This window comes from Myodes glareolus, chromosome 9, assembly GCF_982192425.1.
Source record: "Myodes glareolus chromosome 9, mMyoGla1.1, whole genome shotgun sequence".
NCBI lineage: Eukaryota > Metazoa > Chordata > Mammalia > Rodentia > Cricetidae > Myodes > Myodes glareolus.
Genome location: NC_142034.1, coordinates 27,794,220 through 27,863,276, shown reverse-complemented (window position 1 = coordinate 27,863,276; position 69,057 = coordinate 27,794,220). Strand labels below are relative to the sequence as shown.

General features: G+C 50.7%; 3 protein-coding genes across 4 annotated transcripts; 2 read left to right on the top strand and 1 right to left on the bottom strand.

Moving 5' to 3' along the window:
• The first annotated feature begins 32,539 nt into the window (after positions 1-32,539).
• Col1a1 (collagen type I alpha 1 chain) lies at positions 32,540-49,273 on the top strand. Its single transcript, XM_048446955.3, has 51 exons — positions 32,540-32,729; positions 34,161-34,355; positions 34,478-34,509; positions 34,626-34,661; positions 34,751-34,852; positions 35,542-35,610; positions 35,836-35,880; positions 36,040-36,093; positions 36,240-36,293; positions 36,979-37,032; positions 37,147-37,200; positions 37,527-37,580; positions 37,705-37,749; positions 37,870-37,923; positions 38,047-38,091; positions 38,232-38,285; positions 38,537-38,635; positions 38,724-38,768; positions 38,861-38,959; positions 39,092-39,145; positions 39,325-39,432; positions 39,528-39,581; positions 39,838-39,936; positions 40,054-40,107; positions 40,198-40,296; positions 40,808-40,861; positions 41,048-41,101; positions 41,203-41,256; positions 41,356-41,409; positions 41,799-41,843; positions 41,934-42,032; positions 42,267-42,374; positions 42,694-42,801; positions 42,991-43,044; positions 43,213-43,266; positions 43,487-43,594; positions 43,683-43,736; positions 43,848-43,901; positions 44,028-44,189; positions 44,291-44,398; positions 44,561-44,668; positions 44,773-44,826; positions 44,936-45,043; positions 45,388-45,441; positions 45,555-45,662; positions 45,954-46,007; positions 46,331-46,438; positions 46,528-46,810; positions 46,939-47,129; positions 47,404-47,646; positions 47,777-49,273. Exons 1-51 carry the CDS (start codon positions 32,654-32,656, stop codon positions 47,921-47,923), a joined length of 4,362 nt encoding a protein of 1,453 aa, XP_048302912.1. The 5' UTR covers positions 32,540-32,653; the 3' UTR covers positions 47,924-49,273.
• A 5,179-nt stretch (positions 49,274-54,452) lies between these two features.
• Sgca (sarcoglycan alpha) lies at positions 54,453-66,703 on the bottom strand. 2 transcript variants are annotated; one of them, XM_048446957.3, is made up of 10 exons: positions 66,611-66,703; positions 65,699-65,818; positions 65,454-65,608; positions 65,215-65,287; positions 64,643-64,841; positions 64,034-64,196; positions 62,872-63,080; positions 62,576-62,602; positions 56,759-56,951; positions 54,453-54,784 (listed from the first exon to the last, which is right to left on the bottom strand). In XM_048446957.3, exons 1-9 carry the CDS (start codon positions 66,645-66,647, stop codon positions 56,771-56,773), a joined length of 1,164 nt encoding a protein of 387 aa, XP_048302914.3. In that variant the 5' UTR covers positions 66,648-66,703; the 3' UTR covers positions 54,453-54,784; positions 56,759-56,770. The 2 variants fall into 2 exon arrangements, with proteins under 2 accessions (XP_048302914.3, XP_048302913.3); XM_048446956.3 differs by lacking the exon at positions 54,453-54,784 and adding an exon at positions 56,348-56,517.
• LOC125408559 (histone H1.9-like) lies at positions 61,085-61,936 on the top strand. The gene has a single exon (XM_048446958.3). It carries the CDS (start codon positions 61,336-61,338, stop codon positions 61,858-61,860), a length of 525 nt encoding a protein of 174 aa, XP_048302915.3. The 5' UTR covers positions 61,085-61,335; the 3' UTR covers positions 61,861-61,936.
• Positions 66,704-69,057: the final 2,354 nt, after the last annotated feature.

Genomic DNA, 69,057 nt, shown 5'->3' with positions numbered 1-69,057 from the left:
GTTTGTCTCAATTCTGATTGGTCTCCCACAGAGTACGGTTTGTGATTTTTCTAGTTATTGTAAGGGTGAGGCCTAGTCCCAGTATTGTCTGTAGCCTGACATGGCTGCACTGATGTTAGGCCTCTTTACCAGGACTACACAGATGGGAGATCACCTTGTATAATATATATTATGTATATATTCATAATAAACATGTATACGCCACATAAATAAATTATAACATATATAAATTATAAATGAAAATGACTTGTTACATAGAATTCTATATAGACTCAGTAAAATGACTGGTCAAGTGTAAGGGAAGGTCAAAGACATTCACATATTTAATTTTTTTTCCAGAAATTATATCAATTTCACAGTTTCTTGGGTCTAGAAAGAGAATGAGGAAGACATAGGCTTCAGGCAAGGAGGGAACCAAGCCTAGAAAGAACGGACACGGGGACTCCAGGAGCGTGAGTAGGGGAGGGAGGGAATGGCGGAGGGCATTCCAGGTTTAGAGCATGGGCAGCAGCAGATCAGTACCAGTAGAAGAAGCTGACAGAGGCCCTGGTGTGTCTGGCTATCTAGAAAGAGTCTTCCACCAGCAGGGCTGACAGGTGAGCACACAAGAAGCCAAGTGAGCAGCAGTAAAGCCAGGTACCTCTTACTCCAGAAGAAAGAGCGAAGGTGACCATAAAACACTACACAGCTCAGACAATGGACCAGTTACATACTTAGAGCAAGGAGGGCACTAGACATTGGCCTAGCCCAAATTATCATGTAGCCATCCTGGGCATTGCGTGGGACTGAAGGCAGCCTGAGTGTAGTGGAGGAAAGTTCATTATATAGAGGGCTTGCGTACAGCCATGGAACCTGGCAATCAAAAGATGTCGTCTCCAACATGGCTGTGCACGCCTTAATCCCAGCATTCCCGAGGCAGAGGCAGGTGGATCTTTTTTAGTTCCAGGATTATTGTTGGTTGTTTTTCACTTTTCTGACTCTTTTGAGGGACCCGTCACCCAGCTCCCAAATAAATCACATATGGAGGCTTATTGTTATTTATAAGCCTTAACTTGGCTTATTTCTAGCCAGCTTTCCTTAATTTAAATTATTCCATCTCCCTTTTGCCTCTGGACTTTTTCCTTGCTTACTTTAGTATATCTTATTTTCACTCTTACTCTGTGACTGATTGTGTGACTGTGTGGCTGGCCCCTAGCAGCCCCCTCTCCTTGTTCTTTCTCTTCCTTCTCTCCTCCCAGAATTTTTCTCCTCTCTATCCTCTCTACCTGCCAGCCCAGCATATCTTTTCTCCTGCCATTGGCCATTCAGTTCTTTATTAGATCCTTCCTCCTGCCTTGCTATTGGGCTGTTCAGTTCTTTATTAGACCACCAGGGTTTTTAGACAGGCAGAGTAACACAGCTTCACAGAGTTAAACAAATGCAACATAAAAGAATGCAACACATCTTTGTTTCATTAAACAAATGTTCCATGACATAAAAATGTAACATACCTTAAAATAATATTTCACAACACAGGCCAACTTGTTCTACATAGCAAGTTCCATGAAAGAGAAGGGGGGTGGTATCCAGTAAGATGCTCTAGAGGGTAAAAGCCCTTGTTGCTGAGTCTGACAACTTGGCTTCCTTATCTGGGATCTGAAAGGTGGAAAGAGTTTATGGAGACCTTTCAGGGACTTTTGGTCCATCAAACCACATTAGTCTGGAAGGAATCCATAAGTTCTCATTCTCTGTGGAAACAAAAGCTGAACCTCTTTTTCAAAACAATATATCTTTAGACCCAAATTTTGAAGTCAAGATATCTTTAAAGTATATATATATATTGGTTTAGCTTAACAATTCATACAGATGTCTCTCTGTACTTAGCTCATTCACAGTGAAAAAAATTCAAAGAAAGCACAATAATATACATAATCCAGACTCTCTGTATATTTTCCATCTTTATGTGGTACATATATATATATTGGTTTAGCTTAACAATTCATACAGATGTCTCTCTGTACTTAGCTCATTCACAGTGAAAAAAATTCAAAGAAAGCACAATAATATACATAATCCAGACTCTCTGTGTATTTTCCATCTTTATGTGGTTTATTTTTCTTTATTCCTTTAATCTATGACCGTCTGTACTCTGTCTCTTTAAAGACTTTACTTTTGGGCAGGGGTGGCACATGCCTTTAATCCCAGCTCTTAGGAGGCGGAGACAGGAAGATCTTTGAGTTCAAGGCCAGCCTGGTCTACAGATAGAGTTCCAGCACTGGCTCCATAGCTACTGAGAAACCCTGTCTTGAAAAATAAAAAACAAAAACAAAACAAAACAAAACACAAAACAAAGATGCTTCCTTTTTTTTTTAAGACAGGTTTTCTCTGTAGCTTTGGGGCCTATCCTGGAACTAACTCTTGTAGACCAGACTGGCCTCAGACTCACAGAGATCTGCCTGCCTCTGTCTCCAGAGTGCTGGGATTACTCCTTTTTGTAACTTTTTCTTCTCTCTCCCAAGCCTACATATATTTATCTAATACCATGACACATTTAAAGGTTTATTTTTGTCCACATCTGTCTTTATTGTTTATCTGTAATATTTTTTTTTAACCAGGAGCACTTTTTTTTTTAAATGCTAAGCGGGCATGGCTAGGACCAACTCTGCCTGTTGACTCTGCCTAGTCCAACATGTTGGAGGCATGTTCATGGCCTCTAAGAGCCATGCACAGCACCCCAGCTGCAGGGTTGCAGTGGATCTTTGTCACCATTAAGCAAGCTGTAACACACTGTTCACTGACCCCATTTAAGTGCTTGGGCTCCTGGAAGAGCCAGAGCTGTTCATGCAACTAGCATGAACCAGAAAACCCTCCCCTAAAGAAGCTGCACAGTCTTTGCTGCCAATGCTGAATCAGGAAGACTTCTCTTAAAGGAGCTGTGGTGTCCCTGTTTACTTCCAGTAATCAAAGCCCTTCTGAAAAAAATGCGGCTACCAAGAAGCTGTGCTAAACTCTGTGTATGTGTGTGTGTGTTTAAAATTTCTTGTCAAGCTCTCTCAAGTTTTATGTGGATGTGGTCAGCCCATGTTGGACACCAATTTGTAGGTGGAGGCTGCTCATTCATTCCTGGCCGCCCAGACCCAAATAATTACACAGAAACTGTGTTAATTGCAACACTGCTTGACTCAGGCTTCTTATTAACTAACTCTTACATCTTAAATTAACCCATTTCAATTATTTTATATTTTACCACAAGGCTCATGGTTTACCAATAAGGGTCCAGCTGGTGGCTTGTATCTTTCTCCTTTGGCGGCTATATGGAGTCTCCTTGACTCCATCTTCTTTCCTCCTCTATCTCTGCTTGGAATTCCCTCCTTGCTCTACTCTGCCCTGCAATAGGCCCAAAGCAGCTTTTTCATTAACCAATAGTAATAAAACATATTCACAGCATACAGAGGGGAACCTACATTGGTAGGGTCTGTGTGAAGCTGCGGCTTTCAATATAGACAAAGAAGAACCTATGAAGGTGTGTATAGGTTTGGGCATCCCCTAGATCTGCCCATCAAGAATGTTCAGAGGAGTACCATTCTGTTTTTGTTTTGTCTTATCTTATGGACCTGGGAGTAGAACCTGAGCTAGAACCCAGGACCTGGTACATTCTAGACAAGCACTCTACCACTGAGATACCCAACTAGCATGGGTGCTTCAATAGCCATGAGCCCTTATTCTCATGTCTTAGCTTCTAGGCATTGTTTTCCACTAAAAAGAACCAGAACTCTGGAGAACTGACTGGCTTTGAGACAGGAGGCAAAGAATGTACCAAATGAACTGGTAGGATTTTGTTCCAGAGAGCAGAGAACCTGTAGTAGAGTATTTCTTTGGGCCACCAGCTCACAAATAATGACAAGGAAACTTATTAATTATGAAAGCCTATAGTTTAGGCTTATTTTTTTAACTAACTCTAATAACGTAAATTAACCAATTTCTGTTCATCTACTTCTGTCATGTGGTGTTACCTCTCATCTTGCACCTTCTGTTTCTTATTCGTTTGGCTGGCATCTTCACCCTTCTTCTTGCCAGAGTCCTCTGTGTCCCCGGGAATCCTGCCTAACCTCTTCCTGCCTAGTTATTGGCTATTCAGCTCTTTATTAAACCAATCACAGTGACACATCCTCACACAGTGTACTAATAACCCACAACAGGAACTACTCAAAGAATAACGAAGGCCACCTCCGTCAGCCTGGACCACTGGAAGGAAGCACCAAAGTCCAGGCAGATGAAATGACGGATATTTGCTTTTTCATACAGTTCTAGAGGCCAGAAATCCAGGGTCAAGGTGCTGACAGAGTTGATCTCTCCATGGGCAGGTGGCAGCCTTCTTCTGTGTCTGCCCATCACCCACCCTCTGAATGTGCCCTCTCCTGGGATCGCGTCCTCTTACAAAGTCATCAATTTTATTGGATTAGGGCTCGAACTTATGACTTCATTTAACCACAAACCCTCCTTGTTTTTTTTTGTTTTTGTTTTTGTTTTTTTTTTTTGAAGAACAGTTTATTTAATACGGTTAGGGCTTCCACATGTCCATTTCAATGTGGAGAAAGATGTTAAGATGTTACAGAAGCCAACTTGAAAAGGTTCTCACCAGCTACATTTTGGCATCTTGGGCACCTAAATAAATAATGGCCTTAGTGGGGCTGAAGGGATGGCTCAGCGGTTAAAAGCACTTCCCAGGACCCACATGGCTCACCACTGTATCTCCAGTTCCAGGGGGTCCAGCATCCTCTTCTAGCCTCCACAGACAGCAGGTGGTGCACATGGCATGCACACACACTCAACCATTCACACATGTGCATGTGGCTACTGCCAGAGCAGCAAGGGCTCTGAACCACTGAACCCTGTTGTATGTTTGGAGGGCAGAATCTTCATCCCTGGCCTTTTTCTGCTTCACTGACTGCTTCCTGGTCTCCCTGAAGTAAGTAGCATTACCATGCCCTTCTGTCATAATGCTTCTCTCTAGCTCTCTTCTACCACGTGAGAAGCTGGCCCTTAGAGAGGGAAGAAGGCCTGCCTGGGTCTGACTGATACCCTGAATTCGGACTTTCAGCCTCTTCTCTATGAGAAAGATTTCTGTGGCTGACCAGTCCTTTCCTCTCCCCAGTCTATGGTGCATAGTTACGGCAGCCTGATCATCATAATAAAGAGCCTGTCAGTCAAAGGGGTCAGTGGATGCCAAAGCCGATGAGCGCAGGTGGATAAAGAATGAGACTTCATGGCTCACAATTCCTGGCCACGAAATGCATGGAATTACAGGATAAACCTGGTAGACACTCCGTCAGTCAAACGCCGTCAGCAGAGAGAGTAATATGTCAGAAGTCCGTGAGAACACAGTGTCACTTCTGTGAGTTTCCTGGCCCACAGAACTGAAGTCTAACCATGGACCATATCAGACAAACTCCTGTTAAAAGATACTATGCAGAATTATGGTCTGCCATCTTGCAAATTGACACACCTGGGAAGAAGGAAGCTCAAATGGGGAGCTGCCTCCATCAGACTGGCCTGTGGGCGTGTCCGTGAGGGCATTTTCTTGATGACTGGTTGATGTGGGAGGGCCCAGGCCATGGTGGGTGGTACCATTCCTAGGCAGGTTGGCCTAGGCTGTGTAGACAGAGCCTGGAAGCATCTTTGCTTCAGAGTTCCTGCATCTATGCCCGCTTGAACTCCTGCCTTGACACCTCTCAACCGTAGATTGTCACACTGAAGCACAGGATGAAATAAACCCATTCCTGCTAACGTTGTTTTGGTCATGGTGTTTTGCTCAGCAATGCAAACTTAATGAGAACGTTCACGCGTGCCAAGGAAAAACCAAGAACAAGGGCAAAACCACCAACCAGGTCTCTCTGCTAAAACGACAGTATTGTGGCAAATGGCAAAATGTGCATAAATTATAACACTGTAGCTAAATTTTCTCTGCTGCTTAGTGGTGACGTGGAGAACGTCATCTAAGCCCTGCACACTAAGGGTGCAAGGGTGCTGAGCCACCATGGTGGCAGTTCCCTCTCAAGTGCTGCTGAAAAGAAAAGTGCTTTGTACCATTTGAGGAACCTTTCTATAAATGTGAAAGTATTTCCAAATAAAAAGAAAGATAAGATGGTGACAGACGCTCTTGTAAAAGGCTGTGTGTAGAAAAAGTTCATGTGTGTATATATTCTGGCCGCCAAGGGGTGGGGTGTTTTAGACACCCATTGTTTTTGCCTGCATTAGCTTTCATTCTTCTCTACTCCAGAAAAGCCATCCAGATTTTATTTTGGGGAACCAGCCCTCCCCCACTCTCAGTCCACATGCTGCAAGTGTGGGCATCTGCCCAAGTCAGCCAGTATTCTTCATCTGCTTGGCTGTAGTCACTGGTGGAGAGAAGGACATATGACTTAAGCCAGCTCAATGTGGGTCAATCTTCGGGATTTTTTTTTTCATTTTTGAAATGATTGTGAAAGAGGTTTTGTTTTTCTCCTGGGATTGTTAAGCTCTTAGAAAATAGGCTAAGGAGGCTGTCTGAGGACCTCCCTTGTGAAGTCAAACTGTGCAGGAAAGAAAGCCATTGCTGAGAAGAAAAGCAAAGCCGAGAAGAGGGAGAGACCACTTCACGATAACCTCCCAGCCCTCAGAGCCTGGCACACTGGCCAAATACCTTTAATTTTCTGCTTAAGCCACTTTGAGCTAGGCTGTTGGCACTTGTGGCTGAAGGAATCATGACTAATATTAGGAAATGCCTAATTCTACTGGGCTGGAGTTCAGAGGATGGAAGGGAGGGGAATTATAGCCACAGCCAGACTTGGCAGGGCCTCTGGGCATCAGGATCCAATGTGGGTTCCTGCACCTCCCCCGCCCTGGGTAGACATTTGAAGGTGCTGTAGGAGGGGGAGAGCAGGTGGCAGGTTCACGGCAAGCAGAAGCCCCAGTGCCTGCACAAAGCTTGGCTCTAAGCTGCCACCCAGTCAACCCCTCCTCGCAACAGCTCCTTGTCCAGTCCATGGCCCGCGGACTACACCCTTGGCACAGCCTTAGTAGAGATGCCTGCCGGCTTGGTCCACTATCCCTTCCCATTCTTATGATAACCAGGCCTGGAATTTCTTCACCTTGTCTAGGTTTACCAAGCACTGGGCTGCTAGTTTGTGCAGCAGAACCCCCGGATAGCCGAGGAGGGAGGCTGGATGGGATCATCCCCACTGCACAGCGCTGGAAAGAAAGGCTCGGGGAGGTTTGCAGTCTCAAGCCTATGTGGTGACAGAGCCAGGTGACCAGAGGACCCCTGCAAACCCCATATCCATTATGGGACTTTTTGATCTGAGATGGGTCGTAGATAAAGTGTCTTGAGTCGTGGATAGTGTGTCCTGGCTAGTGTGGGAAGATGTAATAGAAAAGACAGTCCTTCCCTTGGATTGTGCGTTCATGTTTTGTGTGTGTGCATGTGTGAGTGCAGGTGCATGTGTACATGTGGGAACACGGATAGGTGGACATTGTGTGTGTGTGTGTGTGTTGTGTGCACATGGAGGCCGGTGGTTGCCAGTGAGTGTCCTCTATCACTCTATCTTATTTTGTGGGACAGAAACAGTCTCTCATGAACCTCGGCCTCATTGACTGACTAGACAAGTGACCAGCAGACATCCTACCTCTCTCTGCTCTCTCCTCTGCCCAGGACCTTATGCCACCTCCCAATCTCCCTGTTTGTCTTTTGAGACTAGGTCTCATGTGACCCAGCCTGACATCCAGTTAACTATATAGCCAGAGACGACGTCGAACTCCTGATCCTACTGCCTCTACCTCTCAAGTCTCTCTTTAGATCTGAGGGTACCTTTACCAGAATTGAGAGAAACAAGGGGGCACTTGAGTCTCTGGGAGAGGGGAGGGGAATGAGAGCAGGATCCAGGGGTAGGATGCTGACTGGGACCAGGTACAGGAAAAGGGTTCTCCCAGAGGAGGACACAGGGACAGCTACACACCTGGCCCAAGACTGGACCTAAGGGCCTTACATTTACATATAATGAAAGGCTCATTTTCCCCATCTTAGAGACCGGACAAAAGAGGGTGGCTCAGAGAAGGAAAGCAGCCTGCCTAAGATCACATGGCAGGGAAAGGGGGAGCCTGGGATTGGAAATGGAGGTCTGAGCCCAGAGCCTAAGCAGTTCTCTGATGGGGGAAACTCTGTTAACCAATCACAGCTAATTGGGGAGGGGCGACCTGGACCCCAGGAAGGAAAACTGGGAGATTCAGGTGCCAGCTCTCTCTGCGCAGTGCCCCGCTCCCCGCCTCCCTGCCCCCCCCCCCCCCGGACCGATTGTAAGTCGTACCTCCCACTCTTACAGTGTGAGTTTCCCCTCTTTAACCGTTAAAGTATAACTGTTATTCTTGAGCTAGCCTGGTTATTTACCGTACAGACCTAACTCTCTTACAATTCTCCAGGATTCTCTGAGCACTTAATACCTATTAGGCATGGTGCGAGGAGAGACTGGATTAGAATGGAACCTCTCTGGGTCTCCCAGTGTCCGCTGTCTACCTCCCCTTATGGTTATTATTTTTCTTTATTTAACTAAAATTTGTTTGCGCCATTCCCCCCTCCTCCTTTATTTCTTCCCAAATCCCCCATTCCCGCCTCCCTGGCCCCTATTATCAGCCAGGCAGCAATGCAGTGAGACGGGCCTGTGAGAAACCAGGTGCCCAGTGGGCAGCGGTGGCATCTCAGGAGAGTCTCTCCTGAGAGTGGGGCCTTGGGGAGCTTTGGGTGGCATAGGAGACAGCAGGAGGAGACAAGGGAGGGGACTGTCTCCTAAATGCTGCTCCAGAGCAGCCCATGCTGGGCAGGACACACCCAAGCCTTGCACCACCGGGAAGGGAGGGCCGGCGGCACTGGCAGGCCACCAGTGTTCTGCAGGACGTGGCACCCACACCGCCTCCAGCCGCAGGACCTGAGGGATGGCTAGGGGGTCGGGTCCCTTTCGGGGAGGGGACCATTAGACAAGGGGCCAAATGCTCAGAGTAGAGATCAGGCACCCCAGGAAGACCACGTGGGCTGCTGCCTTTTCCAGAAAGAGCAAGGGTGGGAGGGGCGGGGTGGGGACGACAGACTGGAGGTGGGGGATGCTGAGAGGAGCAGAGCAGGAAATAGTGTCTGGCATTTGCAGAGACTGAGAGGCAGAGCAAGGAGGTCACAGCCTGGGTGACAGTCCATGATGGAGAAGTTTTGATTTTGGAACTAGAAAACCCTTCTCACGACCAGCTGTGGCAGGAGTCAAAGCCCTCAGGATGGAGCCTGTGTTGCCCTTTAACAGCGGAAGGGTGAAGGGCAGGTTGCTTAACCTCCCTGGACCCCACCTCTAGAATGGAGCTGAGGATCCCCTTAGCTGGAAGGGTTTGGTTGTGAAGATTGTGCGGGTGCCGCCACAGTAGCTAACTTGTTGAGGTTGTCGTGTGAAAGACAGCCTGGGGGCGGGGCCCATGAAACATCCTAAACAAGGTGGGTGGCTTTGGGGAGAAGCGCTGGGCTGGGGTCCACAGTCAAATAGGAATGCCTTATACCTCCACTATGTGAGGGCAGATACTGGGATGTGGAGTGAGCATCTCTCTCTAGCAGAAGCCATGGAGAGCGTGGGCCCAGTTACCACAGTGTGACTGTACGTTGTGAGCCAGGCTGGAGGATCTTAAAGGCCATCAGGATTCCTCGCTGGAATTTCCTTATCACTGGGAGCAAGCTGGGAAGCGATTTTCTCACACTTTCTCTTTTCTTTTGTGTAACAGCCCTGGTTGTCCTGGAACTAGCTCTTCTAGACCAGGCTGGCCTCAAACTCACAGAGATCCGCCTGCCTCTGCCTCTCAAGTGCTGGTTGCGCCACCCCCGCCGGACTGTTTTCCACACTCTTAACATCAGCACTTCCTTAACCAGCATTGAACTCACACACCAACCACCAAGTTGAAGCCAATTTTAGAAACGTTTATTTCCAAAATAATAATTAAAAAAAGCCGCAGCACTGTGAAAGCAACCTGAGGGATAATTACCTCATATTAATGAGGGAGAGGCCACAGCAGTTAGAGGAAGACATCGTAAGGGCTTTGAGTCCTGTCACTTTCTTTTCTTATTCCTATTTGTACTGAATTAGAAAGCCCCAAGCCACAATTATAGGTCATTAGCGATGGCAGCAAATATTTAGTGACTCTGTCCGATGGTTTGGGATTCAGACCAATCAAGAGTCCAGGGAGCTTTTAGGATGAACCACCCTCACCTTCCAAGTACAAGGTCTGTAGATGCAGATTTCTGAGACTTAAGGCCCCCGCTGCCTACCTTAGCTTAGAGAGAGCAGCACGTAAATGCAGCGATCTGTGCTTTGGTTGAATTTGACCCTGGAAAGAATTCTTTAAGTTCTGATGTAATGTTTGGATGTGGTTTTCAAATAGTCTCTATACTATGTCATTGATTCCAGTCTCCTGCTCAGAAACAAAACTCTGCACGTGGCGGGGAAGGCTGAAGCCCCGGTGATGGTGTGGAGACATTCTGCTGTGCTCAGGGTTGGAGCTCAATTAGAGCTGTGCTTAGCGGTGCATGAGCGAGGCCCCGGGCTTCCGTCCCTGGTGCAAACCATAAAGAAAGGTGGCCTAACATAAACTCAACAGCACATCTGGGGTAGATTGGTGATGTCTGGGCAGTGCGGTTGTTGACTATATTGCCATCTGCTTAGGCCACTCAGGACTGTGGATGTGATCTTGAGCAGCCGTACGAACACATGGATTCATGGGTTCATTCACTCATTCTTTTCAAGATTCTCAGTGCAAGACATTTTCCTCCACAGTTGGATAAGTTCATGACGAAGCACAGACTCTGAACCTTGGTTCTCGTATCTTTGCACGATGTAGCTGAAAAAAAAGGGGTCAGGGACGGAGCTGGCTTACAATTACAATTTCCACTATTTTCTTCAGCTCCTATTGGGGAGTGTTTAGATTTCACCCCTCATCATTGAGGTCAAAAATATGTCAGGGCATCAGGATGGTTCAGCAGGTAAAGGTATTTGCTGCTAACCCTGACCTACCTCCCCAGTTCACTAACAGGAACCCACAGGGTGGAAGGAGAGAACCAATGCCCACAAGTTGTCGTCTGACCTCCACACTTGTGCCCCCACACGGACAGACAGACAGACAGACACAGACACACACACACACACACACACTAAAGATAAAATTAAAATAAAGACAACAACAGTAAAGGTTGGGTATGATACGCGTAATCTCAACATTTGGAAGGCTAAAGCAGGAGGATCAGATTCCAGGCTAGCCTAAGCTACACAGTGAGTTTCAAGCCAGCCTGAGCTACATTCCACGACAGCAATTAAATAAACAGCAATTAAAAGATAGCACTTAGCTTCTCTCTTATCTGGTAATCTGGAAGACAGTATCTTAAGACTGAGAATTTTTTTTTCCCTTTTCCAGTTTGTTCAGAGTCCCAGACTCCTTTCATCTTGCGTTTCGGCTACCCACAGACTCCACCTGCAGGCTCCACCATGGTTGACCACTAAATGGTGCTAAGCAATAGTGGGGGGAATGCCAAGCGCCCCTTCCTGTAAGACCCTGAAAGCCACACTTTATAGATTACATCCCTTTGGCCACATAGTCTGATGGTCACATCCAGTTGAAAGTGAAGATGGGAAATGTAGTTTTTATAATTCTAGGTCATCATCTGTTCTGCTAAAACTGGGACTACCAATTATGACAAGAAGAGGAAAGGAGGTCTTGGGGAACACTGACTTGCACTAACAGACCCCGAAAAGCAATCAGGGAACAGATACAAACTGGCTTTTCTCTTTCATCCTGGGAGGAGTGACCTTCCTAATGACAAATGTCACTGGTCCTCCCTAGGCCATGATCTCCAAAAAGCATTTTATCAACTCATATCATGATTCAAAAAATAATTAGCAAGCAAAGATTCCTTTTGGTCCAGAAGCATGGTGATTGAACTGAAAGCTGCCAAAAACCCTCCTTTTGTGTCTGAACCACACATATACTGAGTGTGTCTGGACTCCGCATTCCACTGATCTTTAGCCGACTCCAAGCACGGTCCCACATGGATTGCCTAAAAGAAAGGTGAGCTACAACTGTTTGTACATTCAGACATGATGACACATGCTTGTAATTCCAGTACTTAGATGAAGGCAGGATTATGAGTGCCAGGCCAATCTGGGCTACATAATGAGACTCTGTCTTTTGTTTTTATTAACTGTGCTTCATTTGGCATCCAACTTTTAGGACACAAATTTATGAAAAAGCTGTTTGCTTAAGACTTTTTAGCCACTGGCTCAGGCCAGAGCTGAACCCAAACCTAGCCACCTGGGATGTGGGATTCCCCTCTGTATGCTGTGAATGTCATTGGTTAATAAAGAAACTACTTGGGCCTATGGCAGGGCAGAATAGAGCTAGGTGAACAAACTAAATTAAATGTTGGGAGAAAGAAGGCATAGTCAGTGAGAAGCTATGTAGCAGCGCACAGGAGACAGATGCCTCCGCTGGAGGCCACTAAACTTTGCCAGTAGGCCACGAGCCTCATGTTAAATATAAAATAATAAAAATAGATTAATTTAAAATGTAAGAGCTTGGTAGGAATATGCTAGAGTCATTGGCCAATCAGTGTTGTAATTAATACAGATTTCTGTGTGGTTATTTGGAGTCAGGGCTGTTAGGAAACAAACTAGCAGTCTCCGCCAGCACACCTGGGTTCAGGAGAAAAACTAGCGCTCCCATCTCCCACCTGCCCGTTTAGCTTCCATGTAAAGATAGAAAATACATAGAGAATCTGACTGTATGTTATTGTGTTGTCTTTGAATTGTTTGACTGCTGAGGAAGAGCAACAGTTGCTAAAAGACATTTGGTTATAAATGCGACTAGATTAATCCAACCTATATAGTTTGAAAATGCCTTGACTTCAAAATTTAAGTCAAAAGATATGTTACTTTGGAGAGGAGGCTTTGTTTTTGTTTTCTCAGGAAGTGAGAATCTGTGGATTCATTCTTGGTTAAGAAATTTAAGGTTTGATCAGCTGTGGATTCATTCTTGGTTAAGAAAAATAAGGTTTGATCAAGGAAGATTCCCTGAAAAATCTTCAATGGGAACGGATGGCCCAGGTTATCCAATGTTTTAGAGCATCTCTGTTGCAGTTTCCTCTGAGTTCTACATCCAGAACAGCTTCAAGACTGCTGACTGAGATGATCCATCCTAGAGAATACTCCAGTCAGGACTTGACCATAATCCTAAATTTTCTCTGCGTCCCCATAAGATTACCAGTGCCCTCAATAGCAGAAATTAGCCTAGAAAACTACACCCACATTTCCCTCCCCCAAAATGGATTATGGATATTTGTCATTGTTTAGGGGGTTAGTTGCAAGTCATTATTGGTAATGGTCAGGAAAAAAACTAAACAAAGGAAATTAGATTCAAGGTTCTTGTTTTGAAAAAAGAGGGGATATAGATATGATAAGATAAAGGGGTAGATTATTGAATCTACTCTGAAAAGAAAAAAGGGAGGAAATAGATATGATAAAAAGGTAGATTGTTGAATCTACTTTTAAAAAGGAACTACTAGTTTTAAATATTTTACATTTGACTGGACTTTTGTATATTGATACAAATTTGAGATTAATTTTGCTAAAATATTCTATATATACATTTTTACTCTTGTTCAAGGTATTGTACTTATACAATTCATTTAACAGTGTAATACAAATTTCTAGTCCTTGAAAATTATTTTTACAAACTATTTAGGATAATAAGGAAATATAGGTTAGTAGCTAATCACCTAGTATAATCAAACTTGTAGTCACATTAGGTATGTTTTCAAGGTCAAACAAAGATATAGTTTAGATAGACAGGTCATCTTCAAACACTTCAGAGATCTACAGAATATGGCATTTAAGGTGTTTTAATAACCTAGGTTCTTCTTTTTTTATGACAACGAGACATATCTGCTCCTGGCAGCACCAATCTATTTCAGAGAAGATAATGAGCATTGAAGAAACTCCACACGGAGTTTACTCTCTCTGTGGCAAAAGTAAGCCACTGGGAAAGAAAATGCCCCTGCCTCGACTGCTAACAGTATACTGTCCTAATTAGACAAGAAGTAATGTAGGAGGTCCTTCCATTTATTTGTTGCTTTTATTGGTTAATGAATAAAGAAACTGGCTTGGCCTGATAGGGCAGAGTAGAGCTAGGTGGGGGAAAACTAAACTGAATGCTGGGAGACAGAAGAGAAGCCATGTAGCCCCGTTGGAGACAGATGCCGGGGACAGATGCTGGAACTTTACCTGGTAAGCCACAGCCTCATGGCAATGTACAGATTAATGGAGATGGATTAATTTAAGATATGAGTTAGCCAGAAATATGCTTAAGCTATTGGTCAAATAGTATTGCAAATAATATGGTTTCTGTGTGATTATTTCAGGGCTGAAACGAACAAGCTGGGAAACGAACAAGCGACCTCTTACTACAAAAATATCCTGCTTAACAGAAAAGTCTGTCGGATATACTAGGCCTGTAGGCCGAAGATGGCCCATTGTTGCAGAGGAACTTTGGGTGACTGTCCAGGAAGCCAACTGTTTCTGTCATTACTCACAGTTTTCTTGAAAGTCACTTGCTCGCACTTCCTGCTTACTCAGTTAATATAATTTCTTTCTTGGATCTCTGAGGGAGCCAAAGATTAGATAGTTATAGTTTACCAGACAGAGAGAGCAAGTTATGATAGAAAGTAAATTAGGTACAAGACTTTAGACTCACCAAGATAGGATAGATAGAGAGTATTTTCTCTGAATTTGTCAAATGCAAATAGACTAGATATTGTTTATGTATTTATTGTCTGTATATATTGTATATAGTCATTGTACTTATTGTATATAGTTTTCTACTATTAGTTATAGCCTTCTTTTTTATTTTAGACCAAAAGGGGAAATGTAGTGCATTTCAGTTGTATTTTAATAAATAAAGCTTGCCTGAAGATTTGAGCATAAAACAGCCTCACTGGTCAACCTTACAAGTAATGGTAACACACACTTTTAATCCCAGTAGCCACACTAGTTTTCCATAGAAACTGGGTGGCGCATGCCTTTAATCCCAGTCCTTGATGGGATTGTAAAATGGGAGGAAACCACTCTCAATCAGTCTCATTCTGAGATTCCTGGAGGCAGGATCACCATTTCAGACTGAGGTCAAGGGAAGAGCCAGTGACTGGCTGTTTTGCTTTTTGGGTCTTTAGATTGAACCCCAATTTCTCTCTCGAGTTTTTATTAATCATGCATTACTTTTGTGGGGGGGGTATGTTTTTTGTTTTGTTTTTTGAGACTGGTTCTTTCTTTGCAGCCCCGGCTGGTCAAGTTTTAAAATTAATTTTAAGACCTTAAACACTAGCCAGGTCCACTATGCAGACCTAGGTAGTCTTAAACTCACAGAGATCTAGCTACTTCTGCCTCTCAAGTGCTAGATTTGTTAGAAATAAATTCAGGCTCACAGAGGAAGAGACAGCCATTCCAACTGAAGAATCTGGACAAGGCAAACTTTACTGTTGATCAAGGATGTGTGTTGGACAGCTGGGCAGCGATGGTGCACACCTTTAACCCCAGCACTTGGGAGGCAGAGGCAGGCATCTCAGTGAGTTTGAGGCCAGCCTGGTCTACCTAGCGAATACCAGGACAAGAGAGTATGTGCTGGGAAACAGACAGGAAGAGCACTTGATTTTTATCCTGACTCAGGTGGTGGCTCTGTCTTTTTCCCCACCGCTGAGGTCCAACCTCTTGGTTTTATTCAGCTGGCTAACCTGGAAAGAACTGAGTCACAAGGTCACTAACTCCAGAGGAGTGGGGGGGGGAGCACTACTCCAGGCCTTCAAATTCCTAGAAAAAAGCAGCAGCGGTACTTTGTGTAAACAATGGTTTTACCGGGTGGGTGAATTAAAACATTTGCATAAAAGTCCTACAAAGTGGGGAAGATAAAATTTTTCTAAACTCAAGTTTTATAGCATTCGATAGAAAACCTTCATATTTGATATTTCTTATAGGATTAATGGCATTGCCGCCACCACCAAGTCTGGCATGGGACCCCGCCTCAACAACAAAAAGCTTCAAGTCTTAATTAGGTTGCTAGAGACCAAGTTGTTTAAGACCTTAGAAAGCTTGGGCAGATTCTTAGTATTCAGGCATCTGTACTGGCCTGCCCTTGGGGTCCTGACAGGATATATCCTCAGTTACAGCCACTAAGAGCGCCTCCTGTACACATTGAATACCTGTGACAGTCCGAACTTGACAGGGAAAAGGATTTACAAGTTTGTGTGTACATGGAGGCCTATCACCTTTATCTTTCAAAACTTTTTTTTTTTTTGGTTTTTTTTTTTTTTTCAAGACAGGAGTTCTCTGTGCAGCCCTGGCTATCCTGGAACTTCCTTTGTAGACCAGGCTGGCCTTGAACTCACAGAGATCGCCCTCTCTCTGCCACCTCCACCATGCTCAGACTTACAAGTTTTAATAAGCATGTGAGATAGCAAGAATTGGCTGGTGGTGGCGGCACAGGCCTAGAGGCAGGAGGATCTCTGAGTTCAATGCTAGCCAGGTGTACTGAGCCTGTTCCCAGACAATCAGAGCTATACAGAGAAACCCTGAATATATATATATTTTGTATATATACAAAATGATAGCAAGCAAGATTATTCAAATTAAACTAACATCTCATCCTTTCCATGGCACCGAAGGTTGATTTCCTGCTCTCTCGTGTGTGTAGCGGTGAGCACAGCTGGGTTCAAGTTTTGTGGGGCGCTTTGCTTTAGTATCTGTTCAACTGAGAGGATGTAATTTTCAATCCAGCCTCTGGAGTTTGTTTTTCTTCCTGCCTCTGGGGGCGGGGGTGGTGAAAAAAATCCATTAATTTTGTCCTGGAGACTTTATTTTGCTTTTGTTCTGGAAGAGAAAGAGGAGAGAGAGAGAGAGGGAGAGAGATCTGTCCAATGGCTCACCAGAAAGGTCACTGTGTGTGTTTGAAAATGATGTGAGAATCTTGGTGGCTCTCTGCCACTACTGGATGAAGTTTCATAACATACAGCACACTGGGGATTCAGATGGCACGGATCACCCATCCAGGGAGCCCTGCTCTCAGATGTTCAGCAATCTACTCCCTGTTTCTCTTCTGGTGCTGCCTGTGTGAAACCATCCAGCATGTCCCAGTTCTTAGTGACCAGCTTTGTGGGGAACTGGGTGGTTTTGTTTGCTTGTTTGTTTTTCTCTTTATTTTATGTACATTGGCGTTTTGCCTACATGTATGTCTGCATGAGGCTATTGGATCCCCTAGAACAGGAGTTACAGACAGTTGTGAGCCACCATGTGGTTGCTGGGAATTGAACTCAGGACCTCTGGAAGAGAAGCCAGTGCTATTGTAGCGGTCCAGCTCGAGGGGTTCATTCTAGGGAACATGCTCTTAACCACTGAGCCGTCTCTCCAGTTTGTCCTTTTGTTTTTTTGAGATAGGGTTTCGTTGTGGAATATTAGTGTAACTGTGTATAAAGACGTGTTGCATTTATTTATGTTGTGAAATGTTACCTTAACTATGTAAAGATGTGTCGCATTTGTTTGTGTTGCAGAATAATTGTTTAAGTATGTAAAGATACCTTGCATTTGTGTATGCTGCATTTGTTTAACTATGTAAAGATGTGTGGTTGCTTCACCTTGTGTGCTTAAGGCACCTAATGGGTCTAATAAAAAGCTGAACAGTCAATAGCTAGGGAGAGGAGGGATAGGTGGGGCTGGTGGGCAAAGGGAAAAGGGGAGCCCCTCTGGAAAGCACATAGATGACTAGAAATGGGTTAATTTGTTGTGTTTTTTTTTTTAAAAAAGAGCAATCTAGAAACAAACCTAAACTAAGGCTGAGCATTCATAATTAATAGTAAGTCTCTGTGTCATGATTTGTGAGCTGGCAGTCCAAGAAAATCTCTGTAGGCCTGACTGTCCTGGAATTTATTCTGTAGACCAGTCTGGCCTTGAACTCACAGAGAACCCTGTACCTCTGCCTCCAGAGTGTAGGAATTAAAGGCACAGGCCACCACAGTGGGGCTGGGAACTGGATTCTTGTTCAGGGTTTACTAGTCCTCCTCTCAGTCCTGGATCTTGAGTGACTCCCCAGCCCCATGCCTTAATGAACCACTGCTGGATCGCTGACCCATTATTTAGATTGAGGAGATTCTGCTTCATGAAAGTGATCACTGAAACCCTGTGAGTTACATGAAAATATATTGCCTGAAACAAACTGCCAAGACAGAACAATTGACTCCAAATTCGTGCCTGTGCAGTTAAAGGACATGAAGATTACTTGGGATTGCTACAAAATCTTCAGGCTTACAAGTGCTATGCTCTTCATTTCTTCCTTTGAGACATCCAGTACCTGTGGGCCTCTTGTAGACTTTGAGGGATGCTCCACCCCAATGGTGGAGACATTATAAAACATCTATATACATTAAGCTTGCTGTCTATATCAAAAAGTGGGGTTATCAAGAGGGAGTTTTTCTCTTACCCTGCTCTCTGGCCATTTATAGCTAAAAGCATGTATTCTTGGCTAAGTGACACACTAGCAGAAGGAACATTAATAGACACATAGCAGGGCATCCAGGAGAGATCTAGGAAAACAACCATGACCAGTTGTGGGCAGGGCGTGTCAGAACAAAGTTCATGGTAGACAGCTCTGGTAACAGGGCCCCATGTTTCCCATGATGTTCTAACTCTACCAGGACCTTGTAGCAAGCAAGAAACTGTTTTGTATAATCTCCTAATGAAGATGACCTTCCCCCTTGGGGACAGCATTGTGACTCTCCCATTGATATATTAAAGTCATTTTATCTTTTTTCCTCACTATGTAGTTCAATGGTCTTGAACTCAGTATCCTTCTGTATCTACCTTCTGAGAGCTGGGATTACACATGCGTTTAACTATGTGGGCTTCAAATGCTTTTTTTTTTTTTTTTTTTTTTGATCCACAAATACATGCTTCTTACTCTGCAGAGTTTGCAGGTCGTGCGGCCCAAGTGGCAGGTCCGTTCTATCATGCCTGAAAGGCTTGCTGAGCTCCGTCCTGCTCTGGCTGTCACTCAAATCACTCGCGCCACCTGTAAACATATTCTCCAGTGTAGAACATACGTGCCCCGGAGCTAGAAAAAACTAGCCAGAGGCACCTTCTTATTTGTGGAGGGAAACACAACGAAACAATTTCTTCTTTTCTTTGGATGTAATAGCCAGGCATGTCGAAGACTACTGAAGATTTCACAAACTTTACGTGCTTTTAAATATTTGTAGTTTTTTTTCTCCATACCTTTTGGAAGGCACGTGTCAAGGTTCCGGCCATTTCTCCCTCTTCTGATCCAATTGACATGCAGATTAACCCAGGGGTGGTGGTAGAAACACACTTGAAGCCAAGGCAGTAGGATTCCCATGAGTTTGAGTCCAGCCTGGTCTACACAGTGAGTTCTAGCCCAGCAAGGGATTCATAGTGAGAGAGATGCTGCTTCGTAAAAAGCAACAAACAGACGGTTGGGAAGGTGGCTCTGAGGGTGAAGCAAAGTGTGAGGACCTGAGTTTGGCTCCCCAGCACCCACATAAGAAGCTGGTCCTGGTGCTTATGTCTCAGTGCTGGGAGACAGAGACGAGAGGATTCTGGGTGCTTGCTGGTCAGCCACTTTACCCAGTCAGTTCCAGGTTCAATGAGAGTCCCTGTCCCCAAAGATAAGATAGTAAGCAATTGAGAAAGACACCCAACCTTGTCCTCTGGTCTTCTATACACATGCATGTCCACTCACACCCTGGATATTGTATATACAGCACACACAGACACACGCAATCTTGAGACAATGGGTCAGGTCTATCATGTCTTCTTAACTGTCAGTCCAGGGATATGCCTCTAAAGATGGAGTATGACCTTCCGGGTAAAGTGACCACTTTTTCTGAGAGTGATGTTTGTAGAGAGGTGGAGACCTAGCAGATAGGGTATCTTGCTACTACAGGGTGACCTGGCTGGCACACAGCTCCCCAGAACAGCACCTGGGGAGAAGACTCCACACACCTTTCCAGCACTGGGGCTTCCTCTAAAGTATGAAGGCCCTGTCCCCGAATGGAGCCTTTGTCATGATGACCTTGACAAAAAAATCAACCTCTGAGAGGAGTTTGTCCAAATTAGTGGTTTTCAACCTGGGTTCTGTGGACCACTAGAGATTTCTAGAGTGTCAGGAATTTCATGGAGGTCATATTCAGATGACAGATGCCCTCACACCCTCTACATTCACTTCTATGCCCAAGGTAAGACTGCTTTGGAAGATCTTGTTTGAGGAAAGTTTGGCTGTGGTTACTATGGGCATTCTACAGAACATAGGACCCATTCTCCTCAAAAGTGTCAAAGTCACAAAGAAAAATTCAAGACTAAGACACAGTTACAAGCCAAAAGGACGTGAGAGTGTGACATAGGGTCCTGGAGCAGAAAACGGACACTAGGAGAAAAACGGGCGCAGCTGGAGTTGGGCCAGAGTCTAGCTCACAGCCATGCCCCAGTGTAGGGCCCAGAGTCTAGCTCTCAGCCATGCCCCAGTGTAGGGCCCAGAGTCTAGCTCTCAGCCATGCCCCAGTGTAGGGCCCAGAGTCTAGCTCTCAGCCATGCCCCAGTGTAGGGCCAGAGTCTAGCTCACAGTCATGCCCCAGTGCTGCATCCTTGGTTTATACAGATCACACACTGAAGGAGGATGCTAACCTCAGCTCTAAGGGACACACAGGAATGCTCTGTCCCCTCGTTGCATCTTATGTGTAAATCTAAAATATTCCAAAATGAAAAGGTTATTTTGAAAACTAACATTAGGGAAGTATTAGATAGATGAGCTCTGAGGATCCAGAGCCGAGGAGACGGGAGGCCTTCAGGCATCCTGGGACACCTCCGGAATGAGAATCAGGATGTTGAGACACTGTCTTGGGCTTCCAACATCCTGTGCTGACTATCCTTATCCCCATCTGTCCCACTGAGGTGAGACCACATCTGGAAGGGTCTTTGGGAGGTGGCTCATGGGAGTGAGGAAAGGATGAACTCATGGGAGTGAGGAGAGGGCTCAATATGGGAGAAGGAAGAGGTCACCCAGAGGACAGAGGGGTCATGGGAGAAGGGGATCAAATAAGAACAGAGGATGACATCTATGTATTAACCTTCAAGCATTAGGACTCAGGGACAAGGGCCTTGGTCCTTCCTGGGACCAAGCTAGACCCCACCACCACCACAAAGGAGTGGGTCCCACTCAGGCATAGGTGTCCATTCTGATTGTGGGTGGCCAGACATGGGGGCAAAAAGAAATTGGTAAGTGATGAGGGTACCCAGGAAGGCCAGAGGGAGACAAGACAGATGGATACAACCAGAATAACAGGTGTGAAGAGACAGTCTGAGACGGGAATATGTCCGCCAGACTTCAATTACCTGAGACAGTCGTGGCTTGTGATTCCGTTCCATGAGCAACTGCTCCAGCTCCACAGCGTCCTCCTAGTTTTCTCCTTTTATTTCATCCATGTTCCCAGTCTGTGGGATGGTGTTGCCTACTTTCAGGAGAAGTATCCCCCATCCCCCAGATGATCCTCTCTGGAAATACCCTCCCGGGCATGCCCAGAAATGAGCTGCGCTACTAACCCCCGGGGAATCTCCGGGTCCATCAAGATGAGCTACACAGACACCGGAGAGACGGCTCGGCAGTTAAGGACCATTGCCGTTCTTGCAGAAGGCACGAGTCTTGGTTCCAGCCCCCACACCAGGCAGCTTCTGAGAACCTGGTGCCCTCTTGGCTTCCACAGACGTCATCACAGATAGATATGGAATAGAGGGCAGCATAAAATCAAAATGGAGCCAGAAACCAGGCGGTGATGGCACACACCTTTAATCCCAGCATTCGGGAGGCAGAGGCAGGAGGATCTCTGTATGAGGCCAGCTTGGTCTACAGAGTGAGTTTCGGGATAGCCTGGGCTACACAGTAAAACCCTCTCTTCAACCCCGACCCCCCAAGATGGAGTAGATGCAGAGAGATGTTCCCCTGCTCTACCACCCCAGTCCTGGTCCCCAGAAACTCCCCGCAGTTTATCTCCTGGTCTCCATCCTCCCCATCAGGCACCAATTCAGCACATCCTCTCACTTGGTGTCAAACACTTGGGAGCCAAGACCTACGTGTCCTAACGTGCTTAGAGGAAGACTCCCTGGGAAAGGAGGGTAAGAGCATCCCATGTACTGAGAAGCCTGTGAGGCAGGGACAGGCAGAGAAAGAGAGGAACCCCGTGGGCCTCCCTCATCTCTGCATGCCTAACCCAGAACACAGCAAAACAACCAGTAATTGCAGACTCTGTAAATACCCCATCACTGTCAGAGAACGAGATCTAATAGTACGCCGCTTAGTGCTAGGCTCTCTCCTCACTCCGCAGCTTCCTGGCCGTGTGACCTTGAACACATTCTTCCTCTGAGACTCTCTTCACCTGTAATGCGACTATAAAAAGTACAACTTGAATCTACACCATAGGGTTGCTGTGACCCTTCAATGACCTGACGGCGCCTGGCACACAGAAAACACTCAAGAACCCTTAGCTTGGGTGCCTATGTGGAATATGCATCTGGGATTCTAGGCTGGCTGGTAGTGAAAAGGAGAGCAGGCCCACCACTTCCTGTCTGGGGAGACCCCTGCTAGGGGCTTTCGGTCTCGTCTAAAGCAGGCCTACGAGCATCCCGGGGGGATCTTCAGTGAGAAGGATGTGTTGCTTGCATCCAGGCTACAATCTGTCAATCTCCGCTAGTGCACCTGATCTGCTGCAGAACCGTGTGGATGCTCAGGGAAGAACACATGGGACCAGGGCCAAATACAACCATGACTGTGTCCCGCCTCAGTCAGCCCTCGGTTTTAGAAAGGGGCCTTAGGTCATGCCTAGATCCTGTCCGGCTTCCGTCTCTATGTGTGAAACAGAGGTATTAAGGTACATCGGGGTGTATCAGGGCTGTGAGGGTTCACTGAGAGGCCACGAGAGTGTGCAGTTTCTACACCGGTCATCAGTGACGGGAGGGAGGCAGACGGCTGAGTGCTAAATCCATGTGGAACGGTGCTACCTTGCAATCCCCCTGGGTGAGCACACACACGGAGGGAGCCTGTCTGAGTACATGGCAGCCTCTTCCAGCTAGGTATCATGGTGCCCTTGGCAGTCTTTCCCGGGGCCGGGGGACCTGCCCGAGTAGCCCTCAAGCATGAGAGCTCTGGAGCCAGGCTGTCTGAGTTTGAGTCCTGACTCTTGGCTTTGTGACTTGTGGCAGCTGTCTTAGCCTCTCTGTGTCTCTCTTTCCTCTGAACTTGCAGACAGCACGCGCAGCCGCCCTAGGGACTCCGTGAGAGTACGAACAGGAGTATCAATGTGTGAAGTGCTCACAGCTCAGCCTGGTACAGATGTTTGTTGTTAGTTAGGCTGGCCTCCCAGTTCCCACGCCTTTCTGGGCCAGCGGATATCTCATCCCCTGGAACGTCCCTTCTGAGAGCTGACTGGCTCCCCGAGGCAGAAGTTCCTAGAAGGGTGCAGCCTCAGGCAGCAGCCAAGGCAAGCTGCTCTTTTGGTCACACTTAAGGTGAAGTCCCAAGATGTAAAGGGGACAGGCGTTTTTGCTAATGATACGCAGGGGGAGAAAAGTGAGGGGTATTGCTTTGAAGGTCCCTAATGGGTAGGAAAGAATGGTCTTTCTCTCCTTTGTCCCCGCAAACCTCAGAGGAGCCTGAAGGTTCCTCTTGAAGTAGGAAGTGGTCCTGGCCAGAACTGACCCTGAAGCTCAAACCACACAGTCTCCGCCTTTCCTTGCCCTTGTCAGTGGTCTGCCTGTAACCCAGGAAGAGGAGAATAGAAAGGGGTGGGCATGGGAGAAGAGGGGCTGTCAGAGGGAGAAACAGAAATTGTGAGTGCTGTGGACATTGAGGGGCAGGGGTACAGCCCAAGATGTGTCTGGTTCTCTTTTGTTTTTTATTTGTTTGTTTGAGACAGGTCCTCACCATGGAGGTCTGGTTGTCCTGGAACTCACTCTGTAGACCGGGCTGGCCTCGAACTCACAGAGACCTGCCTGCCTCTGCCTCCCAAGTGTTGGGATTAAAGGCGTGCGTCACTATGCCTGACTGGTGTCTGATTCTTCAATGACAGTCCTACTTGAAGGGAGGAACTTTTCTGTTCAACCTTTGAATTCATATTTTACAGATAAGGAAACTGAGGCATGGAGAAGTGACCCCACCCCACAGAGTTACCAGGTCAGACTAGGGTGGCAGCTAGAGAGATGGCTAAACCAGGGCTATGACTGGAAGTACGAGGACGGTGACAGAATGGAGATCCTGAATCCCTTAAAGCTGCACCAACTAGCTGTCTTCCCAGCTGCATGAAGAGGGCGGGACTCGCTGCTGGGGAGACCCAAAGTTCCTGTCCTTCCATACCCGCCCCTCTTCAGCTTCCCCACCTGGGATGTAGAAGTCGTGGAGCCTGCTATTAGGAAGGGACTGTCTTCTTGAGAGGCCAGTCCCTCCTGCTCACTTGGGACTAGTGGTAAGCAAGACTTCCCTTCCGTCCAAAGAAGAGGGGAAAGAGGGTCTCTGGCTAGGCACTGGGAGCTGCAGGCACAGCAGACATTCCGGGATGACTCACAAGCCTGGAACTCAGTGTTGTGGACTAGTGGGGATAGCCTCCTGACCAGTCGGGATCCACTGGAGACCCACTCTGGGACAGGGAGGCAAGGGAGAATCAGTGGCCAGAGGTAGGGACTTCTGCCCAGACACTCCGGATAAGGTCTCTGAGGTGCTGAGGGAGAGGACACCTCAAGACTCTCTGCTGCAAATTGGCAAATTGCAGCCTAAAGCCGCAGGAGGGAAGGAGTCCAGATTTCACAAAGGATTTCAAAGCTTCTGGGAACTTCCTTTCTTTTGACTAGTTTGACAAAAGGAGGAAAACCCCGCCCCTGCTTCAACCTCTTCTGGAGAGCAAGGCTCTCTCCAGGCCTGAGAGGCTGAGGGATGGCTGGGATGACCTCCAGGGACACCTCTTCCACCCTCCCCCGCAACCGCCACCTCTTGATTCTTGTTTGCCAGCTCTAACCTACTTCACTCCCCGCTCCCTGTAACCCCAGTCCTCGCCATTCACTGGGTCTCCTCATGTTTGGGGAGGGGAAACTGAGACTCAGAGTGATCCTAGCTGCCCTCCTCAACTCTGCCTGGCCTAGCAGGTTTCTGGATTAAGTTCGCCTCTTCCAGCCACCCCAACGGAGAATGCTGCTGAGGCTCCAGCCTACGTGGCAAGCAATTGAGGGGGGGCTGCACGGGAGGGAGCTGGGAATGAGGTCAGCGGGTTGGAGGAGCCTGGCCGGCTGCGGAGGCATCTGGACTGCAGCAGTCTGGAAGGTTGGGGCCTCCAGCAGCCACTCCCAGCCCAGGGCTGTCAGTAGCCCGCCCACCGTGGCCTCCAGCCCATCTTGCCCCGCCCTCCCTCCAACCCACACTCCCGGGGCCCCACCCCAGCCAGCTGGTTCCCATCAAGCCTTTCCAGGTGGCAGTTCCTCCCTGCCCACCAAGCTCCCTTCCCCCTCTGGCCACAGGGCCCAGCTGAGAGCCCGGAGCTGTTGTCTGGGACTGCCCGGGACTCCCAAGCTTGGGCTGGAATGATATGGTGGTCTTGTATCATGCCTGCCTCTTCTGTCTCTGCCGCTTCCCTAGACTGACAGTTCCCAAGTGAACCCTAGTCGGAAGGTCTGAAAAACACAAGAGATCTTATCTCACAGAGAGCACTTGGTCCCAGCTAACGTGGCCTCAGTCAGGCATTTGCCTTCTCTGGACCTCAAAGTTCTCTGTGCCCAGAGAGGAGAGCAAAATGAGCGCAAAACTTTCTTCCAACAGAATGTCTCTCTTTAATACTTCAGCCTCCAGACCCTAAAAATCCTGGAGCCCTGCAGATGTTGGACAGTAACTTTGCAGGGGTCAGCTCCTTTACCGGAGTCTACTCTCCTGCCGTCTTCCTGTTAATCCAGACCCACGTCCCTGCTCACTTTTCTCAGAACCTCGAGGGCGCCAGCTTTTTGAGTCTTTTTTTGATGTTACTGAGTCAAAGTGCTTAGGACAAGTCTTTGTCAAAAGTCACAGCCGTGCCCTGCTCAGAAGTGATCACCAGCTCTTTAAGATGCTCGAACTGAGCCCCCAGAGTTCCAGGCCTCTGGAAATTGGCTCCAGCGGACTCCTCCAGCCCCTTCTTGTTTGGCTCCTCTGTCCAAGCCCTTGTCTGCTTGCTGTCATTCACACCCCATCCCCCCCCCCTTTCTGAATTTGCAGCACCTTCTTCTCCAAATTGAGCCCTGCATTCAGCCCCATTGCCTGTACTTCCCGGCTGGCTCCAAAGCCCCCTCCTCTGTGAAGCCTGCCTCCTCTCCCCTAGGCATCGTCCTTAACCCCACCCGCCATCTCTCTGGAGGCACCCATTTACTGTGCAAGACATAAGCCAGAAAAGTGGTGTTATTGCCCCATTTCACAGATCAAGGAGATAAAGTTCTGAGGCATGATTTACAATCATGCAATTTACAATCCACAGTCAGTGTGTCTTGGCCAGACTTACTTTTGTTTGCATTTCACAGACTTTCCTGTCCCCCTTTTTCTGAGGGTACAAGCTGCTGACCCTAATACTCTCCCAGCACTAGGCTGATCCAGAGGCCTGCGGGAGTTTGCCTTGAATAGCATCAACTAGTGTGTCTGCCATAGACACCCAACTCAGGTGCTCTCCCCGCCCCCAGACAAACTCAGGAGCAGCCAGTCATTCATAACCCACATCACCCAACTCCACATCCACTCCGAGCCTAACAGCCCCCTAAGTTCTCCTCCACAAGGCTCATGAATCCTCCGTTCTGGGTTTTGTTGTTTTTTTTTTTTTTTCCATTCTCAGCAACCTGGTACATGCCTCCTCACTGGGGCACGCTGGCACCTCTCTGCCATTGTCCCTACTCAGACCCCTTCAGCACAGAGCAGCCACTCCATCCAGGGACCACGGTGGCCCTTCACAGATGCAGACGTGACTATGCTCCTCCTGCTTCACTCTCTACTGGCGATGTACATCCATGTGCTGACCGCACAGGCCTGCCTGGTCTACTGGCCATGCTCAGTCATAGCACGAGCCTTCTTGAGCCTTCCTGAGGGTCCCAAACCTGCTTGCGCCAGAATCTTTGCGTGCATTGCTGCATCTGTCAACGCAACTCCCCACCTGGATCTGCCCCTTCCCTGCGCCATCTCCGCTCAGCCATCTGCCTGTCCAGGGTTCCAAGACGAGGACAGACCCCCCTATTCACAACCTAATCTGCTGCATGGTCATAATTATGAGATTTCATTCACATCTGCAGACAGGGTCACTGCAGCTCATTGAATTCCAAGATGATAAACCCTTGATGTTTAAACACTATGGAGTGACTACATCAGAAAAATGAACCGTCACCTCAGCAAAGGAAGGGGGTGGCTGTGGGAAAGAAGGTGGGGCCATTTGACCCTCTGTACTGGATTCTTTCTGCTGCAAGCCAGGTTCTGTCCTGTTGGGTCCTCTGCCCAGATCTGACACAGGGAGTAGACTTATTCTCTTACCCCTACCATAGTTCCACACGTGAAAATCTCCAGACCCCTAAGAAGGGAGCGTTGGAGGCTGGTGTAGAAGTGGAAGACTGATCTATAGCTTCCCTATAGGGGAGCAGGATGAGGGAAGGGAGACAATATCTGGATAGGTGTCCCCGACTCAAACTTTACCCCCACCCCGTACCCAGCTCGGCAAACACACGCTCTAAAACTTTCAAATCCAGCTGCATTGGAACCTTCGTGTTTATATCCCTGTGCTTCAAACCGGAATCTGGGGTTGATACAAGACCCTTAGACCTCCCTCCCTGAAGACAACTGAGCATCCTCATGCGGCCAACAAAGAGCACTTCCCCCAAAGACAGGATGCAGGTACTGAGCAACCAGGGACTAGGGAACAAAGATGAAGGAGAGAAAGCCACGTGGGTGGAGGGCAGGGGACAATGGGCAGAGGCAGAGGAAAGAAAGGAGACCAGGAAAAATGCATGAAAAGGGAAGAGGTTGAGGGAGAGGAGTGGGGAGCAGGAAAGAAAAGAAGGAAGAAAGACAGAGCGAGGGCAGGATAGTTAACACCCGAAGAAGTGAAAACCCAGTCACATGTGGTGCCTTCAGGTCTTAAGGAGTTCCTCCTCTGCCTTCAGACTCCCCCAGAGGCCTGAAATGCCTGAGGCCCTGGGACTCACCTTTGGTGGGAAGAAAGGGTCTGACAGGAGAGCAGAGGGAGTTCCACTTCTGAACCTCGCCTCAGTCCACCTGAAGTACCTGCATGCCCACTCACTCTGTGTCTGAAGTCTCCTTTCTTTGCCCACCACCCCTCCAAAGCAGCTTTCTCCCAGAAGCGACCATCACCAAATACCATGTGGCTGAATCAGGGGACAGTTAACTCTGGGCCACCTAGTTCTCAGTGGAGCATCTACTTCTTCCTCCTTCCAGAACCTTCCATCCATCTTCATCCCTCTCTTCCTTCCCTTCTCTCTCTTTGTGAAACAGGGTTTTTCTGTATATCTTTAGCTGTCCTAGAACCCATTCTGTAGCCCAGACTGGCCTTGAATTCACAGAGCTCTGCCTGCTTCTGCCTCCCGAGTGCTGGGATTAAAGGTGTGCGCCACTATGCCCAGTTCTTCCCTTCTTTCTCATTGGGCCACTCTTGTCACATCGCCTGTGTGTGGTCCTCTACTCAGTCCTTCACCCAGAAGGTACTAGAGGCTCAGCTCTAGACCTCAGCTCTCCACCATCCATGCTGTTGCTGGGGACAACTCCATCCACACAGGCAGCTTCAGTCACTGTGTTCCTGGGATCCCCTCTTTCTCCTCTGAAATCTAGAATCTAGAAGACAAATATTTCTCTTCTCTCTCTCTCTCTCTCTCTCTCTCTCTCTCTCTCTCTCTCTCTCTCGCATGTGCATGTGCTCTCTCTCTCTCTCTTTCATTTGAGATAGGGCTTGCTTCTCTGTGTAGCCCTGGGTATCCTGGAACTCACTCTGTAGACCAGGCTGGCCTCGAACTCACAGAGATCCGCCTGCCTCTGCCTCCTGAGTGCTGGGGTTAAAGGTGTGCACCACCACAAAGGATTTCTTATGCACTTCCGACTGGAGGGCTCACAAGCATCAGCCACTCTGTGTAAGGAAACTTGAATTCATTGACATTAACCCTAAACTGGCCAAGAAAGGGGGAGTGAAAGGAGGAAGGGGATGCTCAGAAGGGAAGGAGTGGAATTGGAGGTGAGCTGGGAAACCTAACAAAGGACTCAGATGGTGCAGGTGCCTTGCAGAAGAAAGAGAAGAAGAAAGGCACCCACACACCTAGGCTTCACCCCCAGATTTTGCTCTGGGTACTTCCCTCTGAAGACTGTGGGGCTCTGTGATGGGAGCTGGGGCAGGCTTCATACCCATGGCCTTTACTGCATACCCAGATGCCCACCCCCACACTCAGCTGCGCACTCTCCTTGCCCTTCTCCCAGGAGACCAGCTCTCCGGCTCTGGTCTGCAGCCAAGGCTGGAGGCAGAACAACTTTCTGGAGGATTTGAATGGGAAAGGCAACTGAACTTCGTGTAGGGACTAGGACCATGGGGGAAGCGAGTGAGAGGAGACAGGGGCGTGTGCCCTATCAGGTGCGTTTATACCAGGACTGTTGCCACTCCTATGCCACACCATGGAGTCCCAAAGGAGTCCTCACCCTCCCTCTGGGATGGGGGGGGCATTTGGGAAAATTTGGAAAGAGACAGAACTCAGAGCTCAGCACTTTCCTCCTTCTGTTTTTCTTCTTGAGGAATTTTTTTCCCCAATTGCTGATGACTTTACCATTCTTGGGGGTGGGGGGTGGAGATTCTGGCTTTTGCTCCCCCTACACTCCAAGTGCCGGACAAAGCTCCACATTCCACAAGAAGCCAGAGCTTCAGAGTTTCCTAAAGATGAGGTGGCGTGGCGTCTCCTCCCTTCCCAGCTCCAATTCCCCCTCCCCCAGTCTCCAGTCCACAGCCTGGCCAGGGAGGCCCCGCCAGGCTGGGAGGAGACCCCAAGCACATTCTTCCCCTCACTGTCATACTGCAGAAATTAAAGACACATCTTCGAGCTGGGTACCCGCCAGACTTTTCAAGTTGAAAAGTGGTAGAGGAGGCCCTGAGCTTCAGCTTCATGCCACGTGGAAAGGAAGCTCCGAACCCATCTGGCTACAACCCCTGGGCAAAGACCTGGAATTGGGGTAGTGGTTGTCACCTAACACATACACACCAAGCCCCCACCCACCCCCACCTCCAGGGGTCTCCAGGTCTCCATCAGAATCCCAGACCCTTGATTGATGTAGCAGTCACCAATCCACACCTGTGAGGCTCCTCTCTTCTTCCAGGTGAGCCTGGGGGAGGCTAGGTCAGGAGCTGGGGAAAGGAGATTGTTTGGGTCAGTGCTTTCCTGATATAAAACTCAATAAAAGGTGATCACAGCAACACCATGTCAAGTCCTGCAGCATCCTACCCTATACAGCGTCTTCAAATGAGAGCTCCCTCTTAGGTACAGGGTCCTCCCTGGCCAATGCTGGGGAGCAGGGGCACCCTTTGGAACAGACCACAGTGGAAGGCAGAACCTCAGTGGGTTTCCGGAACTACCATCTCAGCATCTCAACCCCCAGTCTTGCCCTGCCGGCACTGGGCGGGGGCAGATCCTGGGCCACAAGTTACTGCCACATGGTTGGGATAATTGATGAAGTCCCGTCCTTCCATTGCTGTCTCCAGTCCTGCCTCTCTGGAAACTCTATATTTTCTCTTTAATTATAGCCCCATGCAGTCTCCCACCCGCACTGCTCAGCCTAGCTGCCCACGGCCAGCAACGTGGCTCCCTCCCCTTCTGTTCCCTTGGTCTTTTTTTTTTTTCCCTTTGCCTTCGTTGCACAAAACTAGCTCGGGAAGGGCGTGAAGGGGGGAGGCAATGGAATCTTGGATGGTTTGGAGGAGGCGGGACTCCCTGATTCCACGTCTGCAGTTCTAAAGAAGCCGGTGGGGGAAGTGGCCCAGGACATCCGAGGCCCCGAAAGGAGACCCCAATGCCTTCCCTCACCACCCATGTTTTAGCAGGGTGAAGGTCCTAAACAGATTGGGGGTCAGGCAGAGCGTTTTGGGGGAATGGGATGTAGGGGAAGAAAGGATACTCGAGACATCTTCTCTAAATATAACCCGTTGTTCTGGGGAAGGGGTACTACAAATGACCCTTTCCTGATTGCAGAGATGGAGAGTAATGGCCAGGGTTTCTAGCAAAGAAGTGAGGATGTGGGGAGGGTAGCCTTAAAATAAAGCCATTCTGCTTCCGAACACAAGTTTCCTCCACACACCGAATTCACCTAGGTGTCCCCAGATCAAGTCCAGGTACAATAAGAAAAGGGGACTCTCCGTCACTTTGAGAACAGCCCTATGTGCCCACGTGCCTTCTACCTGTTCTCTCTGGATTGATTCTGTTACATAGCAAGGCCTCTAACTGATTCCTGGCTATAGGCACTGCTGGTACAAGACCCTTTTCTAAGGTATCCATGGTCACAGGCCTCCCCCAGCAAGCTTACTTCCCAGCTCTGAGCTGAAGGAGTTCAGGGGATTAATTTATACAACAAACCCCAGTCCATAGCTTTCAGGCCCCAGAAATCCTCCAGCCTACCCTGTTGCTCCATCACTTAATGCCTAAGCCTCCTCTGGAAGATCCAGAGTGTCAAACTTCTCCCCAAGCCTCTGCCCCAGTCACACCTGGAGCTGAAGAAGGGCTGATGGGTTTGTCTGAGAGCCACAGGCACAACAGAATAGACCTCCATTCCCCCCTCCCTCCTTTCAAGCAATCACATATCTGATTCTTAGTATCTCTGAAGAGATATCTAACTGGTTTGTTCACAAATATTCCTACCCTTCATACCTGGGCCACACCAAGAGATGACCTCTGCCCCCCCATCCCAAACAGGCACATCTGCTTAGCTACTTGGTTCTTCTGATTTGGAGAGATACCTGTACAGCTTATTCCTTAGTTCTTCCCAAGGATGTCAGAAGCATTAAGAAGCAAGGCCAGTTTTCCCAATTATGCCTGACCCTGACACCTTTGTAATGTTCCCCCACTAAGACCCCCAGTTTCACATCCTTCTGATTTGAAGTCCCAGAAAGAAAGTGCAAGGGGCATCCCCTACCCACAAATCAGTATACTGAGGTCCCAGCCAGGGTGGATCAGGGGGCAGGGGCGGCAGAATTGCGGGGGGGGGGGAGGCCTGGGTGGACTCCTTTCCCTTCCTTTCCCTCCTCCCCCCTCTCCTATCCAAACTGGGGGCCGGGCCAGGCTGTTCTGATTGGCTGGGGGCCGGGCTGCCGGCTCCCCCTCTCCAAGAGTCAGGGTTCCTCCCAAGTCTCCATCAGGATGGTATAAAAGGGGCCCAGGCCAGTCGTCGGAGCAGACCGGAGTTTCTCCTCGGGACGGAGCAGGAGGCACGCAGAGTGAGGACACGCATGAGCCGAAGCTAACCCCCAACCCCAGCCGCAAAGAGTCTACATGTCTAGGGTCTAGACATGTTCAGCTTTGTGGACCTCCGGCTCCTGCTCCTCTTGGGGGCCACTGCCCTCCTGACGCATGGCCAAGAAGACAGTAAGTTTCAAACTTTGGGGAGTTTACGGCTTCTTGGTATTGCGTTCTGCTCTGGATCCTGGCAAGTGAGACTTAAACAGAAAGGCGAGATGCTCCAGTCAGAGGTGGGAAGGTGATGGAGGGGAACTGGGAGGAGAGAGGACACCCAGTCGTGCAGATGAGGGTGAACAGTTCTCAGAAGTGGAGCGCGGGGTGAAATGACACAGGAGTAAATTCCAAGCACCCACCAGTAGCATAACAGGAAAAGTGGGAATCTGGGCACGAGTCGGGACAGAGAATACGTCGAAGATGGAATAAGGCCGCTGGAATAGAGATTCGGAGCCCAAGATGTAAAAGCTATCAGAAAGGCTGCGGGATGATTCATAAGGAAAGATTGTTTGCCTTCTCTGCAAGCTAGACAGTGTTGCTGGGGCCGCCGGGGTGCTGGGCTAGTGGGGGGGAGGGGACGCACAGAGTGGGAGGGTTGCTGGATGAGAAAGTTTGGCTCGGATTTGACAGGGCGCGGTCCCTGCGCCTCCTGCTGGTCAACCTTGAGCACTACGCGTTCCGGGTCAGCATTTTACAGCGCGCGGGCTAAATAGGGAAGATCTGGGTTATTGCCGGGCTGGGACCCCCGTCTCCAGTCTGAGAAAATAAAGCCAGGGCTGAGGTAGCCCGTCTTTGAAAGAAGTAGCTCAGGCCGGATAAAATTGTTTCCGCCCCATGTATTGCTTAGTGTTGCCTGCCACCTAGTGGTTCGCTTGATCCGGTACTAGACCCGTGGGCATGGTTTACTAATTACTATTTGCCGGCTTGAGTTCTTTGGCTAAGGGAGAGACTCCTAAGGCTGGTTTTGAGGGACGGGGCTTGTCTCGAAAGCAAGCTTTTTAAGATTCCTGGGAGCGGAGGGTGGGAGTTTAGGATGTATCCAACTTTGAGACTGGACTCCTCTGAAATCAGCCCCTCCACATTTTAGCTCCTCCCACTCCATCCCACCTGCCCAGGGAATGGGGGTGGGACCAGGGCTGGAACACCCCTTCTCTCCTCCCACCCCCGCCTCTTGTCTGAGCGCAAACCACACCCCCATGAACCTCCTTCTACTGTATGGGACCCCACCCACTCTCCTGCAGAAGGCTTTTTATTTCACTTGGTTCCCGCGCGCGTGGGCTGAAGTTGAGTTTGGAAGCAACCCCAGTCTAAAGCTTTGTTTAAATTCCTGAGAACTGGGAAGCTTCCTGGCCAGGATTCCCGGTGCTGTCACTGAACGCCGCTTTGGAGCAGACCAGCATTTTAGGATTTGAGGGAAGGAAATAAGAGGTGGGGGAAGAGAGGTGGGAAGTGGAAAATCTACGTGCGGATATTAGACAGAGGAAAGGGTGAGTAGGGCTGGGATCCCTGGCTCCCCGAGGTGGGGTTTCAGAGCCGCTCACGCCCTGTTTCCCATTTGCGCAGTCCCTGAAGTCACCTGCATACACAATGGCGTAAAGATCCCTAATGGTGAGACGTGGAAAGCCGATGTCTGCTTGATCTGTATCTGCCACAATGGCACGGCCGTATGCGATGACGTGGTTTGCCAGGAAAAATTGGACTGTCCCAACCCCCAAAGACGTGAGGGCGAGTGCTGTGCTTTCTGCCCAGAAGAATTTGGTACGTTCTGGACGTAGGCTTAGGGGAGGTCTGAGACCCATCTTTGCCTGTGCCTTGAAAGCCTCTAACACCTCAGGTACCTTAGTAAATTTACTTCTAACTGCACATCTTTGCCCCCACAGAATCAACAAACCAAGAACTCATAGGAGTCCAGGTAATACTCTGCTCTCTGCTTTCGCTCACCCGTGTGACTCCCACTGTCCTCCTATGGACTGCAACTTTCCTCGTTTCTCTAATCTGTCTCTCGTTTCTTCACCCTCAAACCCACAGGGACCCAAGGGAGACCGTGGCCCTCAAGGCCCAAGGGTAAGCAATGCATTCTAAGTGAGCTAGGAAACTGGAGGGGGTGTGGTTCTGGTTTGTGCTTATAGTAACCCCACCCTCTCTTGGTCCAGGGACCCGCTGGCCCCCCTGGACAAGATGGCATCCCTGGACAGCCTGGGCTTCCTGGTCCTCCTGGTCCTGCTGGTCCACCCGGCCCCCCTGGCCTTGGAGGAGTAAGTAGAGCTTTGAGACCCCAGACCTGTGTGACTCCCCAATTTTTGTTTTGCTTTGCTTTGGTTTTGACGGACATAACTTTGTTTTTAAATAATCATAAACATACAAAAAAAGTTGCAATAGTGTACAGAACTTCCACTCGCCCTTCTTCACAACTCTTTTGCCACTCTGGGCACAGAACATGTCCATGCCCTGTGCTCTGAAGCACTTAAGTGCATTTCCCTAAACAGGGACATTCTCCTATGGGACCATAGCACCAAATTTAATGTTGATATAACGCTATTACCTAATATATAATCCACTGTCAGATTTAACCAATGCTCAAAATGTCCTTTATAGCATTTTCCCCCTCTTGTCCAAGACCACCAATTTCACTTCATCCTCATCTCTTTGGTCCCCACGAATGTTGACTGTTTCTGTCATCTTGGCTCAGCAAGTTTTTGAAGAGTCTGGTTGTCAGGCAGAGGCAGCTATTTTATCAGTTGTTCTGCAGTTTGGGATTGTCTGGTTGGATGGCTCAGTGGAGGTGTCTGCTACAGGAACGCCTTACAGGCAGTGTTGACGGCTTTCTTAGCTAGTCACATCCACAAGCGCATGTTAACTTGTTCCACTCCTGGCAATGGCCTCCTGCCCTTCAGTTTACCGTCCTGAGCCCAATTTCTCATGCACTCTCTCTTGTTTTTTCTAGAACTTTGCTCCCCAGATGTCCTATGGCTATGACGAGAAATCAGCTGGAGTTTCCGTGCCTGGTCCCATGGTGAGCCACCAGGGGGAGCAGTGATGGCAAAGGGAATGGGGCAGGGGATCCAGGAGAGAAAGGCCTACGATGGTCCTGCAACGGGAGGTGCAGAAAGCCTTTGGAACTTCAGACCTAGAGAAGATGCAGGGCAACTGTGATTCTCACAGGGTTCAGTAAAAACAGACCTCTCCCACACTGCTTTCACCCACAGATATCACATGCCTCCCTCTTTTCCTTCTGTAGGGTCCTTCTGGTCCTCGTGGTCTCCCTGGCCCCCCTGGTGCACCTGTAAGTATCCAGGATCATTGTATTACCTTGGGCATGGCGGGGGGGTGTTGGAGGAGAACGACTTGGGTGAAGGCAGGAGGCTGGTAGACATCTCTTGTAAGAGGGAGACAGCCTGGCAAGAACCTGCCTTTCTGAGCCTACTCTTCTCTCATTCTCCAGGGTCCTCAGGGTTTCCAAGGCCCCCCTGGTGAACCTGGCGAGCCTGGCGCTTCAGTAAGTCAGTCCTTTGTGTTGATACACCTCCCTCTCCACAACTCCTCCTGTGAAAGTCACTCATATTGTGTCCCCTCCTAACTCCAGTCTTCCTCTTTGTTGTCTCTCATTTTGGGGGTTCTAACAACCTCTCCTGTCTCTTCTAGGGTCCAATGGGTCCCCGTGGCCCTCCAGGCCCCCCTGGCAAGAACGGAGATGATGTAAGTAACCCCAGGGGAAGATACTAGCTCATCATGTGGCCTTCTCTGTGTGGGTCCTAAAATCCTCCTAGCAGGGTCTCACCACCATTGGGGGCAATGACCAGGGGAAGAAGATGGAAGTTCTCCCTGGTGCCCAGAGGGTTCTTGGCGGTGATCTTTCCACTGAGTAGCATAGTTTAGTCAGGCAACCCCCACCTCCACCCACACTCCCATTCCCATTCCTTGCAGGAATCCAAGTTTAAGAGCTCTGGTTGAGGGGGCTGGAGAGATGGCTCAGTGGTTAAGAGCATTGCCTGCTCTTCCAAAGGTCCTGAGTTCAATTCCCAGCAACCACGTGGTGGCTCACAACCATCTGGAATGAGGCCTGGTGCCCTCTTCTGGCCTGCAGGCAGACACACAGACAGACAGAACACTGTATACATAATAAAAATAAATATATATTTTTAAAAAAAGAGCTCTGGTTGATCCGATGTGGAAATGAACGCACAGTGGCAGAAACTACTTTGAAGGTACTCAAATGTCACCAGAGGTTTCATTGTAGATCTAAACTGAGTTTTAGGTTCAAAGTTAGATTCCTGGTCCCTAAACCAAACCGATCCTCCGATAACCCCAATACACCTGAACCCTTCTCTCTTTCCTAGTTTGGGGTGGGGCACAGTCATAATGGCCTTTGCTCTCTCTGCAGGGAGAAGCTGGTAAACCTGGCCGTCCTGGTGAGCGTGGACCTCCTGGGCCTCAGGTGAGCAAGTGTGAGGATGGGTACCAGGTCTTACTGCACTGGGGATGCAATTAGGAGCAATGTTCCAGAGCCCTCCTGACTCCTTTTCTTGTCCTTATTTGCCTTTCTCTCCAGGGTGCTCGGGGATTGCCTGGAACTGCTGGCCTCCCCGGAATGAAGGGACACAGAGTAAGTCTCCTTTGAGTCAATGAAATTCCCAAAGTCCCAAGCCACCATTCTAGATTCTTCCCCCAAGAGATCCTGTTATGTATCATGTTAGTTGGTAGCTGCAGATGTCTCAAAGGTCAGAGGTTAGATATCCAAAAGAACTTCCTTTCTTGGGCAAGGCATCCCCATAAAGAGACTGGATGGGATAAGAGATGAATTGGGGTCTGGTCTAGCTCAGAGACAGGGAGATGGCTGGGGTGATCTTCCAAAACTCCTCAAATCTGTGCGGGTATCCAAGTGGCCTACTCCTCCCTAGAGTCTCAACTCATCTCTCTTTCCTCCCTTAGGGTTTCAGTGGTTTGGATGGTGCCAAAGGAGATGCTGGTCCTGCTGGCCCTAAGGTAAGAGACTGTCAAAAGGTTCTGCACACACACACCCCCAACAGTCCTGCTATACAAGGTTCTGCACACACACCCCCAACAGTCCTGCTATAGAAGAAGCCCTCATTCTGTTCTCTGTCCCTAGGGAGAGCCTGGCAGTCCTGGTGAAAATGGAGCTCCTGGCCAGATGGTGAATATGCTAGCTTGAGGGTGGGGGTGCTTCAAGAGGGAGGGATAGGGTGAAGGGTGGATGGAGGCTGGGAGAGAGTGTGTCTCCATCTCGCTTGACATCTCTTGGTTTGGTTATTAGGGTCCCCGAGGTCTGCCTGGTGAGAGAGGTCGCCCTGGAGCCCCTGGCCCTGCTGTAAGTACTCCGAGCCCCCTGGGATGTCCCTGGGCTCTGCTTCACCAGTCTCTGGGTTCACCAGGGACTATGGAAACTGTTTGGTGCTCAGGGGCGTAACTGGGCCTCCCCTCTCTCTTACAGGGTGCTCGTGGTAACGATGGTGCTACTGGTGCAGCTGGGCCCCCGGTAAGGATGGCCTTGACTTTGAGTGTGGGAGTGGGGTGAGGTCTCCGTGTCAGCTCTTGGGGCTGACATCAGCTGTTGAAACTTAGGAGCTCTTAAGTCTCCATCTGTGCCTTGTAGTTAAACATCCATTTTGTTCCCAGGGTCCCACTGGTCCCACTGGTCCTCCTGGCTTCCCTGGTGCAGTTGGTGCTAAGGTGAGACCCATTCTTTCTTTGAACATGACTGTCACAGAACAAAAACTGTGTATCACCCCAGATCAGACAAGCCCAGAGCGGCAAGAGTGAAGGGCATTCCTCAATACCCTTATCCTGGGGTCCCCTCCCTAGCTCTCAAAGTCCTCATCCTTCCTCTTCTGCCCCCTCCCCCCACGTACATACACCTGACATCCAGAAGTAATGCTCGATGCCCCAGCTTGGATTTTGATTTGTCCTTTCCTCCAACACAGGGTGAAGCTGGTCCCCAGGGAGCCCGAGGCTCTGAAGGTCCCCAGGGTATTCGTGGTGAGCCCGGACCCCCTGGCCCTGCTGGTGCTGCTGGCCCTGCTGTAAGTGTTGCCTGCTACTGTCCTCCTGGGCTACTTGCCAGCTTCAGAGTCCTTGCCTGCCACTCACCCTCCTTTCTCCATGTGATAGGGAAACCCTGGTGCTGATGGACAACCTGGTGCTAAAGGTGCTAATGTAAGTCACCACCAGCCCTCCTCTGACGCCTGCCTGCCACCTGCCTCATGCCCTCCACCCCTGGGCTAAAATGTCTATCCTGCCTCCTGCAGGGTGCTCCTGGTATTGCTGGTGCTCCTGGCTTCCCTGGTGCCCGAGGCCCCTCTGGACCCCAGGGCCCCAGTGGCGCTCCAGGTCCCAAGGGTAACAGTGTAAGTACAAAACTCTCTCTTCCGCCCAACTCATGCACTAGCTCTAGTGCGCCCCCTTCTGGGGAAGCATATGTTTGCGAGTCAACAAAGTAACTCCAACTCATCTCATGCTCTCCTGCTCCCTCGACACAGGGTGAACCTGGTGCTCCTGGCAACAAAGGTGACACTGGTGCCAAAGGAGAGCCCGTAAGTCCCACATCACCCTCCTTCTCCTCAGCCCCTGGGGCCTGGAAGACTCTCAAGAGAGACTGAGGGAGGGAGGGAGCCCCACCCCATACCCAGGAGCCCTGTGGTTAGAGGCCAGCATCATAGGCTTCAGGGCCTGTGCCTCCTCACCAAGACCACTCTCTTTCTGCCCACTCCAGGGCCCTGCTGGTGTTCAAGGTCCCCCTGGCCCTGCTGGGGAAGAAGGAAAACGAGGAGCCCGTGGCGAACCTGGACCTACTGGCCTGCCCGGACCTCCTGGAGAGCGTGTAAGTCCCCCGTGCCTCTCCTTCTCTGCCTTCAGTACTTGCCCTGTCCCTGGGGTGGTGATTAAACTCACTGATCTCTTCTTTTCTGCCTGCAGGGTGGACCTGGAAGCCGTGGTTTCCCTGGTGCTGATGGCGTTGCTGGCCCCAAGGTAATTTCTCTTCCTGGCAGAGAAACTCACCTCTCCTTGACAGGACTGGTCACGCCCCCCAACACCCATGACCCCAACAAGGCTCCCTGTTACCTGTGCCCATCCTTGTGCCTCCATCCTCCTCATATTTGGCATCCCCAACGATGCCCCTCAAAGCCCTGAACCTTCTCCCAGCACGAAGAGGATGCCTATGCTAGCCCGTGGGAACAAGGCCAAGGCCGTGACCCTGATGTGTCTTTCACTTCTATTCACTTAGGGTCCTGCTGGTGAACGTGGTGCTCCCGGGCCTGCTGGTCCCAAAGGTTCTCCTGGTGAAGCTGGTCGCCCTGGTGAAGCTGGTCTCCCTGGTGCCAAGGTGAGAGCCAAGACCCTCTGTTCTGTTTGAGACTGGGATGGTCTGCAACTGGTGTTCCATACCCCTCCTCCACCGCTCCCTCCCCCTGCCTCCGTTCATGCTCCTGCCTCTCCCTAGGGTCTCACTGGCAGTCCTGGAAGCCCTGGTCCTGATGGCAAAACTGGCCCCCCTGTAAGTATGCTTCCTCTCTCACGTGTCACCCCCACCCTCCTGTGTATGCACCTTAGTCCTTACTGCAACTCTTGTGCCTCTCATCCTCAGGGTCCCGCTGGTCAAGATGGTCGCCCTGGACCCCCAGGTCCTCCTGGAGCCCGTGGCCAGGCTGGTGTGATGGGATTCCCTGGACCTAAGGGCACTGCTGTAAGTACTCAATGAGGAGCAATGCAGAACTGGCACACTAACTCCGCTGACTTGCAGCGTGACCTTGGGCTCTTTAATGACCTTTGCAGGACCCATTGGTAAAATAGGAGCCTTTTGGCTCCTTGATATTGCTTTGTCCCTGATAATTAAGCATTGTTGCTGGGTGAGCGTCCCCCAGCACACAGATAAGATTGGTCTTCCATGCAACAGTCCCCCCCACCCTAAGTGTGGTAGGAAGAGGAGAACCCTGAGGAGATAACAGCCCTTAGCAGTTCAGGTCACCGCAGGTGTCTGTCAGGGAAAAGGAAGGGGAGAAGGTGACCAGGAAGGAGCCTTGGGCAGCATCCGCTTTGTGTGCAGCAGAGAGACCAAGCATGAGATGCCAGCAAGGCTTTCCCTAGAGGATTCGGCCTTCTTGAACAGAAAGCCCCCTACGAATACTCACTGTAATGAGGGGTCCTTGACTGTAGTGAATCCCATGACCCTCAATTCTGCCTCCCTTTCTACACAGGGAGAACCTGGAAAGGCTGGAGAGCGGGGTGTTCCCGGACCCCCTGGCCCTGTGGTAAGTATCTCTTTTGAGTCTCTGTCACCTTTCTGCCCCTGCCTGTGACACATGCTATCTTCAGTCAGTAGCCACTGTGAGGACCCCAGAAGCCACAAGCAAGCTCTGCCTTGTCCCAGAGGTCCAGGCCTTACCTGCCGCTGCCATCTGCCTTACCACACTGAGTTTGCCACCTTCTCCCCACAGGGTCCTGCTGGCAAAGATGGAGAAGCCGGAGCTCAGGGAGCCCCTGGCCCTGCTGTAAGTGTTCCTGTCAGGGAGGCCTGGGGAGCAGAGAAAGGGGGGACTCTGTCTCCCTTCCCCTTGGACTACTCATGATGACCACCTCTTCTCTGTGACAGGGTCCTGCTGGTGAGAGAGGCGAACAAGGCCCTGCTGGCTCCCCTGGATTCCAGGTAGGGTCTGGTGACAGGTTTGTAGGGGAGTGCAGAATGTTTCTTTGTTAACTTTCACAGATTCTAAACCCTTCTCCCCCTCCCATCTCCACCCTATAGGGTCTCCCCGGCCCTGCTGGTCCTCCTGGTGAAGCAGGCAAGCCCGGTGAACAGGTAAGAGGTAGCAGCTGGCCAGAGGGTAGAAGCAGGCAGGAAATAAAAAAGAGACAGACCACCCACTGCTCTTAGCTGAGCAAGAAACCAGCAGCTAGAAGGATAGAGGTTAGACACAGGGGAGGACTGTTGTTACACAGACTGAGGGAGCTGCATATGATTTGAAAGTGGTTGTGTGGCTTCTAGGCAAGGTGACTTCTCTAGACGCATCCTGAAATAACTCTGGCTTTACCTCAAGCCTTCCTATTGTAAGGAGAAATTCCAAATCTCAGCCAAGAATGTTTTCATCTCTAAACATGGCTCCCAAGGACCAGCTACCAGGGAGAGGGGTGGAAGCTCTTTCTCAAGGGGAGTTTGGGCTCACTGTTGTTCCTCTTTCCCATCCTTAGGGTGTCCCTGGAGACCTTGGTGCCCCTGGACCCTCTGGAGCAAGAGTAAGTGGGTCCTCTCATGCCACTTCGTTACGATGTCCCGAGCTCGGCCCTGTTGGAGCAGCCATCATGTGCCCTCTCCTTCCTTTGCAGGGCGAGAGAGGTTTCCCTGGTGAGCGTGGTGTACAAGGTCCCCCAGGTCCTGCTGGTCCCCGTGGAAACAATGGTGCTCCCGGCAATGATGGTGCCAAGGTGAGGGCATCGTGGAAAGCATATGATGGCAATGACCCAAGCCATAGGGATGTGAAGGGTTGGGGGACAAGAGCAGAGTAGGTACCCATGAGACCTAAGGTTGGGTCCGTGAGTTTGTCCTTCTAGCTGGAACCTTGACCTTGGATCCACACAGAGGACATTCTAAGTGAGCTCGGGGGTCGGAGATGCTTCCTGGCACTCCATGTCTCACTCATCTTCTTGTTCACCAAACAGGGTGATACTGGTGCCCCCGGAGCTCCCGGTAGCCAGGGTGCTCCTGGTCTTCAGGGAATGCCTGGTGAACGTGGTGCAGCTGGTCTTCCAGGTCCTAAGGGTGACAGAGTAAGTCAACCTTCCCTTGAGCCCTTGGTGGGTCTCACCTATCTCCTTGCTTTGCTGGGTAATCTTATACCTAGGATTCAGGTCCTTCTCTTGATGTGTTACCATGGTGATGAGAGTTGGGGCATCTCCCTGACAGAGGCTCCTTTATTTATCACACTGTAGAGCTCAGGGGTCTCTTAACCAAGGTCCCACCTGAATCCCCACATTTTTCCCCGGAAAGGATCTCGTGTCCTTGGCACCAGGTCTGAGAAACGTCTGCAGGATGCTGTAGCTCAACTCCTGGCCCCACTCTGGAAGTCTGACTTTTCCCTATCTTTAGGGCGATGCTGGTCCCAAAGGTGCTGATGGTTCTCCTGGCAAAGATGGCGTCCGTGGTCTGACTGGTCCCATTGGTCCTCCTGGCCCTGCTGGTGCCCCTGGTGACAAGGTGAGTGGCTGCCTTGTCACCTTATTTCCTAACATACAGCTTCCTCAGCAAGCCCAGGTGGGGCTTCGCAGGGAAGGCAGGTCACCATATGAAGCTGGTGACCCAGGGAGTTCAAAGAACCAGAAGGGAGGGGAGATGCTATTGGTTCATCTTCTAGGAGAGTTTAGAGCGCTTGTCTCTCCCTTATAGGGAGAAACTGGTCCCAGTGGTCCTGCTGGTCCCACCGGAGCCCGTGGTGCCCCCGTAAGTACAGACGACCCCCTAATAAGATCTATGTTCAGCCCTTCTCTCCTACCTGCTTTCTGCACCCCCCACCCCCACCCCTGACCGTCACCTCTGTGCCTTTGCTCCTTCTGTTCCTCTCCTTTCCCAATGTTGAGACATCTCTCCAAAGTCATTGTCTTCCTCTAGGGAGACCGTGGTGAGCCTGGCCCCCCTGGCCCTGCTGGTTTCGCTGGCCCCCCTGTGAGTACCAATACCCTCTTTACTTTCTGTCACCTGCTGAGATATGAGGAATGGGACCTTGGATGACTGAATGACGACAGATGTGCAACCCTGAGTCAGGGGAGAAGGGTGGGGGAGGGATTGGTTGTCTCCAAGTTTCTAGCTGGGGCCCCTCCTCCAGCCCAGAGGCCTGCTGCTGCCAGGCTGCCTTATCCACTCCTCCATTCTCCCTCTTGTCCAGGGTGCTGATGGCCAACCTGGTGCTAAAGGTGAACCTGGTGAAACTGGTACTAAAGGCGACAGTGGTCCTCCTGGTCCCGCTGGCCCCGCTGGACCTCCTGGTCCCATTGTGAGTGTTTTATCTTCTACAACCCAAGTTCCTGGTCGCCTTAGACTTGGGCCTAGCCTGGCTCTTATACCTTTACACTCTCTTACAGGGTAATGTTGGTGCTCCTGGACCCAAAGGTGCTCGTGGCTCTGCTGGTCCCCCTGTGAGTACCATCCACGTCTCCGTGGAGTCTCCCCAAAGCCAGAGATTGGAGGAGATCAGGCCAGGTAAGCTTCCTGTTCGCTTCTGACCACACTGTGTTCTCTCCGGCCAGGGTGCTACTGGTTTCCCTGGTGCTGCTGGCCGTGTTGGTCCCCCCGGCCCCTCTGTGAGTATCTGTGGGTTTGGACTGGGGTGAGGGGCAAGCACTGGCAGGACAGTGGGCTTGGCTGGGGCATGTAACTATGATACTTTGGAAGCCTGGACTCTGACAGTCCCTCTTGTGCCCGTTTAGGGAAATGCTGGACCCCCTGGCCCTCCTGGTCCTGTTGGCAAAGAAGGAGGCAAAGGTCCCCGTGGTGAGACTGGTCCCGCCGGACGTCCTGGTGAAGTTGGTCCCCCAGGTCCCCCTGGCCCTGCTGGTGAGAAAGGAGCCCCTGGTGCTGATGGACCTGCTGTAAGTGCTAGCTCTGATCTCTGTTGTTCTGGAGTGTTCCTGAGTTGTTCATGTTCTCTGTGTCATTGTGAGCCCTTCTCACCCCTGCCTGCCTCCCACAGGGCTCTCCTGGTACCCCTGGACCTCAGGGTATTGCTGGACAGCGTGGTGTGGTTGGTCTGCCTGGTCAAAGAGGAGAAAGAGGCTTCCCTGGTCTTCCTGGCCCCTCTGTGAGTGTTCCTTCATGTTGGGGTCTCCAAGACAAATCATCCCAGGACTTGGAAGGGGCAGGGCAGCAGTGGTAGAGACGAGGAGAGCAAATATGATAGAAGCGGACTCATGGCTCGAGACCCCACACCTGGCCTCCGGCCTTACTCTCTCTTCTTCTTTAGGGCGAACCTGGCAAACAAGGTCCTTCTGGATCAAGTGGTGAACGTGGTCCCCCTGGCCCCATGGGTCCCCCTGGATTGGCTGGCCCCCCTGGTGAATCTGGACGTGAGGTAAGCAGCCTCTATCCCTTAGCCAGTGACTGTGCAGGGCCACTAGGACTATGTCTGACCTCTTTCTTGGAGTGGTCACTCACTTCTCCCCACTCCCTCTACAGGGATCCCCTGGTGCTGAAGGCTCCCCTGGAAGAGACGGCTCTCCTGGCCCCAAGGTAAGAGATCAGGCCCCACACAGGGCTGGGCTCTGGTTTGCCCTGGCCCTTGCCCAGCCTGGGTACTCCATCTGAGACTGACCCTATGACCTCTGTCCTCTGTTCCCAGGGTGACCGTGGTGAGACTGGCCCTGCTGGCCCCCCTGGTGCCCCTGGTGCTCCCGGTGCTCCTGGCCCTGTTGGCCCTGCTGGCAAGAGTGGCGACCGTGGTGAGACTGTAAGTAGCTGGGCCTCTGCTTCAGGCATGCCCAAGGCCTGGGAATGGATGGATGACCTCATCCAGCTGCGGGAAAAGTGGGAGTCTTGGGATTTGTCTGGGTCCTTGGCCTCCCTGGAAAAACTGAGCCATAACTTGGCCTTGAGGCTCATCTCACCCCAGGCATGGGGCTTGCCCCAGCACATCAAGTGAAGCCTGGCTCTGGGGAAGCTTAACTGGGAGTCAGGAGAAGTGGCCACAGCACGAGAGATGTGGGCTAGAAATCTGACCAAGAGGAGGCTCATCCTGCAGTCCCCAGACTTGGTCTCCCCTAGTCAGGATCTAACACACTATTTTCTCCCCAGGGTCCCGCTGGTCCTGCTGGTCCCATTGGCCCTGCTGGTGCCCGTGGCCCCGCTGTAAGTGCCCCATGCCAACCTCACACCCTGTGAACACTGGCCTGGATGTGAACAGTGTCCCACTCGACACCAGTAGAACTTCACCCAACAGCCTGTCTCCTGCTCTCTTTTAGGGACCCCAAGGTCCCCGTGGTGACAAGGGTGAGACAGGCGAACAAGGTGACAGAGGCATAAAGGGTCACCGTGGCTTCTCCGGTCTCCAGGGTCCTCCTGGCTCTCCTGTGAGTATACCCAGTTTCCCGGACTCTGACCTCTCCCACCGTCTCCCTGTGCTTGCTGCATAGTGGAAGGAGGAGCTCTTGCTTCATTTCTACTCTAGACAGACATTCTGATTCCTTCCTAGTGGGGGAGAAATACCCAGAAGATTTTTAGGCATTTCTAACCAAGAGAGAGGTACCCAGACAGGGACTGTGCAAGTGGTCTTAGCATATGGACAACTTGGAGCTAGAGCTCTAGAATGAGGGGGCATGTTACCCCACACTGCCCCTGAACTGCCTTTTTCTGTACTTTAGGGTTCTCCTGGTGAACAAGGTCCCTCTGGAGCTTCTGGTCCTGCAGGTCCCCGGGTAAGTTGCGCCTTCCATTACTTCTTCTTGGGTCCTTCATCTCAGCTACCGTGTGGACCCCTGGTTACCTTCAGACATCCCTCTGTTCTCCAGAGAAGAGTTCAGAGGCCGGACAGGGTGGGGCGAAACAGACCCTTGGTCTTATACAGCTTTGACCTTCTGATCCTGGCTCCTTCCAGGACACCCATAGTAACTAGTTGAGAACACCCTTTAAGGCAAAAGTGGGGACCAGACAGAGTCAGCGGTGGGGAGGGTGCTCCTCAGCCAGAGTCGGGGCTGACTTGGGACTCTGACCAACTTTCTCCGACCATCTCTACCACTAGGGTCCCCCTGGCTCTGCTGGTGCTCCTGGCAAAGATGGACTCAACGGGCTCCCCGGCCCCATTGGCCCCCCTGGTCCTCGAGGTCGCACCGGTGATAGCGGTCCTGCTGTATGTAGCCCCACATCCTCTGCCTCATGACTCTCCATCTCCTAGGAGACGTGAACACCAGGAAACCTTGACCGCCTCTCTTTATACAGGGTCCTCCCGGCCCTCCTGGCCCCCCTGGCCCCCCTGGTCCTCCCAGTGGCGGTTACGACTTCAGCTTCCTGCCTCAGCCACCTCAAGAGAAGGCTCATGATGGTGGCCGCTACTACCGGGCTGATGATGCCAATGTGGTCCGCGACCGTGACCTTGAGGTGGACACTACCCTCAAGAGCCTGAGCCAGCAAATCGAGAACATCCGAAGCCCCGAAGGCACCCGCAAGAACCCCGCCCGCACGTGCCGCGACCTCAAGATGTGCCACTCTGACTGGAAGAGCGGTAAGGACCAACCCCAGCTGCCTCCCCCGCCCCCTTTCCTTTCTCCCATCATGCCTTTATGCCTCCCACTTTCCACACGGTGCTGGCTGCCTACTTCTCCTGACTCTGCGTTGCCCTGCCCACTTCAGGAGAGTACTGGATTGACCCTAACCAAGGCTGCAACCTGGATGCCATCAAGGTCTTCTGCAACATGGAGACAGGCCAGACCTGTGTGTTCCCCACTCAGCCCTCTGTGCCCCAGAAGAACTGGTACATCAGCACGAACCCCAAGGAAAAGAAGCATGTCTGGTTCGGCGAGAGCATGACTGATGGATTCCAGGTACGGGAGCTGAGCCCCAGAGCCACTTTGCCAGAGAGGGGCTAGCCTCCTGCTCAGACAGCAGAGGAAGTCCTGGAGTAGATTTAATACTGGCTTAGTGGAAGGACAGAGTTGGTCTAGGAGACAGGAGTCCTGGGTCCCTTAGGTGCCCATGGACAAGTGATGCCCTGCTTTTTAACTTGAGATGAGATTTCTTAGCAGATTTGGGGCAGGAAGGCCCGGGACTAGAAATTCCATGTGGTCACCCGTTGCCTGCTCTCTCTGGCCCATGCAGTTCGAGTATGGAAGCGAGGGCTCCGATCCTGCTGACGTCGCCATCCAGCTGACCTTCCTGCGCCTGATGTCCACCGAGGCCTCCCAGAACATCACCTACCACTGCAAGAACAGCGTAGCCTACATGGATCAACAGACCGGCAACCTCAAGAAGTCCCTGCTCCTCCAGGGTTCCAACGAGATCGAGCTCCGGGGCGAGGGCAACAGCCGCTTCACCTACAGCACCCTTGTCGATGGCTGCACGGTGAGTCCCCCAGATGGGGCCAGTCCATCTTTCTGGGCTTCTGCTTTAGCCTTTTGGCAGATCAGAGTGACCCTCACTCTGTCACTGCCCTTGATAATGACTCCCCTCCCACTGTTTTTATCCACTCCAGAGTCACACCGGAAGTTGGGGCAAGACAGTCATTGAATACAAAACCACCAAGACCTCCCGCCTGCCCATCATCGATGTGGCTCCCTTGGACATTGGTGCCCCAGACCAGGAATTCGGATTAGACATTGGCCCTGCCTGCTTCGTGTAAACTCCCCCGACCCCAATCTGGTTCCCTCCCACCCATCCCACTTTTCCCCAACCCTGGAAACAGATGAACAACCCAAACTGAATTTCCCCAAAAGCCAAAAAATGGGAGACAATTTCACATGGACTTTGGAAAACATTTTTTTCCTTCGCATTCATCTCTCAAACTTAGTTTTTATCTTTGACCAACTGAACTTGACCAAAAACCAAAAGTGCATTCAACCTTACCAAAAAGGAAAAAAAAAAAGAATAAATAAATAACTTTTTAAAAAAGGAAGCTTGGTCCACTTGCTTGAAGACCTATGTGGGTATAAGTCCCTTTCTGCCCGCTGGGCTTATGATACCCCAAATGCTGCCTTTTCTGCTCCTTTCTCCACCCCTCTTGGGGCCTCTCCTCCATTGCTCCCAAATTTAAGTCTCCCCCAAAGACACAGGAAATAATGCATTGTCTGCCCAGCAACCAAAGGCAATGCTGAAACATCCCATCGGCCCTTTTACCCCCAGCCTACTTCCCCACCCAGCACCTCCAAATCCTGCCAGGACATGGGGTTCTTGGACTTTTGAAGGAGCCTAACCATCTGGCATCTCCACGGCCTCTGCAACACACCCTGGCCGTGGTGAGAGAGCCACCTGCCCCTTCCGGGGGGTTTGGAGCCAGGCAGGGTCACAGCAGACTGGAAACACCGGACACGTGTGTGCAGGCTGGGTGGGAGAGACCGTTCTGTTCCTTGTGTAACTGTGTTGCTAAAAGACTACCTCGTTCTTGTCTTTGTGTGTCACCGGGGCAACTGTGTGGGGGCGGGGATGGGGGTAGGGTGGCAGCGCGCCCAGTTTGGTATCAAAGGTGCTACATCTCTGTGAAGGGGTGGGGTGGGAAGGAATCTCTGGTGCTATAGAAGTTGAGATGCTCCCTAGGCCAGCAAATGTTCCTTTTGTTCAAAGTCTTTATTTTTATTCTTTTTTTTTTTAAATGAATAGGGACTCGTGTGAATTTTCTTTTTTCTGACAGGTGCTATGTAACATGGGAGGAGAGAGTGTCAGCCCCAGCTGCTCTCTCTCTCCCCTCTCTCCACTCTTCCAGTTCCTGGGCCTATCGCAATCTGACCTCTCTCTCTCTCTCTCTTCTGAAATCTTGAAATTCTCACCTCTTGCGGCTGCACCCTACCCTCAGCCTCTCTCTCCTAGTCTGTTCTGCATCCGGGTTTCAGTGCACCGCTTTTCAAAGCACAAAGCAGTTTTTACCCCTGGGGTGGGAGGAAACAAGAGACTCTGTACCTATTTTGTATGTGTATAATAATTTGAGATGTTTTTAATTATTTTGATTGCTGGAATAAAGCATGTGGAAATGACCCAACACATGTGCAGTGGCCTCCGAATTTCCTTTCTGGGACTTGGGGTGGGGAGGACCCAGGGAGAGCGCTCTGGTGGGCTTGCTTTCATTTCCCACCCTTTCTTTCCCCCATTTCTCATCCAAATGCTGCCACCTTTTTCTTGCCTTTTCTATGCCATAGAGCTCCCCTCCCCCCCTTTCCTTTTTCTCTTTTATTTCTCCTTGCACCACAATTCCATCCAGGGTGCACAGGTCACGGGCAAACCCATACACACCTCGACTCCTAGTTCACCCATATCTCAGGCCCACTATCCCATCAACGCCATACTTCTCCATGCTGCAGGCTTGAGACCTGGGGAAGGGTTGTCCATGGAAGGCTCATGGGTTCTCAAAGGAATCCAAGGGGGAGGGGACAGGGACTGAGTAGTGAGGTCCAGGAGCCTCTTTACTAGGCTTCTCTGTGGTCAAACATGGGGGGATAAGCTGGTCTCTACCTACTTCTCGCCCAAAGAAACAAGCAACCCTGTATAGAAGAAGCCTGCTGAGCCAGAAGTACCAGAGGGAAAGAATGTTCCAGGCTCACTCCTGCTCTCACCAGAGGGAGGTGGCCCTGCCCTCAAGGGGCTCAGGGGCTCTCCTGGGGCTCTTAGAGAGTTGTGGTTAAGGAAAGGACAGGACCCCACACCACGGAGGTGCAAGGGTCCCTGGGGCCTTCGGTGTGCCCAGAATGCACACTGGCTCACTGTGGGTAGCCTGTGGAAATATCCTGCCCTACTTCTGTGCCCTTCTCCCCTTTTCCTTCATCTCCACCAACTTGCTTCTTCTTCCTCCTTCTCCCTCCCTTCCTTTGCCTTTTCCCTCTGCCAGCCTGAGAACCTGAGGCTCCAGAGCGATGGTAACTGGTTGTTCCCCTCGTCTCAGGAAATAGGAGCAGAGGTATAGTGGGAGGACTGAGAATCCAGAAGGCAGACGTCTGGGGTGAACCAGAAACTCGAGATAAGGACACAGATGACAGCTGCCCCTCCCCCTTCAGGGAATCAGGTCCCAAATTTGAAAAGAAGAAGCTCCTTTTCAGTCTCCCTCTCTTGTGCTACCAGAGGGATGGACTGAGGAGTCTACAGAGCCATCCACTGGGCACGCTAATACTGTCACTGAGTATTCATGACTATTAATTATGACTTTTAATAATTCATTATTTGCACTTCACATGAGGACAATTCAAAAAGGTAATTTATCTAGAAGAAAAAGAAGTTAAGGAATATAAATGAAGGTTTATTCATATACTAATTATCCAAAATTAGATTTACTGATAGATCCATTGATTGGTGATGCCTGTCTTCCCAGAAAAACCCTGTATCTCAGGTCTTGGAACTCTTCCTGGCTAGTCCCTATCTCCTTCTAATCCCTTGAGGCTCCATCATTCTGAACTCTGCACTCGAACCCTACCTGGCTACTTCTATTCAGTTGTCTAAGTTTATTGTGCCCCCCATGGCCCACGTCTGTCATATCAGTCAAAAGAGATGACTGCAATGTCTACATATATACCCCACTTCTCATTTTATTTCCCGTCCTATTCCTGGCATAATAACCATAATGTTCCTTCTCCCCCACTCATCCCCCAAGGTCAGATTCAAATAGTTCCTCTCCCCTCTTCTCTACCAAGCATAGGCTGACCTCAGCCCTCTGAGGTCCCACGCTGCCAGTCCTTTACCCAGACATTATTGTCATGCCCCTGTGGTCCTAGTGTACCATATTCTTCCCAAAAGGCAGAGGTCAGATGATGCTGTGCAGGGCTGGGCGCAGTCTCCAGAGGTACCAGGGAAAGACAAGACCATGAGATAGAGGTCCTCACATAGGTGTGAGTACAGAGCTGGGGAAAAGTGTGGGTGAGCATGAAAGCAAGAACAAACTAGCCAGGTAGGGGAGCAAATGGCAGCTTCAGGTAGCTGAGCAGTTAAAATGTGGCTCGTGTAATGAAGGAATTCAATTCTTACTTTTACTACTGCAACGGCGTTTAATAACTACAAATGGGCAGCGGAGCGCTAGACAAAGGAGTAACTCATGCCTCTCACCATGCATACGCAAATCTACATGTGAGTCTACATGCACATACGTGTGTATGTACATATATACGTGTGTGTGTGTGTACATGAGCAAATCACTTTGTGTCAGACCTTGCGTGCGGCACCCCACTGTGACTGTCACGTGGTGTGGGCTGGTTTGCCGTTTCAATGTGTGCACAGAACAGGAGGGCAGGGGGACAAAGAGATCTTTGTATCACACGCCCAACCCAAGCCCTCCTTTCCGCTGACATCATAGCTGCCTTAAATACAGATGCCAGACCCTGTTCCCAAGACCCTCACTGTCCCCTGTGTGGTGACACAGCACCTGCTCCCGCTCGGCTCTACCACATTTACTTTTGTTTTTATGGGGATGATGAGTCTCCGGGGGGCTGATATTTTCGACAAATCCAAGTGGAAAAATCTAGGCAGAGAAAAGGCTTCGTTTTGAGTTTTCACTTTTGCTGCTGTTTTGGAATCCTGGTCTCTTTGGGGAGGGACCTGAGCCTGGCTGTCTCCTGGGAGGATTTGCTGTAACCTAAAAATGGTGGGTTTGTCTTCCTTGCTTCAGACTCTTAATCCCTGTTTCTAGCTGTTTCCAAGACTTGCACAGACAGGGCTGCGTGGGGACGGAGGGGAATGACTGAGGGCTTCTAGCTGGAGCTTGGAGGTCTCAATGTGAGGGAGCATGAGAGGAGTGTGAGGAATGGCTGCGAGCATCCAAGGGCAAGCAGGAGAATGGGGAGGCACCCCTAAAATCCCAGGGAGACCGGGGTGATGACATAAAGGAGTAAATGCGAGCCTCTGAGTGTTCCCATGCAGTGGGGGGCTGAGTGGGTGAGAATGCATCTCTTTCTGTTTCCACTTACCTGAACCAAAGGCATCTATGCCCTCAGGACTCCCCTACTTGTTGTAGAAGGTAGGACATACATGTCTTAAAAGTTTAATAGTGAAGGGTGATGAACTAGGGGTGAGCAGGGAGACATTTGGGAAAACTCAGGAAGGTCTGGGTATGGAAGAAGACCAGTATCCCAAAGTCCCAGTGCCAGTTAGACTTCTCAGAGCTGGCAGGAGGCTGCGTGCCCTCCTTGAGTGTCTGCTCCAAACTGAGCTGGCACATTTGCATGGAGGAGGTGGGGCCTGGGCAGAGGAGAGTCTTTCTGGGAGGGTGGTTGATCCTTGTGCACATGGAGAGTTCAACTCTTTGCAGAGAATGTGCAAAGTCAGGTGGGGAGGGAAGTGAGTTGGTACCCAAGGGAGCTGGACCACGTGTGATTCTCCCTGCCTAAGATGATGGGAGGGCTCAGAAAAGAGGGCAACTGAAGATGGAAGTCAGAGAAAAAGGTAGATGCGAGGTGGGGGAAGAACTGAAGCTACCTCAGAGGCTACATTCTCAAGGTGCTATGCAGCAAACTTCCATCTTGAGGGCTTGGCAGTGAGCTTGATGGTGAGCAGCAATAGCAAAGAAAAACCACGAAACAATCATTGCCCCCATAAAGATAGAATGTGGGGCAAGTTAGACGGCTCAGCAAGTGAAGGTACTTTCTGCAACGCCCGACAACCTGAGTTGGATCCCCAGGACCATTATGATGGAAAGAGAGAATGGATTCTCACAAGTTTTCTCCCAACTTCCACACACATGCTGTGGATCCCGTACCCCACACACACCAAGTATGTGCATATGTGTGTGTGCGTGTGTGTGGAATGTTAAAAAGTAGTTGCGGGCCTCTCATCTATTTTTTCGTCTTCTAGCATCCATGTTTAAGAAGGAAGAGAGATGACCTGGAGGTGTACCTCGGCCGGCAGGGAGATTTCTAGCGTTCGCAATGCTCTGGGCTCAAACCCTAGTATCGCACGAGAGGTGGAGACAGGATCAGACGCTCAAAGTCATCTACCTCTGGGCAGTATATCTCGTTCAAAGCCTGGGTTACATGAGACCCCATGTCAAAAACAAAAAAACAAAAACAGGTGAAACTAGTTTCATATCTTAATTAACCTGCTACAACCCCAAAACCCGTTAAAGCCGTTCGCATCTCAGTTTGAACTAGCCGTGGCCAGTAACATGGCACCAAGCACGCAACATGGCACCAAGGGGTGTAAACTTATCATTCACCTCTATTCAGAAGAAAAAAAAAATTCCCGAGGCATTGGTGAAAGCAGCTCAGATCTGACGGGCCAGAGAGATCCACACACTCTGACTGGAGAGGCTGTGCATAGCCGCCTGCCCCTAGGAAGTACCACCATGCTGTCCTCATGGGTTCTCACATCAGCCCTGAAGTAGGGGTGACTTTCCTTCTGAGCAACCTCTCACTGATGCAGCTCTGGTGTGCCAGAGCCACGCTTAAACCCTGTCTGGGGAGGCGTTGCCTTAGGGGCTGAGGCCTGGTGTAGGCGGTGCCCTGTATTCCAGGGCCTGGACGACATGGTGAGGAAACGCCCGCTCCATTGCAGTCTGGATTTAGAGTGAAGGTGGAGGCCACTCATCAGGCCACAGAAGCAGGGCCATCAACAGGACTGGCAGGGGAGTGGAGCTGAGTGTAGGGTGAAGTCACAGAAGGGGGAGGGGTTGGAGAGAGCTGCTACCCTTTGTCAGAGACTGCAGGAAGTGGTCCTGGGTGCAGCAGAGACTCTTACTCTTCCAGGGAGCAGAGTGGGTACTGAGTGTGTCTATGTCCTCCTACTACGCTGTTGGGCAGCTGGGCGTTCACTTGTGTGTGTCCAGGCAGGGCTCGGTGTCTTTTGTAGTCACGCCATCCTCCCGGCTACTTGTCTGGGCCACTTCCTTTCAGGAAGGCAGCCAGGCAGGCTCCTGTGTGCTCTTTGGAACTGAGCTGGGAACTGAGGCTGCCAAGACCCCAAGGCAAGGCCAGGAAGCCGAGGGAGGGAGGAAGGAGCTGACCTCTCACTCTCCCACCCTTGGCCAGCCCAGGAAGGCCAGACAGAGGTAGAGGGGAGTGCCAGAAGACCCCCACCTTAAAGGCACGGGGACCCAGGGGAAGCCAGTCTAAACCATAGGGCCACTACACTGAGATGCCATCTGAGCTGCAGCTGGGCCTCTCCATCAGCGGAAGGGCCCCCAGGAAAGAAGGAAACAGCCAATGAGAAGTCAGCGGCATCTGCTTGTTCCGCAAGGAGCCATATGATTAGAGATCATCCTTCCAGACTTTATTCACGGATACGTATACTACACTGGCACGGGCACACGCGTGTGCGCACACACACACACATCACCAACCTCTGTCAATGCTTAAAAACTCGGTTCCTTAATTAGGCAGTCGACGGGTTTGGGGTGCCCAGAATGCAGTGGAGGTGCAGAAGATAGCGGTAGAGACTTAGCCTTGTGCCCAAAGAAGAAATGCAGCCTCCTTAAGAGCTCTGAGCAAGCTGGTCTGAAGGCAGTGAGTTAACGTAGCTGACTGTTCACGTCAGTTATGGTTTGAATCCTGTTCTCCACTCCCCTCTCCTCTTCTCATTACTGCTGTTAAAAAAGAAAAGAGCTCAGAGCAGGGACTGGAGAGATGACTCAGCAGTTAAGAGCAGTGGCTGCTCTTAGAGGACCAGGGTTTGGTTCCAGGCACCCCTCACGGCATCTTCCAACCTTCTGTAACTCCAGTCCCAGGAAATCTGATACCTCTTTTGGATTCTGAAGGACACACATGCAAACAAAACACCCATACACATAAAAATAAATAAATAAACTCTGAGCAAACACACAGACAACAGTGTCCCTCGGGTATTCCTTCCAAACAGCCTTGCCTGGCATCTTTGTGCAGGGTCTACGCTAGGGCTAACGGGGTAGGGGTGGGGTGGGGTAGGGGGAGCTATTAGAGGGTGGACAGAATCCTGAATCTAGTACTGAGAGAAACTTGATGTTTTGGTTGTGAGCCTAGCCTTTAACAGCTGAGCCGTCTCTCCAGCCCAGAAGACCCATCACCCATGAGCCCAGACAGCATCTCCTGTCAGAGCGCCAAGGGGGCTATGAAGGGACTCTAGAGGCCATGGGAGCAGAGGGGACAGGGAGGGTCTCCCTGAGGATATGTGTTAGAGCAGAGACCAAACGACTACCAGTGAAGTAAGTTGTGAAAATACTTGGGAGTTTGAGGCCAGCCTGGTCTACACGGTTCCAGGACAGTTAAAGCTATGTAGAGAGACCCCTTCAAAAGAAAGAAGTGGGGGGAGCCGAGGGGCTGGAAGTTGGGTGTCAGACACCTGCATGTGTTGTCTTAGAGCTGAGGTAGGCTGGGCCACCTGTCCTGTTCCTTTGCGGTCACTCTCTACCAGGCTCCCTTCCAGGCTTAGTCTCAGCCTGTCCTCCCACTCCAGTGGTAACATAAGAACCCCTGTCACAATGCAGATGGCAGAGAGCACAGCAGGGCTGACCCACTCCAGCTGCAGGGACCTGAGAAAACCACCCCAGGTCTCTGCAGCCAGCTAACCACTCCAGAACTTCGGGGGGAGAAGCCCCACTGGCAACACTCAGCTCAGAGAACATTCTAGGATGGCAGACCTCTGGGGCCTAGGATGGTCAGTCAGTAACACCTCCCAACAGCTCCCATATACTGAGATCAGCTTCTCCCCAAACACAGTGTGCACACCGAAGGTCCTGCAGGGAACTGTGGCAGGTGTCCCCAAACACAGTGTGCACACCAAAGGTCCTACAGGGAACTGTGGCAGGTGTCCCCAAACACAGTGTGCATACTGAAGTCCCACAGGGAACTGTGGCAGGTGTCAGCCAGATCTCTAAGTAAAGACCTACGTCTCTTATTTCTCAAACTCCTCAACTCCAGAGAAGGCAGTATATGGACAGACAGGGCTTGCTCTGGGACACTGGGCAAGTCACTTACTCTCCACAGACTTTAGCATCCTGATCTAGAAAGTGGGGCTTTCCAGTCAAACCTCATAATCAGATCCACTGAATTTGAGAACAGCAAAACTGAAAGGGTCCAAAGGGCAGGTTGGCAGCTTCTGAGGATTCTCAGAAGAAGGGGACACAGCGCAGTGACAAGTACTGAGAGTGTGGCATCAGAAACAATAGACGAACAGAGCAGCAGGCATTTATTCCTGGGTGCTGACCCCAAGCACCCTCACTCCTCTCTACCCTATCCATCTGCTTGTCTGGAGCGGGAGGTCCAAGAAGGCGAGGAGCTGGAATCAGTGGTGGATATGGTCACAGGTCAGCAGCTCTGAGCGGTGCAGCTGGAACTGGAACTAAAAGGGCATGAGGACAGAGGAGAGGGTTGAGGGCACCAAACTCCTGTCTCCCTTATCCTGACCCTCTGGTCTTGTGTGCTTAGCAGTTGTGGGGCACAATGCCAGTTCTGCTGAGTACCCTGCTCATGGGGGGTAGGCAAGTCAGTGTGATCCCCCGTATCTCACTACGTGCCCGTGCCTTGAGACAGAGGCTCCCTTATTTCTTGGTTAGAGGATGGCACTGCCCAGCCAGACCTACCTGACAGGGCTCTCAGTGCTGGTCCAGGATGAGGGGCATCTGTGCGCTGTCCACTCGAGGAGGCAACCGCTCTCCCGTGCGTACATTGAACATGGGCAAGGTGGAAAGAGGCCGGGGCACCTCACGGCTGGCTGCCATCTGCCGAAGCTCCTCTGTATTCCCGTGGATGGTGCAATGGTGAACCATCTGGATGCTGGAGGCACACGCAGAAGATCATCAGCTCTTGGAACTGGCCTCTAGGGTCTAGCCTGGGGCTGCCTCAGAGCCACTCTGCACCCTGCAGTTGCTGGGAGACTCAAACACTTGATGTAAGTGCAGGGGGAAATGGGGAATTCATGATGCCTGCTTGTGCCCAGTGATTGAGACAAGGGTCTGAGTGCAGACAGCCTGGGTAGAAAACTCTATTGTTTTTGGCTTTAACCCCCTTCGTGCCTCCACTTCCTCCAGATGCAAAACGAAGATAATAATAAGTATCCTCCTAGATTGTTATGCGAAGTAAGAAAAATACAGCTGGGTGTTTGGAATAGTGGCCAGCATAGGTAACGTACAAGATGCCGAGGCAGAGCAGATACCCACATGGAGTATATTATTTGCAGAAGCTGGTATTGGCCGGGACTTATAAACCTAGTGTTTGTTTGTTTTAAGACTTAGGTATCCTGGGTATATTGAGGGTGACCTTGAACCTCTGATCTTCCTGTTTCCACCTCCCAGCTGCTAGGATCACAGCCGTGTGTCGCCACACGCAGTTTTTGTGGTACTGAGGGTCAGACCGAGAGTTTTGCACATACAAGTACCCTCCCAACTGGCTGCATCCCCAGATGTATGACGTTTTCATATTCCGATGGCCCTCCCGGTTCCTTTTGGTATTTGGCAGCCTCCCTCAGTGTCAACTCCAAACATCTCTCCCCCTTCCTTCCGTCCTTATGTTAGCCTGGCCATCCCACCCAGTCTTTAACCTCCTCTCATCTCCCAGCTCCCAGCTCTTGAGCCTCCTGGGAATACCTTCCACCAAGTTCTGGATCTCATTATTTATCTGGGCTCCTTGAACCTGGTCTCTGTTCCTTTATACCTGACCTCCCCCCCAACCCCCATCCCACTCCATTCTTGCCTCTTTGTCTCTGTTTCAGACCTGAATTCCTTTGAGCTGTTCCTAGCTCCACCCTCAGGGCCCCTACAGCAGGGAGTGGCCATATGCATCAGAAGGCCTTTCCTGAACTATAGCTTCAGATCTGGCTTTAATCACATGTGACCATCCTAGGTCCTTGCTTTCTGTGGTCCAGGAGCAAGCCACAGTGAGTCTGAGCAGCAGGCTGGCACGCTGGCATGCAAGCGAAGCATCAGGACTTGCTTTGGTTTCTTTCACTGGGGCATCTACTGCTTACTGCTTTTGGCAAATTGCTAAACCCCTCTGTGGTATTAATATAGAAAGCTTTATTTTGCTGTAGCCAGCCCAGCAGAAGGCTTCCTGGCCTCTAGGGGGCGTTGTTCTTAAGCCTCCTTTACATGAATCCACCTTATTAGTTGGCATAGTCTGGCAACATTTTCCTACATTCCTGATCACCAAGTCAGAGCAGAGACTTTGTTTGGTAGACAATGAAGTTTTCCGCTAGGGCTGAGGCTGAGACAGGAGGATTGTGAGTCTGAGGCCAGCTTGGGCTGCACAATGAAGCCATCTCAAAAACAGTTTTTTAAAAAAATAGAATTGGATTTTCTTAGGGAAACTGAGACTCCAGGCAGGCGGAATAATGCCTCTTCCCTTGTCATTCGGTTACTAATAAGGTAGGGGAAGGGTCCCTGCCAGGAGCCCAAGCCCCAGTCAGTGGACAGCAGCTGCAGTTAAGAACCCTGAGGATCAGAGCACGGAAGGACAGGCGGCCTCCTGGAGAAGCAGAGGCACTCCCCTTGGAGTGGAGTGAGGGCCCAGTGGCCAGCAAAAGAAGTGAGGTCGCTGTCTAAGGCCAGGCAGAGTTATTTAAGCTCCTAAATGTGGAATCTGGCAAACAGAGTTGTCAGAAACACAACTTTCCATCCCTTGGGGAGGAGAGCCCATGGTGGGATGAGAGCAAGAAGTGTGTAGAAGATGGGCCAGGGAGGCAGGTGTGTCACCCAGGCCAGGAAAGGCCCCTCCCACCCCCAGCCCCACATCTGGGTCTCATCGCTCCGGTAATGAATGGGTGGTGGGAAAATCTCCCCAAGAAGAGCAAAAGAGCAGACAGCAAACCCAGTGGGGCCGTCCCAAGGGGCTTCATGTAAGTACTCAGGCAGACGGGAGAGCAGGCAACACTGCGACATACAAAGACATGCCCACAGACACATGTGGTCAAATGACATCAATAGACATTCGGCCCCCAGCACACAGGGCGATGTCACTGGGCTGTGGAGAACGCTGTGACCAGTTAGATCTGATGCAGGTGACAGCCAGGCATCAGGGTCACTACTGGTGGCCCACTTAAAAAGCAGCAGACATTGTCATAAGTATCTAGTAGAACTAAGGCAACACAAAACTCAGGCCGCAAAGGCCGCTGGAACACAGGGCGAAAGTGTTGGTTACGGTCAAGAGGGAAGCGGGCCTCCCTGACGTCAGCGCTACCACCTGAACCAGGAAGGCCAGTGATGACAACACTGGTCACAGAGGGAAGCCACAATGCCAGCGACGCAACTGACCGAATCTGGCACAGGCTACGGAAAAGTTATACAAATCCTTCTTGCGAAATGTATGCCAGAATTATTGATCTCAGCAGAAGAGATCTATAAAGTGAAAACAGATAAGGCAGAAAAACCCAGACAGGCCGTGGTGGCACACGCCTTTCATCCCAACACCAGGAGGCAGAGGCAGGGGGAGCCCAGTGTGAGTTCAAAGCTAGCCTGGTCTACATAGCGAGTTCCAGGAGAGCCAGGGAGATCCAGTCTCAAGAAACGAAAACAAAACTCAAACCCTTTGTTTTTTTCTTTTTGGTTTGAGACAGGCTTCCATGGAACCCAGAATGGCCTCCAATGGAAGGAGATCGGAGATCCTCCCGCCTTCACCTCTACTGGGATTATAGGCATGGGCCACCAGGCCCAGTCTAAGAAAGCATTTTAACAGTTTCGTATAGAAGATTAATTTACATAAGCCAAGGAACTGCATTTTACTCTGAGAACTATATTCTCCTTTAAAAAGTATAATTATAGGGGCTGGAGAGATGGCTCAGTGGTTAAGAGCACTGGCTGCTCTTCCAGAGGTTCGGAGTTCAATTCCCAGCAACCACATGGTGGCTCACAACCATCTGTAATGAGATCTGGTGCCCTCCTCTAGTGTGCGGGCATACATGGAGGCAGAATGTTGTATACATAATAAATATATATATATTATATTTTTTAAAAGTATACATATTTTTAAAAAGTATAATATATATATTTTTTAAAAGTATAATTATAATCCTTATATTTAAAATGTATTGGAGGAGTTCAGTTGGTAAAGTTTGCCTAGCACACACGAAGCCCTGTGTTTAATCCCAGCACCACATAAACTGTGCGTGGCAGCACAGTCATTTCTAGCCCCCATGAAGGTGAAGGCAGTACAACCAGAAGTTCAAGTTTATTTTCAGCTGTATATTGAGGCCAGCATTCTACATCAATAAAAAAAAATAAATGTATCCGGCATGGTGGCACACACAGCACTCCAGAAGCAGAGGCAGGTGGATCACCATAACTTCGAGGCCAGCCAGGTATACAGCGTGACTTCCTACCCATCAAGGACTATATAGTTTGACCCTGTTTATGCTATCAGTGGTGGTGCACACACCTTTAGTCACAGCACTCAGAAGGCAGAGGCAGGTGGATCACTGTGAGTTTAAAACCAGGTTGGTCTATAGAGTGAATTCCAGGACAACCAGGGCTACACAGAGAAACTCTATCTCAACCTGCCTCCCCAAAGTTGGCCCTGTCTCAATAAATATAAAATGTTAGCATTTTTCCCACCTAGAGACACAAAGTAGAGGCTGTTAATTAAAGGGTGGATTTAAAACTGAGTTGGGTTGGGGATATAATTCAGTGGTTAGACACTTGCCTAGTGTGTGCTAAACCGTGAATTCCATGCGCAGCACCGCTAAATAAACAAACAAACATAGGATTCTAAGTGTCCTGGAATCAGTTCAGAAATGTGCATATATGCCATATATACACGGGCATTCCCTGTGTGAACTCATCCAGCCAGGGCCCTCCTCTGGAGGGTATCTGGCTCATCAGGTGTCCCCACTCTCTGATGCCTTTGATCCTCCTAAGAAGAGACAATGGGGCTACTATGACCCCCACAGGATTCTGCCCACCTCACAATGGCCCCCTGAGGTCACCGCAGAAATAATCTCACCAGTCCCTGAGCCCACAGCACAAGTCTACTGTGGCCAACCGTGGGTGATCACCCACGGTCCTCCCTCTGGCCATCCAGAAGGTGGGGCCCAGACCCCTACAAAGGCGCCTCTGAGGGAAGCAGAAGTCAGAACACAGCTCACCCACTACTGAGAGTAATCCGGTGGACACTTCCAGCAGCCACCCTGGAGGTCCTAGCATCCAGTGCCCTTCAGCCACCCCCGGAAGAGATGCAGAGAGACACGTCTCTGTTGTCACCCTCTGCAGACCCAAATGCTGCGGTGGCTGTGGACCAGGATGCCAGCACATCAGGGGACCCAAGCAAGAGTGAGACTGAGCCCCACACCAGCCCTCAGACCCCGCGAAAACCCAGCATGTCGAAGGTGATTCTGAGGGCTGTGTCTGACAAGGGAGTGCGCAGCCGTGTGTCCCTTGCGGCCTTGAAGAAAGCTGTGAGCACCACAGGCTACAATATGACCCGCAACAGCTGGCGCTTCAAGCGTGCACTCCAGAAACTAGTGCAGAAGGGCATGCTCAAGAAGGTGACTGGCAAGGGGACCTCAGGCTCTTTCCGCCTGGGTAAGAAGAAAGCCTTCAAGTCCAAGAGCAAGGCCAAAAGACGCCAGCGGAGGGGGCGGAGGCAGAAGCCTGGGCAGCGCAAGTGTGGACCACGCCAGTCACTACTAGGCTCCAGAAAGAGCCATAATCGGCTTTTCAAGGGAGTTCGTCGGGTGGCCAAAGGCCGCCGCCACTAATAAGGCAGGTTAGGCGGGGCGCCAGGCTTGCCGCAAGCTCAGTAAAGCGGAAATAAAAGCCCAACTTATTTCACAACTGTCTTCTGGAGTCTTTGGGGTTCAGAGGGTAGGGAAGTTAGGCCAGGGGCTGAGGGGCACAGAGTGGGGGAGAAGGCCATGGATAGGAGGAATCTGAGGCAGAATAAGATGGGCTTGGAAAGATAGGGTAAGATTTAAAGAATCTTGCCATTAACTAGGCCAGCCACTTCCTCTTAACTTGCAGGGAGAATCAGAGGCCAGCCAGGTGTCTGGTTCACAGTTGGGGAGGAGGGAAGAAGGGGGAGAGAGGGAGAAGGAGGAAGATGGGGAGGAGCGAGAGATGGTGAGGAAGAGGGAGATTGGGGAGGAGAGGGAGACGGAGAACAGGGAAGAGAGGAAAGGACAGGAAGGAGAAAGGGAGCCAAGGAGGAGGAGAGAGGAAGAGGAATACACACTGGGAGCCTTTGGTCACTTCCCAAGTCCTTTCCTATGTACAGTGGCAGGTCCCCTTCCCCTATGCCACAATAGTCTCTTCTATGATCAGAACACATGAGGACAAGGTCAGCAGGGCCTGGACTTAGCCTCCAGCCAGTTCAGGGCTAAGACTCAGGGTTCATTGCTGCTCATAGTGAAGAGTTCAATACAACAATCCAAGGGGGGCTCCCCTAACCAGCCCCCCAGCTCTGCTTATACTCACTCAGAGGTGGCCATGTCTCTCTTCAACCTATGAAAAAATGGAGGTTGGGGGATTCAGTACCAGTCTGGCTTTGCTCCATGGTGTCCCACGAGCCCCCATGTAGGACTCCCATGTGCGTATATTCAGGATCCCTCCTAGTTCCAAGCCAGACAGGACTGGATCCCCCTACCTAGAAAAGGGGCTCCACATTCCTCTTATAGTTGAGAATCCCATTCCCTGAGAAGTATGGCTCCCCCAGTCCCAGAGTGGTCCCTTAGATGTACCAGCCCATTGTCCTCCCTGGCCGGCACACTCACCGTCCTTCACGCCGACAACACATGACGTAAGCCAGAAGCAGGGTGAGCAGTAGAGCCACCAACAAGGGCACCAAGAGGGTGACCAAGGCATCTGCCAGGAAGTCTCGGCCTGTGGCCTCAGTGGGTGGACAGAAGAACGGGTCATGCTCCAGGATCCCGTCACCTGGAGTAGGCACTTCATCCAGGGGCTCCGGCACTGACTTGTCCACCTGTGTAGCGGAGGCCAGAGCTGACCCAGGAGTAGCTCAGTAGACGCAGAGACACTGTCCCACAGGAGATGTGGCAACTACCAACCTATCAACCCCATGTAACCACAGACCTTCTTTCTGCCTGCCTCCCCTAGCCCATGTGACTACAGGATGAACACTGGAATAGGGGTCAGGGAAGCTACTTCTAGGAGAATCAGGGATGTTCAGTGGTTCATATTGGTGCTAGGTTTGGACTGCCTGAGTCTGAACTCTGAGTCAGACTAGTGCTTCACCGAGGTGAATTGTCTCAATATGATTTCCTCGTTGAATTCAGAGTGATGATAGTGTGCTTACTCCTGCCCTGAATCGCGGTGGTGAAACACGCTGGGGATCTAGTGCCCAGCACACAACCTTCAGTAGACTGTCAATGACCAGCGCTACTTCTCAGCTGAAGTCCCCTTGGGCTGGTTCCCAGGAGCAGAGCATACCAACAATTTCAAGCCAGGGTCCCTTGAAACATCAAGAGCCGCAATGAACCCCTTATTGCAGGCAGCCTTGTTTGGTGGTACTTCCTCTGGAAGCAGACAGAGCTGTCATGTGGATGCCCTCGCTGGAATTTGGACTTAGGAACTCTTGAGAGTTTTAGCTCTCTGTCCCCTGAGCAGATCTGGGACACAGAGCTAAAGAGTCCAGATGTGGACTGTAAGCTTTGTCGCCCTCTTGTGGCAAGAAACAGAACTTCATATGTGTGCAAGTGAGTGCATGTGTGCGTGCGTGCGTGCGTGCGTGCGTGCGTGTGTGTGTGTGTGTGTGTGTGTGTGTGTGTGTGTCTATGACAGAGACCATAGACTGAGGTTGAGACCCAAACTGACCCTATCAGAGAAAAAAAGCTGGGCTAGAGAAATCATAGATACACAGGACTTGATGAGGATTATACTCTAAACCCAAACCCTAGAACCAGGATCCCTCCTCACCAGAGATACATTGCACCAGTCAACACGGAAGTGGGGTGCCAAGGTGTCGTAGCAGGACAGTAATGGAGGCTGTCCCTGGGCACAACGGGCATAGCTGTCAGGTGATGCCACCATCTTTAGGCAGGTGGAGAAGGGCGTGGCAGAGCCCACCTTGATGTACACCCTGAGAAAAGAAGCCATTGGCAGCATAGTGGAAGTGAGGAGCACCATCTACCAGGGAGAGGCGAAGGTGTCCTGACAGTAGGCAAGGACGGGTGTGGAATAGGGGTGTCCCGTAGGAGACACATCAGGGCCTGGTGGGAGAAGTCACAGCCTCCAAGACCTGAGACCAAGTCAGAGCACCCCACTCTTTATGTACCCCAGAAATGACTTCTAACAGATGGATCTCACATGTCCTCATGGACAAGTGCTGGTAAGTTCAGAGTTCAGGGTAACGAGAGTCTGTGCCCAAGAAGGAGATGGTGTGAAGGGAATGGGCACTGGCGTAAAGAGAAGAGATGACCACGACCAAGGTACGCTGCAGTGATAATCCGGAAATCAGGGAGATGGGTATTTTTTGCTCCCTCCCTCCCTAGTCAACCAGGAAGCCTTCCTGGATTGTTCCCTTACCCTTCCTTCCGGCCCTCAATGGGAAGAGGGACGCGACCTCCACGGTCCAAGGCCGAAGTGATGTTGAGCAACTGGAGCTCCCCTGGCTCCCAGAGTCCCCCCAAAGCGATGAGGAAGCGGCTGGCAGGTGTGGAGGGCAGAACCTCTTCCACATCATGGCTGCGCACCAGGAACTCGGCTTGGTACGGCAACCGTGGACCTAAGGAGGCCAAGTCGGCAACTCAATTGCACCCCACCTTGTGCTCAGTTTCTCAGGTGTTTCCTAAACTTCCTTCAAGCTTTCCCACATTCCCCACACCACCTCTGTCCCAACAGCCTATATACAGCACAGGCCTTGCATTCCCTTCCCCAACACTGTAGCCGCTGACTGCCTCGTATGCTGCAGCTGTGTTACTTACAGAGCTAAGGACAGACCTCAGTCCCGAGCTCCTTCTCTCGAGCTATCAACGCCACGTCGGCCCTGACGCGCCCTCTCCAGGATGCCTTGCTCCCCACTGCTTCCCAACACCTTTTCCCAAGTAACGCTCTTCAAGACCGGCACCAGTAGAGAAACGGAATAGGAACGGAGGTACCTTCGGGGTCCTCGATCAGCAGCAGCAGTCGCTGTCTAGTGGTGTCAAAGCTGTCCCGGTTGTAGGCTGTGACCTGGGGGAATGGAAGGAGGGCTGAGGAGTGGGGCTAAGAGGAAGCTGACACAAATGGCGCATATGCAAATTATATGTAAATAAACATGCATAAACACCCAGTCCCACTGGCAAGGCCAGCCCTAGGAGGCCCCAGTGGCCAACCCAGGATGTCTCTGTGCTGGCACCTCGATGACCTGGCGTCCACGATCTTCTGGAGTAGGAGTACCATAGAGGAAGCCAGGGTTATAGGGACTGCGCTGTGTGTAGCGAAGCCACCGGGGCAGGTCTGGATGTCCCTGGAGGTGGGCCTGATAGGTGAGTCGGACAGTAGGTGGCACCGCTGATGGGAGAAACAGGAGGGGATTGGAAACCGGAGACAGAACAGGAGATCCGGATTGGCACACTCCAGCCCATCTGGTCCCTCTCTCACCAATGTGTTCTGGAAGGCGCAGGAAGGTGGCGTGTTCCAAGGGATGCACAAAAACACGACCCACGAATGGGTATAAGGTTGTCTGCTGAGCATTGGTGTCCCTCAACCCTGCCAGAAGACCTGTGGGGGGGGGACCCCATAAGCCCCAAACACACAACTTTAGTCATGGGTATGGGGTGAGTGCCCTTCCCCACAGTGCTCCCGATGAGCCGAGAGCTGAGGGTTCCTGGCTGCCTCCAAGTGGTGGGCTGCAGGCCCTGCTTTGCTTCATAGGTTAGAGGATGAAGGATGACAAGCCCCAGACTTTTGCTGGCTTTGTATTCATGGAAGGGACCCCAGGCATCTTTCTACTCCATGGTTAAGTCCACAGTGGGAGGGGACTAATGTATGGCTGAGAAAGGGTTAAGCTATGTGTGTTTAGGTTACTTGGGAAAGAACTCCATGCTGAATGTCTGGGAGGCTGGGGGTAGAAAACACCCTCAGAAGGGTAGCCATTCTAAGGCCCCCAACTCCCAGAGAAGAACACAGAACAGGGCCTGCAATGTGGGCCAATAGGAGCCCAGCAAAGTGGACTTGCCTAGGCTGCCTCCGCCTTCCCTCTTAATGCCAAATTTAGCCTGGTCTGCCAGAAGTAACGGCCCAGTCAGCTCATTAAAGGGCCCACGACCCTCTTCCCTTGCCCTCTCATGCTCACTCGGGGCTCTAGGACACCTCTGTCCTCAAAATTTCCACTACCTATTCTCCAGAGACCAGCTCCCAGCCCCTGAATCATTCCCACCCGCCCCCAAACCCTCTAGGTCCTACTTCACCCACCCTAAACCCCTCTTCTGAGGATCCCCTATTCTTCTACCTCATAACCTCTAAATTCTACCCCTCATTCTCTCCCTCCCCCGAAGAAGATCCCCAACTTGCCTACAAGGAGAGGAATCCAGGTTAGTGCTGCTGCCATAGCTGCCCAGCCTAGCCAGCCCTTTGAGTGACAGAGACAGGGGCTGGAGCAGAAGAGGGAGGGGCAGGGAGGGGGAGGAGGTGTGTCAGAGCAGCTGAGAACAGCCTTGCCCAGAGTGCCAACTCCTTCCATTCTCAGCGTGAGCAATGAATCTGGGGTAGACATTGTCCTCACACACAGTGTCCCCTAGCAGTTTCCCAGTGACCACAATGGGCTTTATTTCGTGTGTGTTTCTTTTTTAAATATTATATATTTGGCCGGGTGGTGGTGGCGTACCCCTGTAATCTCAGCACTCAGGAAGCAGAGGCAGGTGGCTCTCAGTGAGTTCGAGGCCAGCCTGGTCTACAAAGTGAGTTTCAGGACAGCCAGGGCTACCCAGAGAAACCCTGTCTCAAAAAACCAAAAAGAAAAAAAAAAGAAAAACAATAGTATTTATTTGATTATTATTCTGCACTTGTTTCTTTTATTTTATTATTTTCTGTGATTGTATGTTTTTCCTGCACATTTGTCTGTACACCACCTGAATGCAGTGCCTCCCAGAGGCCAGAAGAGGGAATTGGACATCTGATACTCCGGAACTGGAGTTACAGATGATGGTGAGCTGCCTGCCATGTGGGTGCTGGGAACTGAACTCAGGATTTCAGGAAAAGCAGCCTGTGCTTTTAATTACTGAGCCATCTCCTCAGCCCCTCGGCATGTTTTCTAAACCACCAATGTGGCTCTGTGGGCCCTCCCTCCCTTGAATTTTTAAGGTTTATTTTAAATTAGTGTGTATGAGTGATTGTCTGCATGTGTGTTTATGAATGACATGCATGCCTGGTGCCATGGAGATCTGAAGAGCGGGCCAGATGCCCTGGACCTGGAGTAATGCCAGCACGTGGGTGCTGGGAACTGAACCCAGGTCCTTTGCAAGAACAGCCCCAATGCTCTTAACCATTGAGCCATCTCTCCAGATTGGCCACCTTTTAAAAATCCCAATGACTCCCATTGCCCTTGAGCTCCCAGCTCATGCCCAGTTGGTGACTTTCTGGTCCTTCCTCCATCTGTCCATTTTGTCTAGAACCCCACCCCCACTCCCATATGTCCCCAGGCTCTGGCCCTCCCTCTGTTCTTGCCTGGCTTAGTATGTCTTCTTAATCTCCTGGCACCCATCCAAGCTCTTCCCACTGCCTGGTATTCCCTTCCTGCCTTGTCCCTTGGGCAAACTTTAACCAGACTCCATGGACGTGTCCCCTCCTCCCTGAAGCCTTTTCCTGTCCCTCCTCTTCCTAAGCTGGCTGCTTATGGCTGAGTCTACGCATGTGCATGCACAGGTGCACACACCCATACACACACACACACACACACACACACACACACACATCTCTGTGTCAACTCAGCCTCACAGGATCGTGGTGTGGAACAGATGTTCTGGTCTCCCCATCTCAGCACCATTTTATCCCTGCACCAGACGTGGGGCCTAGCAGCTAGTCAATGCAGGGGTTTGGCTGACAACTTCCTTAACAGTTTCCCCAGGCCGAGCCCCAGGTCAAGCATCTCCCATGTGAAGGCCTGGATGGAAAGATCCCAGATGGCACCAGCAGGGTGGGGACAGGTAAGCAGAGGGGAGGCGCTCTGGCTCAGCTTGACAGTTCCTGCACACACGGTCTCAAGTCATCCTCCCTCTCTAGGCCTGTGTCCACGACTGTCCACTGCATGATTAGTGCTGGCCTCTGGGTACCACTGTGGAGAATCCACAAAAACACCAATGGCAGCATGTGTTTAGCCATCTATATCATACAGCGATGAGACAATCCTGCCTGACTGAGGCTGGGGTGATGGCAGGAAGAACAGCTGACCTGTTAGCGTCTGTGTCAAAAGGTTCCCGTGCATCTGTGGGCACTAACCCATCCCTTACCCACTGCAATGCCACGAGGCAGACGTTACTGTAGCCCCGTTACTGTAGCAGACGTTACTGAGGCCTGTAGGTTTCTAACTTCCTCCAGAGCCATGCTGTGGCTGAGTGAATGCTCGGAAAGTGTGCGGCCCTGGGTCCAGCTCCCTCCTTGATGCACTTGATGGTGGGTACCACTGAGGAAGAAACAGCCCCCCACCATGAGCAGCATCCCACGGTCTTTGCAGGCATGGCTCCGAGCCTCCCGTGTTGCTTGCCTCGCCTCACCCTGACCGTCCAAGCAAGAATGTCTGGGACCTGTCTTGGGTCAGGCTCGTGTTCAGGTGACCAGTGGGCGAGTTTTGTCCTTGTCCCATCTTTCTTCCCGCCTGACCACCCCGCTTGTCCCTGGAGAGTCACAGAGTTTCCAGAGTCAGCATCCAGCTCGGGCTCGCGGGCAGGAGTGTGTCCCCAGGTCACCTTGCCATCTCCTGCCTTCACCGAGATAGAGGAGAGAGGAAAGGGGTTTGGAGGAAG

Excerpts from the sequence above, each read along its gene's own strand:
- Sgca (XM_048446957.3), bottom strand. The coding sequence starts at position 66,647 with ATGGCAGCAGCACTAACCTGGATTCCTCTCCTTGTAG. Across the intron at positions 63,081-64,033 it reads ACTGGTGCAATGTATCTCTG|GTGGACAAGTCAGTGCCGGA; the intron begins GTGAGGAGGGAT and ends TCCGCTACACAG. Across the intron at positions 56,952-62,575 it reads AGAGACATGGCCACCTCTGA|CATCCAGATGGTTCACCATT; the intron begins GTGAGTATAAGC and ends GTGTGCCTCCAG.
- Col1a1 (XM_048446955.3), top strand. The coding sequence starts at position 32,654 with ATGTTCAGCTTTGTGGACCTCCGGCTCCTGCTCCTCTTGGGGGCCACT. Across the intron at positions 34,853-35,541 it reads GCCCCCCTGGCCTTGGAGGA|AACTTTGCTCCCCAGATGTC; the intron begins GTAAGTAGAGCT and ends TGTTTTTTCTAG. Across the intron at positions 38,769-38,860 it reads CTGGTGCTAAAGGTGCTAAT|GGTGCTCCTGGTATTGCTGG; the intron begins GTAAGTCACCAC and ends TGCCTCCTGCAG.
- LOC125408559 (XM_048446958.3), top strand. The coding sequence starts at position 61,336 with ATGCAGAGAGACACGTCTCTGTTGTCACCCTCTGCAGACCCAAATGCT.